Source organism: Triturus cristatus, chromosome 10, assembly GCF_964204655.1.
Source record: "Triturus cristatus chromosome 10, aTriCri1.1, whole genome shotgun sequence".
Lineage (NCBI taxonomy): Eukaryota > Metazoa > Chordata > Amphibia > Caudata > Salamandridae > Triturus > Triturus cristatus.
In genome coordinates this window covers 26,956,793-27,028,881 of record NC_140593.1, presented here as the reverse complement: position 1 = coordinate 27,028,881, position 72,089 = coordinate 26,956,793, and the positions used below count along the sequence as shown (strand labels likewise).

Below are 72,089 nucleotides of genomic sequence, written 5' to 3'. Positions count from 1 at the left end.
TCAGAATGAACAAGGAGCCCCGCAGCATGCACAGTCCATGCCAGCTCCGCAGCAGTCCATGCCAGCCTCACAACAGTCTATACAGTTTGTGCCAGCTGCACCAGCGCTGCCTGTTGCTGCCACACAAACAACAACACGACAAATGTATCAGACCGCACAGTATGAATATCCTGAGTATCAACGTTACGCATGAACAAGCCTAGAGAGGGAAGTTGACTTACCCCTTATTGAGATCCCAGTAGATCAAGAAGGACCTTATGTGCACAGTGAATTATTAGGTCAAGACAGAAAATTTTTACTTGATACAGGGGCAAGTCGAACAACAATAAAACGTAGTGAAGTTCCAGGGGCACCCCTCTCAGGCTCACAAAATGTTTCCCTTGGTTTTTCAGGAAAACCTATTGTTAATGAAGTATCACAGCCCCTTCCACTTACGATTGGTCCCTTGACACGAACTACAGATTTATTGCTTACCAAATCATGTCCAGAAAACTTGCTAGGTGTAAAGACATTGAAAGCTCTAGGGGCTATTGTATGTTGTTCTCCGGAAGGAGTAAGATTGTTTTTACGTGATTTCAAAGGTCACTATGTGTCCAGAGACATGGATCACCGATTGCAGACTTTACCAGCACATTTATGGGCACAAGGCCCTACTGATGTTGGTTGCATGAACATTACACCATATCGAGTCACACTAAAGGCAGGAGTGGTACTACCACGAATGCGCCAATACAAGTTACCACCAGATGCTGTAGTGGCTTTACTGAAAATCATTGACGAGCTTATTGCCCAAGGAGTGGTTGTAGAAACTGACTCCAATGTATGTAATTCCCCGATAATTCCGATTCTTAAACAAACTGATCCAAAGGCCCCGCCAGTATATCGATTGGTTATTGATCTGCGCGAATTAAACAAATGCATTGTGCCACAATTTCCTGTGGTCCCCGATATCTCATCATTACTGACAGCCATTGATTCACAAGCAACATTCTTTACAGTAATTGATCTCAAGAATGCCTTTTTCAGCGTCCCAATAGATCCGGAAAGCCAATACTTGTTCGGATTTAGTTTAAATGGACGAAGTTTTAAATTCACACGCGCACCTCAAGGATATACAGAAAGCCCCAGCATCTATAGCCAAGCACTGAAACGAGAACTTGACAGTATACACATGCCAGTTGGCACTGCACTGCTTCAATACGTCGATGATCTGCTGATCACCGCCCGAAGCGAACCTGCAATGTGAAAAAGCATCACTGACGGTTTTACAATTTCTAGCCGAAAAGGGGCACAAGGTGTCCCCTTCTAAGCTGCAATTCTGTGTCCAGCGAGTTGTTTATCTTGGTCACTCGCTGTCCAAGGAGGGAAGGCAGCTTACACCCGACCGCATTCAGTTAATTGCTAACATGCCAATACCCAAGACACAAAAGGAGGTGCGGGCTTTTATAGGCCTCACTTCATACTGTAGGCAGTGGATCCCTCAATATGCATTTTTAGCAAAACCACTCATTCAGTTGACAACACAGGAGGCGGCCACATCGACTGTCCTCCCTTGGACTCAGGAACACACACTAGCTTTTGAAAGCTTAAAGAAAGCTCTATGTCAAGCACCTGTTTTAGCGACACCATGTTACCATAAACATTTTACACTCTTTGTTACAGAACGTGAAGGTACTGCCTTGTCAGTGCTCACTCAGGAACAAGCAGGATCACGCAAGCCATGTGCTTATTTCTCTAGTACATTAGATCCCGTAGCCCAGGCTTTGCCTGCATGCCTGAAATCAGTGGCAGCAACAGCTTTAGCAATCAGACAAAGCGATGCCATAGTGTTAGGACATCCGTTGACAGTACAAGTACCGCATGCAGTAGAGGTTCTTGTGAACCGAACGCAAACACAACACTTGACCATAGCAAGACTTACAGGGTACGAATTAACATTGTTTCAGCCGCATATAGAAATCAGACGCTGTAATACATTGAATCCTGCTACACTTTTACCTGTAATCGGAACAGACCCACTAGCTCATGATTGTGTTGAAATTATTACAATAACGACGAAACCCAGACAAGATTTGACAGACGTTCCATTGTTAGATCCAGACTTGACGTTGTATGTAGATGGATCATGTATGAGAACAAGTACAGGAGATTTAGTGGCCGCGTATGCAGTCACAACAGATACGGAAGTCATTGAAACAAACTGTATAAATACCTTATCAGCCCAAGCAGCAGAGCTTATTGCTCTGACACAAGCCTGTATTCAAGCCACAAATAAGAAAGTTAACATATACACTGATTCACGTTATGCATTCGGAGTTGTACATGACTTCGGTGTGCTGTGGCGAGAGAGAGGTTATTTAACTTCTCACGGTACCCACATTCAGCACGGGTCCCTCATTCATGCTCTGTTAGACGCAATTCATCTGCCCACTGCTATATCGATTATGAAATGCAAAGCGCATACGAAAGTCACTGATATCATTTCTCAAGGCAATGATTTAGCTGACAGAACAGCTAAACAGACTGCTCAAACTCGCACATCCGACATGACAAAGACAATAGTTCTGACACCAACACATTGTATGACGATTAAGGATCCCGCACTTGACATAATTGACATACAGACACATGCTACAGCAGACGAAATAAAGAAATGGACTGAATTAGGAGGGATCCAAACAGACCAGGGATGGATGACGAAGGAGAAATCTGTATGGTTTCTTCCTGACTCTATGGTCCAAGCTATCATAACTAAAATTCACAGTCCGGCGCATCTCGGAGAGAAAGCTATGCTAGACAGCATTCAACACATTTGGTTCAACAAACATTTACGAGCAGCCGCTAAGCAAAAAGTCCGTACCTGTATGATATGTTGTCAGTTTAACCCAGGTAAAAGCATCCCCGTAGAGCAGGGTGGATTTCAGCCTCCTGATCACCCTTTTGAAGTCCTCCAGATGGATTATATCCAGATGGAACGATGTCGAGGATTCAAATATGTTCTCGTAGTTGTTTGTGCTCTTTCCCGTTGGACCGAAGCATACCCAGTATCAGATTACACTGCCCCGACTACTGCCAAGCAGCTAGTTCGAGAATTCTTCCCACGGTACGGTTTACCACGTGTTGTCTATTCAGATAACGGCCAGCCGTTCTCATCCGAACTGATGAAACATGTTTCACTCTTGCTAGGATATCAGTTGAAGTTTCATTGTGTCCGACACCCCGAGGCAGCAGGTCTCGTGGAACGACATAATCAAACTTTGAAAATCAGATTGTCCAAAATATGTAGGGAGAAAGGTGTTGATTGGGTAGTAGCCTTACCAGTTGCACTCTTTTACATGAGAATGGTAGCACACTCTCGAACAGGGCTATCCCCTTATGAGGTGATCTTTGGAAGACCACCGAATATGTGGGGGACGCCTATACCCCGTAAAATAACTGATGTTGATTGTAATATGCTGACAGATTACCTGGCTTCCTTGATGTCTGCACTACAATCTTGTCGTTCACAGGTAGCTGCAGCCTTTCCTGACAACACTGAGGTGAAACCCCATGACGTAGTTCCGGGGGATCTTGTTCTAGTGAGGAACTTTGACCGAAAGACTCAGCTGGAGCCTAGGTGGAAGACGCCTCAACTCGTTCTGCTCACTACAAGGACAGCCGTGAAGATCGAGGGCAGAAAAGGATGGGTGCATTCAAGTCATATCAAGAAATTTCATGGACTTCCTTCGGATGTAAATAGTACACCTCGTGTGTCTTCACCCATTGACTCAAAGCTACCTTTGGTTGAGGCCAGTAGCCAGGAACTTTACAAGTCGAAACTTAGATCTAAGGAGTCGGACAATTTGATTGTTTAAGTCCTCTCCAAGGTGAAGCGGTTGAATTTGTCTCCGACATGTATCCCTTAGACCTGAATAGAGGAAAAACACGAAAAATGTTGAAACGACATGCGTACTGTAAATCACTGCGTAGCCACTGTATAGTGACGTTATTAATTTTGTTTTTCTTGAGTCTTATAATAATCACTGCAAGTATATTGTTGCATATATATTATCCTATTTCTAAACATGTTTTCAATGTAACTGATGAACATTCTTTTAGTGACCTAACCCCGCATGAATTGTCCTATAGACTTGCGCTGCGCAATAACACTTTCATTAGTATGTTACATCATTCCCATCAGACTAGTAATGCTACTAATTGTTGGGTGTGTGGCCGACTCCCTCCCTATCAGAATTATAAGGGAGTTCTGCCTTTCTTTCCATATCCGTTTACACATAATGGCTCCTGTGGAGCATGGTTTAGTTTAATCAATTCCATAGATTCAAACACAGCAGTTTATCAAGACCATTGGGTATGGGGAAACCTGAACCTAGTTTTACTGAAAGTCTGCTACCCTGACAAGGAGGGTCGCCCCAAAAGAACAGGAACTGATCTAGAAAATGAAGTATATGGATTAGGTAATTTTACACTTAATCTCATGATTCTGAATGTCGAATCCGAAGTTGAACTAGTTTTGCCCGCCATGTCAGTATTCCCAGCTAAGGGTGAATTGTGTGTAAGAAAGAATGGTTCCATACATATGGGCCATAGTAAATGCACTACTGTAGTAGAATTCAGTGATCAAGGCAAATCTTCATTTAGAGCTTCTCGCCATTCCTACTTCATATGTGGTCAGACTGCATATATGCGTCTGCCTCTAGATTGGGATGGTACCTGTTACATTGCATTCCTTTTGCCACCTGTTTTTCTAGCACCTCCTGATTATCACAGAAATATTCATTTAGTACACAATAGAGAAAGGAGAGATCTCCCAATTGTCAATTATACTGAGACGGCATGGGAAAAGTATGTAGATTTTAATAAAGGCCTCTTTCCCTATATAGGTACAGTTACAAATAGTAAGCTAATACGTAGATTAACTAGGACTCTTGAAGCTGTAGTGAATGAAACTATTGCCGCCCTAGGCAACTTGACAGAGGAGCAGTCTGCGATGAGGATTGTTGTTCTTCAAAATCGTCTTGTCCTTGACGTCATCCTGGCCGATAGGGGCGGAGCTTGTAGGGTCATCGGATCAAGCTGCTGCGTATTCATACCAGAAAATTCGCCATCTGTATATAAAGCTAAAACTCGCCTTCATAAGATTGTGAGCCAGATACACCAGAATCCAGGCACTTGGACTTGGTCCGGGTGGTTTTGGAGCGTGATATCAGCCTGGGGATGGAGAGTTCTATCCTTCCTAGGTATTGGCCTTCTTATACTATTCAGATGCTGCTTATGCCTGCAATGTGGACCAGCGATTTGCGGCCTGTGTGCCACATCGTGTATTCCACATCAAGGTTTTCACTCAAGATCCCGGAAGAAGAAAGAAGAACAAATGATGCTCAATGAACAAATCGATGGATTAATGAAGATTGATGTCTCTTGATGGGCAAGTAGGGGACAAGGAGGGAATGTGGAAATATGGATTTTTATGATCAGTTATGTCCCCTATCTTGGACCCCAACGGTTCTATGTGCATGTTACAAGTACATGTATGTTCCCTCCAGTTCCAGTTCTGAAGACGCAAACACATGTGCGTCCACCGTCAACATGTCCTCTGTCAGATCCGCCATGAATGGGCTGGATATTCGATTCCTAAGTTCGAAAGGCCACCGACTTTATATGGCTCAGTTACTCCATTTTTGCAGTTCAGGCGAGTAGGCCCTGATTCTGCCATCAAGCTTTTCTCTGCTCTCTGCCTCTGACAGCTTCAGCTTGAGCTCGCATCTGTATCCATGAACTTTGTCCTACTCCCTGTGCGGCTAACGGTGCCTGCCTCGGCCGGTTTGCCTGCCTGCCAAAAACTGTATTTCACCTTCGAGTTATCTGCTTCGCTCCTCAGCCGATGCATTCCTGTCTAGTAGTTTAGATAAACATTTCCTTCAGCTACTGAGCAAAGGGCCTAGCCTCTCTGTCTTCATGCAAGTAATTCATAGCCCTGTTACCATGGAAGGTTTCTGCCCCTTGCATCTCACTCAGACACTTAGACGCTTGTGCACGCACACACAGTCAGTATAGAATAGATTTTGTCCAAGAGTCCTTCCTTTGTGGATAACATAGTTCTTTAAACATAGGATGTTAGATATGATTTGGGATTAGGTTGACTTGACCCCCCAGACTTCTTGTCTCCACATGTAGAGCTAAATGTCAAGTCCCCCTCACCCCCTAGTTGCACGTCAATCACACGTCATGCTGCTGCGCGCGCATCTCTGCCAAGTATTATCTTATAGATCCACCTATATGTGACATCATAACCAATAACGTTTCTTTTTACTCCTCATTACGCCCATTTTCGGCTACGCATGTGAATTGTTATCTTCCTTATCAATTGTTACGCCTCCCGCATTTGTTTCATTGTAATGTATGTTCTATAAAAGCAATTTCTTGTCAATAAAGTATTGTACTTCACTTCCTGAACCCCCGTGGTGACGGAACATGGAGGCCACGACTCGAGTCGTCCATTTGGAATAAAGCCCATTCAGAAACCTCTTATACCACGGATTCTGCCTCTTATTTTACTGAGCTATGTTTCCTAGATTCCGTATTAAATTCAGTTCCGGTAATTAAATTATTTACCACAGTCTGGGTACGAGCTGACCCTTTTGGCAAGTCATATACAGATCAAACGTTGTAATGTACTGAATCCGGCGACATTGTTGCCGATTAATATGGAATCAGATGAGGTGCCGCCACATGATTGTTATTTACGAACTGAGGAAGAAACAAAAGGTCGTGTGGACCTGAAAAACACTCCCTTGACAGATCCCGATGGTACTTTGTATGTGGATGGCTCTTGCTTTAAATTGCCGAATGGCGATGTGACGACTGCGTATGCTGTAGTGACGTTGAGCACGGTTGTGGAAACTGCGAGATTGAATCAGAATTCAGCACAAGCGGCAGAATTGATTGCATTGACAAGAGCGTGTGTTTTGTCTAAAGGAAAGCGAGTGAATGTGTTTACCGACAGCCAGTACGCATTCGGTGTTGCACACAACTTTGGAAGACTGTGGAGAGAAAGAGGATTTATGACATCGCATGGTACGAAGATCCAGCACGGGCAGCTTGTGAATGACCTTTTGGATGCACTTACATTGCCTAAACAAGTGGCGATCGTTAAATGTAGTGCACATCGGAAAGTGACGGATGATGTTGGTCGTGGTAATGCGTTTGCGGATGAGATTGCTAAGGAAACGGCTAAGGATTTTGCGACCCGAATGTATGTCACGAGTTCAGTGAGGTGGCCGACGGAGACTAGTATGTGTGAAAATACTGTTGAGAGTGTGAAAGCAATTCAGAACGAAGCTACTAAAGCTGAAAAGGCCAAGTGGAAAGAAAGTACGGGAAAGTTGGATATGCATGGATGTTGGGTTGACCTGACGGAATGTCAGAGGTGGATGTTACCAGATGCGTACGTATTAGCTGTTGTGACGATGGCTCATGGGTTGTCACATATTAGTGCGAAAGGAATATGTAAGTTCTTGTCCCCTGTATGGAGGAATGAGGGTATTGCTAAGTGTGCCGAGAGAGTGGTTAAGAATTGTATGGTGTGTTTGATGCACAATCCTGGCAAGGGCACCCCCACTCCACCTGGTCATTTTGCTCCTCCTGTTTGTCCCTTTGAGGTTATCCAACTGGACTTTATCCATATGGAGAGATGCAATAACCTGAAGTATGTTTTGGTTGTGGTTTGTGCGTTCTCCAGATGGATTGAGGCCTATCCTCTTAAGGATAATACTGCCCTGTCCACAGCAAAAATCCTGCTGAAGGAATACTTTCCTCGGTATGGAATGCCACGGATCGTATGGTCGGATAATGGAAGTGAGTTTGTGGGAAGTGTAATGCAGAGTGTGTGTAAGGGCCTGGGAATTCGTCAAAAATTCCATAGTGCTAATCATCCTCAGGCAGCGGGTTTGGTTGAAGGGTACAATGGTACCCTGAAGCTAAAACTCGCGAAGATACAGGCTACGACTGGTCTAGCATGGCCTGATGCCTTGCCTCTGGCTCTCCTATCAACCAGAGCGACTGTACACTCTCGAGTAGGGCTTAGCCCAGATGAGATTGTGTTCGGCCGCCCTGCGAATATTTGGGGAGTCCCGAGGCCAAGGGCTTTTGATAGTCTTGAGTATCCAATGTTAATTGATTACCTGCATGATTTGACCACTAAACTACGGTTAATCCATCAACAGGTCTTTGAAGCTCTACCGGCGCAGACAGAGGGTCCTGGACACCAGCTCCGGCCAGGCGACTGGGTCGTTACCCGAAATTTCGGTCGGAAACGTAACTTGGAGCCAAGATTCATAGGACCCTTTCAAGTCTTGTTGACAACGAGGACTGCGGTTCGACTGGAGGGCCGGAAAAACTGGGTCCACGCCAGCCACACGAAGAAGGTACCGATCCCCTTACCAACAGACGGTTGGGTGAGAACTGGGATTTCGGCAACAGAAACTGAGACTCCTTTGCACTTTGTGCCGTTTAGTGACGCTCAACCCGCAGGGAATGATTTGTCACTGCCAAACCCACATGTGGAGTCATTGGTAGCAGAGAACCCAAGGTCTGACTCGTTGTCCACTTCATCGAACACTGTTGCGCCAGCTGAACAATTGTTTGTAGAGCAAACTCGACCTGGAAGAAGTCGATACTTTCTTCGTTCAAGGACTAATAAAAATTAGTAGTATATTTGCTTTTTGATTTTATGAACATTATGTACAATTATATCCTTTCTTTTTGAGTTCCTATGTGCTTTTCCACTGCTAAGAGATTTGTAATAAAACTGAACGTTTTGAGGAAACCCTTCCATCCGGGTTACCGTAGGGCCGTGCGGGTACTCCTTTCTGTTTAGCATGTTTCTGACGCTAGGTCGGTTACTTTTGTCAATTCCTGGGAACTCCCGGGGATCGATAATCGCTACTCAGAACGAAGTGCGTCAAGTACGTCACGGACGGTTTGTAGAGGATGGCATTCTCTAAGCTGTTGGAAGTAGAAAGGATGTTGGCGCAGAGATTAGAGTTACGGAGGGTTGTACGAACAAAATGTTTTTTGTTTCAGGTGTTCCTACTGTTTCTGACCGTATCTATGTTATTGGTGGGTGGAGTGTATTTTGGAGTACAGTTGTTATTACCTTCTGTTCCACCCACTTTTTCTCCTAAACTAAGCTCCCTCACCACTGTTTCCCCACATTCTTTTCATCCTTTGCCTCAACATGAACAGGTTAGACGTGCGGAATCTATGAATAACTCCTTCGTTCAACTTCTACATCAGCATCAGTTGGTGATGAATACTACCAATTGTTGGGTGTGTGGGTTAATGCCACATACCATGGATAGGGGTATTCCATATTTGGTCCTTCCTTACAGCTCCCAGGGTTCAGCTCGAGCATTCCAAACTATGTTCCGTAGTGCACTAGATTCCTACCCCAGTCCAGAGCCACGTTCTGTCAATTTCGGTCCTGGGCCGTATCACAAGCCTTTGGCGATAGCGATAGCGGATTTAGATAGAGATGTTTTTGATGCATCGCTTATCCCAGATGAAGAAGTGCGGGCCTATAAGGATCTGAGCGAGGCTGAGTATAGTACGTCAGTGGGTGATAGACAGCTTAAGAGCTCGTCCCCAATATGGATTGTACCACACCTCGGTAATTTCTGCTTGAAAGGCTTGGGTCGAAATCCGAGAGCACAACTTGGGAACAGTGCTTGCACTGACACGTATGTTCTACCGATGCTCTCTTCCCCTGTTTTTCTGACCGCTAAGGGCACTTATTTTGTATGTTATGAACGCGCATATACATGGTTACCCCGTGATTTTTCGGTTACCTGTTATATTGCGAACCTTTTGCCACCGACTTTCACAGTTGGCTCAGACTATCACAAAACTAGAGTTGTGAGAGGCGTTGTTAGCAAAGAGGATACTGCCGGTCAAGAAGCAGGAGACTTTTTTAAGGGTTTCTTGCCGTTTTGGGGACCTATGGTTAATAGTAGGAACCTAAGACAGTTGACCCGTGTAGTTGAGTCGACTGCTAATATTACTGCAAGTGCCCTTGGTAATTTAACAGCTGAACTTCAGGCGGATAGACTCATGACGTTGCAGAACCGTATGGTTCTAGATGTTGTTCTTGCGGATAGAGGTGGTGTGTGTAAAGTTGTCCATTCGAGTTGTTGCATTTTCATTCCTGACAATGCTCCAACTGTCTACCAAGCCATCTCGAAGTTGCACAAGATTTCCGAGTCCATACACGTGGACGAAGGTAATTGGACGCTTCTAGGATGGTTTTGGGGCCTGATGTTAACTTGGGGTTGGAAGATTCTGATGATCGTAGGAGTTGTTGTAACGTTTCTGTTCACGTGTTGTCTTTGTGTACAGTGTGGTCCTGCCTTATGTGGCCTTTGTGCTACAACGTGTATAAGACGGCCATCTGTTACCAAGGAGACGTTGATGAATAGAATGATGTTCCAGCAGCAGCTAAACGATCTGATGAATATTGAAATAGATTCCGATTTTGACTAGTGCTTGCCTACATGAGGGCAAAAGGAGCGTCTGAGGTTCCGTGTGGGACGGAACGGCACTTTTGATTGGTGTCGAATATGGATGAGTTTGGTGTCTACGAACCGCAAATGACGAGTATAGTGGATGTACGCAGTTTCGCTATGCAATCACGTATGGTTCGTCTTATTTTTGGGTTTGTTCATCCGAACCCTCGGGTTCCATTTTAGATACAGCATCCATTTTGTTTCTTGCCCTCAAGTAGCCAGCGAACGGACCTTGTCCGCTTCGTGACCCTGGGGCTCCCAAGCTTACGAGGGACACGTGTTTCTTTGAGTGTGACCTTTACGACGAGGGACATGACACGGCGAAGGCAGATGGCCCCGCTCGAGGCTCATCTAGCTGTGCCGGTCTATTGTTTCAGTCATGCATACATTGGACACGAGGTCTTTGATCCCGTTATCAAGTTTCCTTTATTACTCCTAACCTTCTTTTTTAACCTGTTGTGCATCCTTGTCTTTTCTTTGCATCTGTTTTCGTCCCTTCTCCTAATGTGTTTACGGTCAGGATGGAATGTGTTTTATTGCAGAGAAGATATGTTTTTACAGTTGGGAACCGGCAATACTGTTGTAATTATGTTCCGGCCTCCTGAAACATGAACACGACTCTTTTTAAGTTTATTGTGGGAACTGGGTTGTAACCTTTGTTTGCCATACTGTGCTATGGCAAAAACGTGTATAAAAAGAGCGATCCACTTTTGCAATTCGAAGCAGTCTCCGAGAACCTACACGTTGTGTACTTCTTGTGACCTCTGTATCCCTGCAGTAAATAAACGCTGATCTCTGACGTCGCTGGAAGTGTCCTGTGTCTCTGTGTTTCGTACGCCAGAACAGGTAACCCACGAAGGTTTCAGGTGTTGTTCCCTGGCACCGCTGGGTCTTAGAATAACCCAGTCCTTCACTCCCGCTGTATATGTTAATGCTAAGTAAAGGTGTCTTCAACTGTTCACAACTTAGTCTCACAGTACACTGCACACCATTTCAGCAATTGCATAAATTGTTAATAAGTTAATAAGCAAGCAATAAGACTTACCACCACCTGTCACTGCTGCTGGCTCACCTCTTGCAGCTGTCGCACCTGCTCCCTGAAGGCTGGCGTTGCTGTCACCACTCGCTAGAAAAACAATTACACATTTTTTTGATGCCATATATGCCTCCCCCTATTTATTTTTTCTGAAGCAAGATTGAAAATACATACACCACACACATCACCACAATTCAGGTACAGACAGTATGTCCTATAAAAAATAATAAAATATCTGGTTGGGCAATTTTTGACAAGCCTCTCAAGAAGACATCCTGTAAAGGACTGGACTGAGTGGCTAGAGCTTTTGGTGAATCTGAGTTTTTAAACAGTCAGCATTAGACGCTACCTTAACCTGCACATCTTCAGGGAGGACCTCAAGAGCCTGCTCTTTGACTGAGCCAGAGCTGCCTCTCTCCCCCAGGGTCTTGAGACCCTCACGGGTGAGTAGTGCGCTTTATAGACCCCTGATTGATTGATTGATTGATTGATTGATTATCAGTTCACCATCCACTGCTGCTAATAATACTAGGTCTAGATGAGAAGAAGGCACAACCTTGGGGTGTCCAACATGACCGCGGCCACTATCTCGTTTTATGGATTGAGTATGAAAAAGTAAAAGAAAGCCTTCTCATCTCAACAAATGTGTAGAATACCTTACTTGGGAATGTAATCTGCACGGCAGAGTAGTAGTAAGAACCAATGGGTTCTCTGAGTTTTACAGTACCACCACTAGGCTGTCCACAATATATATAAGGGGAGAGGGTAAGCTGACAAAAAAATCAGAAGAAAGCAATCTATAGACAGAGTGGTACAGACAGAGTCAGTTTGAGGTAAAATACAGACACTAGAAATATAAATTAGCTAAATTAGTAAATAGGATAATGCAGGGATAACAAGAATTTAGAAACAGATAGATGAAAGAGGATTTTGGAAAAAATTAAATTAGGAAACGGTGATAATAGTTCAAAATAAGGAAAGGTAAAGTTTAGGGATATATGTATCGGACAGCCTCGTCTTGCCCCTGGATGCTGACGATCATGTAAGACATAATTAAAGAGACAATAAATGATTGGTGTTAAATAAATATAAATTAAACGCTCCAAAAAGATTTTTTGACAGGAAACGGTAATTGCAATAACATTGACCTTTCCTAAATCAGATCGACTCGTATTAGACTAGTATTGTGGTCGCGGACCATCCTATGTTTATTATTCCATTGTTCCTATCCGATTTCTGAATCCTAAACCTACCTAGCCCGCCTATTTCAAACCCTTTGGAACAAATTGCAAAAAAATGATATTTGCTTCGAAGTTCCGATCTTATTCTCTTTCATCTCTCCCCTTTGACGGGTCAATTCATTAAGTCTGCATTTAGTCTTTAAAAGCATGGATGGACGTATGCATATTGCATACGCCAAATTGGTTGGTTGCTAGTCACTATACGAACTACAAACAAGGTTCTACTATGGACTGAAGTGAGAGGATGCGGGCCACTAAATTACAGAGTCTCTATAGTCTGCTAAATTAAGTTCTTACATAATCAGCCCAAGCGAGCAGAACGTTGCAAACAAGTATGATTCGGTAGAGCCAACTACCTGTGTAGAGTAACGATAACATAATATAAGATTTGTAAACGTAACTTGCCTGCATGAGAGCAGCATGCTCGGTATTTGGGAGAAAAATATTAGCAACAACATAGAACACACAAGAAATAATAATATTAATAATTAGATATTCACCAAGCACCCTGACCTCAACCTCTAGCAGGTCCTGCTCTTGGTCCAGGATGTCAGACCACTGGTGCGTCAGCTGATTGTGGGTACATCAGACTCCATAACAGCAATACACTGCCCAGTGAACCCTCGCCCACCATTGCTGGCACTCCCAGAGGCCATAACAGGGCCCAGGCTTGCCGCCTTATGCCATGGTGGAGAGGAGGTGGCACTGCACAAAAACAAACTGTGCTGCCCCCACTACCTCAGAAAATAAGGCCCAGGGCTGCACCCCTTCCGGGCACCGCCGACCGCAGCTCTTCTTCACCATCTTGGCCGAGCTCTCTTTCTCTGCCATGATTTTGGGGGGGCAGACAGAAGTATAAAACATAACTGGGAGAAGAAGAAAGGAAGGAAAACCAGTTTCGAAGGAAGTATAGAGAAAAATAGTATAAAAGGACAGAACTTACATAACCCCTTTGCAGCGGCGCGAATTCCGCTGTGGTGTGGGGGGGCTAGGGCGTGGGCATGGTGCTGGGATGCTCATAGTGGGGTCCCAGCTTCCGAACCCTAGCTAGGCCAGGGATAGCCTCCCCAGGCACTGGTGGACCCCCGTCCCCAGCGCCCAGACCCTCCAATGGCTTGCAGGATGGGGACTCCCACTCCCCTGGGCTCACCAGTCGGAGCTCAAGCCCCGGGGCCTGTCACAGCTTCTGAGCCCTAGCCAGGCTGGTGAGAGATTGCCCTGGCCCCCGGTGGACCCCCGTCCCCAGTGCCCGGACCATCCGATGGCTTGCAGGATGGGGGGGTCACGCACCCCAGGGCCTTCCAGATGGAGCTCAAGTCCTGGGCCTGGTCCCAGCTTCCGAACCCTAGCCAGGCTGGGAGAGCCTCCCTGGGCCCCAATGGACCCCCGTCCCCAGCGCCTTGACCCTCCAATGGCTTACAGGATGGGGGGCGCACGAATCCCGGGGACGGCCAAACAGAGCTCAAGCCCCGTCCCAGTCCCAGCTTCCAAACCCTAGCCAGGCTGGGGAGAGCCTCCCCAGGCCCCGGTGGTCCCCCGTCCCCAGCGCCCGGACCCTCGGCTGGCTTGCAGGACGGGGGCTCATGCACCCCAGGGCCCGCCGGACCGAGCTCAAGCCCCGGGCCCAGACCCAGCTTCCAAACCCTGGCCAGGCTGGGGAGAGCCTCCCCGGGCCTTAGTGAACCCCCGTCCCCAGCGCCCGGACCCTCCGATGGCTTGCAGGATGGGGGGCTCAAGCACCCCGGTACCCGCCAAACAGAGCTCAAGCCCCGGGCCCGGTCCCAGCTTCCGATCCCTAGCCTGCCGGGAAGTGCCTCCCCGGGCCCCGGAGGACCCCCGTCCCCAACCTCGGGAACCTCGGTTGGCTTGCAGGACGGGGGACTGCCACACCCCATGGCCCGCCGTACGGAGCTCGAAACCCAGGCCCTGTCCCAGCTTCTGGACCCTAGACCGGCTTGAGAGAGCCTCCCCGGGCCCTGATGGATCCCGATAACCAGCGCCTGGACCCTCTGATTGCTTGCAGGATAGGGGGCTAACGCACCTCAGTTCCCAATGAACGAAGTTCTAGCCCCGGGCCCGGTCTCAGCTTCCAAGCCCTAGCCAGGCCTGGGAGAGCCTTCCCAGGCCCTTGTGGACCCCCATCCCCAGTACCCAGACCCTCGGCTGGCTGGCAGGATGGGGGGCTCCCACACCCCTGGGCCCGCCAGGTGGAGCTCAAGCCCCCGGGCCTGTCCCAGCTTCTGAGCCCTAGCCAGGCTGGCGAGAGCCTGCCCGGGCCCCGGTGGACCCCCGTTCCCAGTGCCCGAACCCTCCGATGGCTTGCAGGATGGAGGGCTCATGCACCCCAGGGCACGCCAGACAGAGCTCAAGCCCCAGGCCTGGTCCCAGCTTCCGAATCCTAAACCAAAGGAAATGACGGATGGAGTGTTGAACATTGCAAGCACTCACCCCCAGTTAACTGATCTGGGTTTAATCCATCACCGTTCTTTAGCCCACTCTGCCACCCCAGTTCAGACATGGCCATATGCAAACCAGTCTGACCCTGTGCCTCATGGGAACAGTCCAGCCCGAACTGCCAAGCCATGTCTTTCCTGGACCAGAAACAAGCTTCCTAGGAACGGTTTCTGGCATTTCAGCCGTCTTCAGCCAGGCTTGCTTGAATCCAGTGGCAAAGTGAGCAAGGGACTCCGAATCCTAGCCAGGCTGGGGAGAACCTCCCCTGGCCCCGGTGGCCCCCTGTCCCCAGTACCCGGACCCTTGGCTGGCTTGCAGGATGGAGGCTCACGCACCCTGGGGCCTGTCGGACAGAGCTCAAGCCCCAGGCCCAGTCCCAGCTTCCAAACCCTGGCCAGGCTGGGGAGAGCCGCCCCGGGCCCCGATGAACCCTTGTCCCCAGCGCCTGTAACCTCCGATGGCTTGCAGGATGGGGGCTCATGCACCCCGGGGCCTGCCGGACAGAGCTCAAGCCCCGGGCCTGGTCCCAGCTTCCTAACCATAGGCAGGCTGGGGAGAGCCTCCCCGGGCCCCGGTGAACCCCCGTCCCCATCGCCTGGACCCGCGGCTGGCTTGCAGGATGGGGGCTCCCACACCCCGGGGCCCACCAGACAGAGCTTGAAACCCAGGCCCTGTCCCGGGTTCCAAACCCTAGCCAGGCTGGGGAGAGCCTCCCCTGCCCTGATGGACCCCCGTAACCAGTGCCCAGACCCTCCTATGGCTTGCAGGATGGGGGGCTCATGCACCCCGGTTCCCGCTGGATGGAGTTCAAGCCCTGGGCTCGGTCTCAGCTTCTGAACCCTAGCCAGGCCGGGGAGAGACTCCCCGGGCCCCGGTGAACCCCAGTCCCCAGCGCCCAGACCCTCAGCAGGCTTGCAGGATGGGGGGCTCACGCACCCCAGGACCCACCAGACGGAGATCAAGCCCTGGGCCCGGTGCCAGCTTCAGGACCCTAGCCAGGCTGAGGAGAGCCTCCCCAGACCCCGGTGAACCCCCGTCCCCAGCGCCTGAACCATCAGCTGGAACCAGGGAGGGTTAAGCCCAGACCATGTCCTCTCCCTGACGGCCTGCCGGGGAGCCCATTCTCAACTATTAAGCCCCACGTAGTGGGGGCTTACAGAACTTTGGGGAAGGATGAAAGTTGGAGTTATTCCGGCCGGCCCGGGATGACCCAGTGCCCAGATGGCCTGGGAGGGTGCCGTACCCGGTTGCCCTTGCAGTCCGGCGAGGGGTGGCCAGGTGCACTGAGGCAGCCACTCGGGAGGCTCCTTCCCCGGGGCTGCTGCTCGCCTCCTTGGGCAGGAGCAGTGGGAAGGAGAGTCCCGGCCAGCACAGGCCATCTGGTCACCCTGCCGACCCGCAAGGGATGGTGGCCCCCGACCCCTCACCCTGGTGGGGAAGGGCAGGAGGGGGAGGCCCACGTGCCGGAGGGCAGGTGGTGGAGGCAGCCTCCCACAAACCCACGTTACCCCCTCCATGTCCCTCCCGCCGGCCCGGCGGCAGAGGAACTCACCCCTGGGTGTGGTGGAGGAGGGCGTCCGCGGGCACCCACGCACGTAGAGACAAAAGCTTGGCTCAGAGGATGACTTTCAATAGATCGCAGCGAGGTTGCTGCTCTGCTACTTACGAAACCCTGACCCAGAATCAGGTCGTCTAGGAATGATTTATCACCGGGTGTCCCACGAACATGCGGTGCACTAAGGGCGATGGAGGTGGCCCCCTTCCATCCGCGCTCCGGTCCCCAAGCGAGCGGCTCTACGCACCAGCCCCCCAAGAAAGGCCGCCTATCCCAGGCCAACCGAGGCTCCACGGCACTGCGGTATCGTTAAGGTTTAGGGAGGATTCTGACTTAGAGGCGTTCAGTCATAATCCCACAGATGGTAGCTCCGCCCCATTGGCTCCTCAGCCAAGCACATACACCAAATGTCTGAACCTCTGGTTCCTCTCGTACTGAGCAGGATTCCTATTGCAACAACACATCATCAGTAGGGTTAAACTAACCTGTCTCACGACAGTGTAAACCCAGCTCACTTTCCGTATTTGTTGTTGAACAATCCAACACTTGGTGAATTCTGCTTCACAATGATAGGAAGAGCCGACATCGAAGGATCAAAAAGTAACGTCGCTATGAACGCTTGGCTGCCACAAGCCAGTTATCCCTGTGGTAACGTTTCTGACACTTCCTGCTTGAAACCCAAAAAGTCAGAAGGATTGTGAGGCCCCGCTTTCACGGTGTGTATTCATACTGAAAATCGAGATCAAGCGAGCTTTTGCCCTTCTGCACCGCAGGAGGTTTCTGTCCTCCCTGAGCTCACCTTAGGACACCTGTAATATCGTTTGACAGGTTTACCGCCCCAGTCAAACTCCCTATCTGCCACTGTCCCCAGAGAGGGTCACGCCCGGCGGGTGCCAGACATTTGGAGCCAGAAGCGAGAGCCCCACGGGGCTCACCCTCTCGCCTCACCGGGTAAGTGAAAAAACGATAAGAGTAGTGGTATTTCACCGGTGGCCCGAGGGCCTCCCACATATCCTACACCTCTCATGTCTCTTCACAGTGCCAGACTAGAGTCAAGCTCAACAGAGCTTCTTTCCCCGCTGATTCTGCCAAGCACGTTCCCTTGGCTGTGGTTTCGCTAGATAGGGACAGTGGGAATCTCGTTCATCCATTCATGTGCGTCACTAATTAGATGACGAGGCATTTGGCTATCTGTACCACCTCGCGGTGGCTCATTCTGGGTTATTATGCTGCCCATCAGCTTTAAATCGGTTTTGCTTCCAACAATACAACATTTATTCACTCCGGAGTACAGCCACATTTTAAGCTGTCCTCACTGGAACTGGGGTCACATATAGGCCAGAGATAGTACACCCTGCAGTACTATTCCAACAATATAAAATTGTCTATAAACAGTCCTGTTAGCAGGACATCAAGAATCAATGCAATATGTAGTGACTATGTGTATGTAATTATTTGAAACCTATTTTTCATTCAAGACATTTCAATAGTCATGATGTACACATTTATATCTAAATTATTATAATATAAGCACACATCTATAAAAATCCACATCTATAAATTGCACATCTAGTTAGAAAACACATCTCTATAAAAATTCACATCATTAAAATCCACATCTATACTAATTCTTGTGTCAACTATAAACTGTTATGTAACTGTTTAACCACATGTAAATCTTAGTGAATCAACATTTTAGGCTAATACGTTTTTATAAGAGTGACATGTGTGCTGGACGATAGTGTACATCTCAGTGTTTGGCTTGAAATTTAATTGTCCATGAATACTTGGCACATTTGGAGAGTGTCCATTAAAGTAGTCAGGCAAACATTCTTCTTGAATGGGAACGACATTTGCAGACCAAGATCAGCCAGAGTAACATCATTACATTGAGGGCAAATTCCCCGACATCCGACAATTAAGCCATGCAACTTTACAGTTTTACAGTTGGTAAGATCGTTGGTTTGCTGTGATAGATCCTGATAATATTTAACTTTACTCTCATACCGTAATTCAAGGGAATTTTGTAAGTTTTCCTAACGAATTGAAACATCAACCACTACAGCAGTACTATTTTTGGTGAACACTACATTTGGTTTTCTTAGTTCACCTTGACTATTTTTGACATGAGGTTCCCTGTATGTCATCCACCCACATCTTTTTGCTCTATCAATTAGCAATTCCAACACTTTGTTATGCATTTTTATCCTTATGTCCTTGGTTTTAGGACATGCACCTGAAATATGTGAAATTGTTTCGCACACATCTTTGCAGTATCTACAGGTAGCAAATGTACGATTTCTTCCCCTAGTAATGGTTTCTCTAGTATACAGGACATTTGCTCTCAACATCAGCGCAGCTGTGTATTGATTTTCTTTTATTTTATTATGTTTGCTGATCCAAAAATTTGAGGTTGGATTACTTGCTAAGTATTTAATACCATCACCTTGGACAGGGAGATTTGCCCATTTCTCAAATTCCTCTTTCCTCCAATCATATGTTGCTACCAAACTCAATTCATGACTCAGAAATCTACTGTCTAAAATCTTGAGTTTGTGTGTTTTGATGATGCTATCCATTTTTTCATTGATTACTTCTCCTGCATACCTGAATGATTGAGCTATGTACAGATCTGGAGCTTCCCTGAGATACAATAAGTTATTGACTTTGTTCAGACCAATTGTCGTACATAACTTTGGTATACTGAGGCCCCCAAAGGATCTTTTCGAATACAGGAGACCATCACAGAAAATGTTTGACATACTTTTTAATTGTTTGATCCAGAATGTTTAAAGTTTTAGCTTCTGTTCCTGTCATTTCCAGTTTAAATGACAGTTTAGGGATCAAATATTGACACAATATTTCTATTTTCTGTGTGGGCTTAAGTGGTAGATTGTCGAGTTTTTGAGCACAGTCAACAAGAACCTCATTAATTTTGTTGTTGCTTGAATGGCCGGTGTGTGGATCAAAGTTCAGTCCGAGGTATCTCTCGCTTTCTCCTGGATGAATGTTTTCAATATTTTGTTTTTCAAATTGCCATGGTTTACAGTTGTTAACCAGGATCTGGTCTTTATGGTGACTTATATAAAATCCATGTGTTTTTTTCACATTAAGTTTTAAGCCTGTTGTTTTACTGAATTTTACAAAGATTTTCAGATTTGTACTCTTTCCTTCCCAGGTGTTGCTGAGTACTGCGATGTCATCGGCAAAGGCCAGAGCGGTGATTTGCTTAATGAGATCATTGGAGCCGAATGTGAAGCCCTTGCCGTCTTTCTGAAGATCACAGATCAGAGGATCCATGGCGATATTAAACAGCAGTGGGGATAAAGAGTCACCTTGATTAACTCCTCACTACATTGTTATTTCTGGAGTTGCTTCATTGTTTTTTCCCCCGAAAAATGTTGTTGAGTCAGTGTATAAGTCTTTTATTATGTCTCTGATGCATGATGGAACTCTGTGTCTTTCAAGACTCTGTAGAATATGACCATGACTGAGAGTCAAAAAGATTTTAGATATCTATGAACACCACTGCCAACGAGCTTCTGTTCTTTCGTGCCCCTTTTATAATGTTTTGCAGAAGAGTCAGATTTTCGAGACAACCTCTCACCTTCATGACGCCTTTTTGTCTTGTATTTATTTCAGCAAAAAATGTGAGTCTTTTAGTTAATAATTTCGTGAACAACTTCATGAATGCCGTACTGATGGTAATTGGACGCCAATTACTGATTTTTTTTTTAGTTCACTAATCGGTACATTCTTAGGTATTAGTGTTGACCGGTTCTTTTTAATACTGTCTGGTACTCTTCTCATCGATAACCAAAACGATAAGATTCTGGGCAGCAGTCTTGGTTGCCTGCTATGTACTTTATATAAGTCATTCAGCCCAACCTTATCAGGCCCCACTGCTTTCTTTAAATCTGATTCATCGAAGGCTTTAGATATTTCGAGCAGTGTAATTTCTTCACACAGACTTCCAATTTCCCATTAATCTGGTATCTGATAAATTGGGATGAATTTGGGATTTTTCTTATTTTCTTTTTCAATTATGTCTTTATAGTATTGGAAGATTTCATCAGCACTGATTTGGCAGGTGACATCTTCTGCCCCATCAGTGATTATCCTGGCAATTTTCTTTCTGTCTTTTTAAAACATTGCCTGGTATTCTTTGTAGTTGACCTTTGCTTTTGCATAGTTTTTCTTGTGTGTCTGATTGAGCCTTCCATTGTTCTTATCTTTCTTTGATATCTTGTTTTGTACTGAGGCAGTCTGTTGCTCATCTTGAGCAGAGTTCATAGGTTTATTATTGGGTTCGCTCGTTGGTTCGGTATGATTCGCTGGTATAGGATTTATAACATTGGTGTTTTCTGATATATAAGTCACTATCTCATCCATCAGATCCATAGCAGCATCGTGATGCTGGATGTTTTTGGTGTACTTCTCGATTTCTGTGATTCTATCATTCAGTTCATCAAAGTTTTTTATTTTTGGCGCTCGTTTCTGATTGATAAAGTTTCTGCACCTTTCTGTTTTTACTTCTACTGCAATCTCTGGTTCATCGCAGAAGTCATTCTCAGAGATATTTGATGCTTGCAGTACATTCTTTGTCAATTTTTTGTTCTTATCTCTTCTATCTCTTCTTTTTTCTGCAATTTTTTTAGTATTTTTATTGTCAAAATGCGGAACCATCAGCACATTAATGTTTCTCTTGTTCTCATACACTTTTTCCAATTCTGCTAATAGCAGTATTTTTGTTCCTGTGACATAGTTTTGATGGTTTGCTGCTTGCTAGAGCTGCTAGTCTAGCCTCATTTTGCGCTCTTGGATGCGCATGCCAACCATGTTGTGAAACTCCAATCTTTGTTCCAAATCTGAGGTCACAGAAGCTGCACAGGAATAGCAACTCTCCTTTTTGAGGTCTTCCTTTACATTTTGCATAATGGCATGCAATATTGTGGTATTCGGCTTCTTTGTCACATTTTTAACAATACATTTTGAGATAGAAGCCTTTATGCTTGTTGGAGACATGTTTTCTCAATTCTTTAAAAGTTCCCAATATGTCTCCACACAAGTCACATTTATTGTCCAGCTGCGGCGTGCACCCAGCCCCGCTTTGCGCCCCAGCCCGACCGACCCAGCCCTTAGAGCCAATCCTTATCCCGAAGTTACGGATCTGACTTGCCAACTTCCCTTACCTACATTGTTCCAACATGCCAGAGGCTGTTCACCTTGGAGATCTGCTGCGGATATGGGTACGGCCCGGTGCGAGATTTTCACCATCTCCCCCGGATTTTTAAGGACCAGCGAGAGCTCACCGGATGCCGCTGGAACTGCAATGCTTTCCAAGTCTCGGGCCCCTCTCTCAGGGCGAACCCATTCCAGGGCACCCTGCCCTTCATAAAGAAAAGAGAACTCTCCCCAGGGCTCCCACAGGCTTCTCCAGGATCATTTGCATTACCGCACTGGATGCCGAAGGGGGCGCCCGTCTTCGCCAATCTGTGTTCGGAGATCTGAACCTGACTGCCTTTCGATCGAGCGAGGGCAACGGAGTCCATCGCCCGTCCTTTCCGAACGGCACTCGCCCTTCTCTTAGAACAGACTGACCCATGTTCAACTGCTGTTCACATGGAACCCTTCTCCAGTTCGGCCTTCAAAGTTCTTATTTGAATATTTGCTTCTACCACCAAGATCTGCACCTTTGGCGGCTCCACCCAGGCTCTCGCCCGGGCTTCTGTGCGCACCGCAGCGGCCCTCCTACTCGTCGTGGCTTAGCCCCCGCAGCTCTCAGCGCCAGCGATGGCTGGGTTTGGGCCCGACGCTCCAGCGCCATCCATTTTCAGGGATAGTTGATTCGGCAGGTGAGTTGTTACATATCCCTTAGCGGATTCCGACTTCCATGGCCACCGTCCTGCAGCCTATATCAACCAACACCTTTTCTGGGGTCTGATGAGCGTCGGCATCGGGCACCTTAACACGGCATTTGGTTCATCCAGCAGCGTCAGTTCTGCTTATCAAAAGTGGCCCACCAGGCACTCGCATTCCATGCCCGGCTCCACGTCAGCAAGCAGGGCTTCTTACCTATTTAAAGTTTGAGAATAGGTTGAGATCGTTTCGGCCCCAAGACCTCTAATCATTCGCTTTACTAGATAAAACTGGGGACTCCGAGCGCCAGCAAACCTGAGGGAAACTTCGGAGGGAACCAGCTACTAGATGGTTTGATCAGTTTTTTGCCCCTATACCCAGGTCGAACGACCGATTTGCACATCAGGACCGCTACGGATCACCACCAGAGTTTCCTCTGGCTTCGCCCTGCCCAGGCATTATTCACCATCTTTCGGGTCCTACCACGCATGCTCATGCTCTACCTCCCACACAGAGCGGGCGAGACGGGCCGGTGGTGCGCCCGCTGCTGGAAGCGTGACGGGATCCCACCTCAGCCGGCGTGCGCCGGCCCTCACCTTCATTGCGTCACAGGGTTTCGATCGGCCCTCCAACTTGCTCACGTGTTAGACTCCTTGGTCTGTGTTTCAAGATGGGTCGGGTGGGTAACCGATATCGTTGCAGACCCCTGGAGCCCGGTGTGGGCCTCCCCGCCTGGTGGCACGACACGTTCAGGGTGCACTGAGAGCAGTCCGCCCCAGTCAACAGTCACGCTGGTAGCAGGGGGCCCGCCCCCCCTTCAACCGCCCCAGCGCACCCCGAGGGGCAGCCGGGGACGGGTGCCCGCAGGAGGGCATGGAGGAGATCGAATCTCCCTTGGCCCCGCGGACGCAGCAAAGCTGCTGCCAGGAGGGCTGTAACACCCTCCGCCGGAGCGGAGGGCCACCTGCCACCACGAAGCCTTCCCAGCCAACCCAGAGCCGGTCGCGGCACACCGCTGCAGAGGAAATGAACCCTGCAGGGGCCGGGTAGGGCTTGGGCGCCAGTCCCGTGGAGGGGATCCGGAATTCCAGGTCCACTGACCTTCCCGCCGTGTTGAATCCTCCGGGCGGACTGCACGGACCTCACCCGTTTACCTCTCACCGTTTTCACACCCTCTTGAACTCTCTCTTCAAAGTTCTTTACAACTTTCCCTTACAGTACTTGTTGGCTATCAGTCTCGTGCCTGTGTTTAGCCTGAGATGGAGTTTACCACCCGCTTTGGGCTGCATTCCCAAGCAACCCGACTCAGAGAAAACCCGATACTGGTGTGCCGGGGGCCACTACCGGCCTAACACCGTCCACAGGGTGAGCCTCGATCAGAAAGACTTGGGCCACCTGAGCGATGCCAGGGAGTCGGTCTTCTGTACGCCACATTTCCCGCACCCGCCGCCGGGGGGGGGATTCGGGGCTGGGCTCTTCCCTCTTCACTCGCTGTTACTGGGGGAATCCTGGTTAGTTTCGTTTCCTCCGCTTAGCAATATGCTTAAATTCAGCGGGTCGCCACGTCTGATCTGAGGTCAGAAGAATAACACCGGCGCATCAAGGGGGTTGCTGGGGAAGGCCAGGCCCCAGTCAGAGCAGGGGCCTGGCATCCCAGCAGCGCGCGCTCTGCTTCCCCGGATTGGATCTGGAGGGGTTTTGCACTCCCCAGGATGCCGGCCACAGAGGTGGGCACCTGAGGCACATGCGTGCAGGCAGCCGGTGGGACACCACAGACAGCCACATGTGGCATGCAGCCAGGCACCACGTTGACCTGGACCGGTCACCAGATCCTTTCTCGGGAGCCAGGCGCGCCGTCGGCATACCTCCGTGGCAGGACCCGGCGAGGGATCCTGCCACGGGCGATTGGGGGGGTCTGACCATGTGAGGGACGAAGGGAAGCAGAGCTAACCCTGCTACGGTCCCAGCCGCATCCCTGGGGAAACCCCAGGGTGATTGACGATCGAGCGACCCTCAGACAGGCGTAGCCCCGGGAAGAACCCAGGGCCGCAAGGTGCGTTCGAAGTGTCGATGATCAATGTGTCCTGCAATTCACACTAATTTTCGCAACTAGCTGCATTCTTCATCGATGAGCGAGCCGAGTGATCCACCGCCAAGAGTCACAGACAACTTTTTGAAAACGTTCAACCACCTGCGGGCGTAGGAGAGGTGGGAGGAAGGCGACGCCATCCGTCCACCGCCTGCGCTTTGAGACGGCTCGGGCGCCCCGTTCAAGGCTTCCCCTCTGGGAGTCAGACTGCACCGTTGGAAGAAAAAAACATTGCCAGGCGCTCGGCACAGGAGTCCCCCCACCCACGCGCAGGCAAGGAAGGGGGCTCCCGGTGCATCAGGAACAGGTAGCTCTGCAGCCACCAGTCCCTCCCGGACCCGGAGGGACCGCACGAGTCTTCAAAACCCCTCAGCCCGGCCGCACGGGACCGGGTCAAAACAGGTACCTGGCAACGAGGGAGGGTCGCCCCACCTGCACCTCAACCGTCCGTCGCTGTTGCAGCCCGAGCCGTGCACCAAGCTGGCTTGTACAGCCCACCCCACCCTTGCCCATGCCAGAGGTGCTGGAAGGGAAGAGCCAGGCAGCTCCCCATCCCACACGCCTCCCACCGAGAGGAGCCGGGGGTCCCCTTGCAGGCCCTCAGCTCCTTCTCTTCCAGGCTGCCCTGCCACACAAGAAGGGCCCAACCTCAGTCGCCCGGATCTCGGTCAGGCCAGGATGTTGGGTGCAGGAGGTTCCAGCCAGCAGCAGGTCCTTCTAGGGGGTGTGGTACCAGCCCACTGCCATTTGGTTTCCCCCCACCGCAGGGGTGGTGCCGGGTGAGCTTGGGTTCCATCTCAGAAGGGCCTACCACTGTGCCTCTCCCAGAGAGGGACAGGAGATGGGGGCTGCCCCCGTCCCCAGTCCCTCACACATCGGTCTGGTCCTCCCCGGCGGTAGAGGCCCACCGAAGGCCTGGTCCTCACCCGAGCACCCCATGCGGCCGCGGACCGCTCAACCAGCCGGGGTGCGCCACGACAGGGCTGGGCCCTGTGCCTACCGTGTGTGCTTGCAGGAGGCAGCTGAGGGCTCCGGGCTGGCGCCTTCGGTCGCTTGGGCTGCTCCGCCGTTAATGATCCTTCTGCAGGTTCACCTTCGGAAACCTTGTTACAACTTTTACATCCTCTAGATAGTCAAGTTTGATCATCTTCTCGGTGCTCCGCAAGGGCCGTTGCCGACCCCTGCGGGGCCGATTTGAGGACCTCACTAAACCATCCAATCGGTAGTAGCGACGGGCAGTGTGTACAAAGAGCAGGGACTTAATCAACGCAATCTTAGGACCTACACTTACTGGGAATTCCTCGTTCATGGCAAATAATTGCAATCCCTATTACGAACGGGGTTCAGCGGGTTACCCGTACCTATCGGCGAAGGGTAGACACACGTTGATCCGTTCAGTGTAGCGCATGCAGCCCCGGACATCTAAGCGCATCACAGACCTATTATTGCTCGATCTCGTGTGGGTGAACGCCACTTGTCCCTCTAAGAAGTTGGCCGCTGAACTCTGGGGGTCGCGTAACTAGTTAGCATGGAGGAGTCTCGTTTGTTATCGGAATTAACCAGATAAATCACTCCACCAACTAAGAATGGCCATGCACCACTACCCACAGAATCAAGAAAGAGCTATTAATCTGTCAATCCTTTCCGTGTCCTGGCCGGGTGAGTTTTCCCGTGTTGAGTCAAATTAAGCGGCAGGCTACACTCCTGGTGGTGCCCTTCCCTCAATTCCTTTAAGTTTCAGATTTGCAACCATACTCGCCCCGGAACCGAAAGACTTTGGTTTCCCGGAAGCTGCTCGGCGGGTCATGGGAATAACGCCGCAGGATCGCTAGTCAGCATCGTTTATGGTCGGAACTACGACGGTATCTGATCATCTTCGAACCTCCGACTTTCATTCTTGATTAATGAAAACATTCTTGGCAAATGCTTTTGCTTTGGTTCGTCTTGCGCCGGTCAAAGAATTTCACCTCTAGCGGCACAATACGAATGCCCCCGGCCATCCCTCTTAATCATGGCCCCAGCTCGGAAAACCAACAAATTAGAACCAGAGTCCTATTCCATTATTCCTAGCTGAAGTATTCAGGCGACCGGCCTGCTTTGAACACTCTAAGTTTTTCAAAGTAAACGCTTCGGAACCCCAGGACACTCAGTCAAGAGCATCAAGGGGCGCAGAGAGGCAAGAGCTGGGACAGGCAGTAGCTCGCCTCACGGCAGACCACCAGCTCGATCCCAAGATCCAACTATGAGCTTTTTAACTGCAGCAACTTTAGTAAACGCTATTGGAGCTGGAATTACCACGGCTGCTGGCAACAGACTTGCTCTCCAATGGATCCTCGTTAAAGGATTTAAAGTGTACTCATTCCAATTACAGGGCCTCTAAAGAGTCTTGTATTGTTATTTTTCATCACTGCCTCCCCGAGTCAGGAGTGGGTAATTTGCGCTCCTGCTGCCTTCCTTGGATGTGGTAGCACTTTCTCAGGCTCCCTCTCCGGAATCGAACCGTGATTCCCCGTTACCCGTGGTCACCTTGGTAGGCACAGAAAGTACCATCGAAAGTTGATAGGGTAGACATCCGAATGTATCATGGCCGTCACAGGGACGTGCGATCGGCCTGAGATTATCTAGAGTCAACAAAGTGGCCGGGTGAGCCCAGATTGGTAATGGTCTGATAAATGCAAGCATCCCGGTAGATCAGTGCTCGTCGGCATGTATTAGCTCTGTAATTACCACAGTTATCCAAGTAACAGATGGAGCAATCAAAGGAACGATAACTGATTTAATGAGCCATTCGCAGTTTCACTGTACCGGTCATGTGTACTTACACGTGCATGGCTTAATCTTTGAGACAAGCATATCCTACTGGCAGGATCAACCAGGTAGCCGCATTTGCTGATGTGGTGGGTTTGGGGGCCCGCGTGCCCATCTCCTCGACCTGACAACCTTCGCGCACCCCTCCCTCTCGGGAGCCTGCTGGGGAAAGGAGCCCACCCGCCTGGGTGGGAGGGCTCACTGGAGGGGTGGAGAGGTGAGGTCGCAAGGGCACCGGCAGGCCCAGCCATCTCCCCCGGAAGGGAGAGGTGGGCCAAGGCGCAGCCTGAGCGAGACACAGGGGGTGCCGGAGCCTGGCGGCGGTGACACCCCTCGGTACAATTGTTCCAAGCTGCTGTGGAAATGTGCTGGGCGGAGGGTTGACGGCATGGTGCATGGGGCCTGCGAACCTGCTGGGCAGTAGCATCCGAGGGCTTGGCACCACCTGACCCCTTCTGCTTGGGTCAGAACACTGGGGGACACGAGCTGCCGGGGCAGCTCAGCCTTCGCTCTGCTGGGTAGGGTGAAGAGCCACCTGCCAGGCGGCAAGCCCTCGAGTCAGACAGTCCATGTGGGGAGGAAGCTCCTTGCTTGAAACAACTGCCGAGGCTGGCCAAGCAGTCCATCTCTAAATGGACCGAGAGTGCCCAATCGATCAGAGTATGGCCAAGGCATCCCCTGGCAGGCCGCCCTGCTCGGGAGTTGCCGGCTTCACATCCCTGCCTGCTCCCGGGGTGAGCAGGCTAAAAGGAAAGGCCCATTGGGAAGGGGCTGAGAGGCAGGCGCAGACCCGGGCCCATGGGGACCCTGGTGGGCAGGCCCGGGTGCTGCATTCCCCGTCTCAGAATCACCGGACCTCATGGAGGCCTGACCGAGCAACCTTGGAGAAAAAGGACCATCGGGAAAGGGCTGAGAAGCAGGTATGTACCCGGGACCCTAGGGGCCCCGGCGGGCGAGCCCAGGTGCTGCCTTCCCCATCGCCGGACCTCGTGGAGGTCTGACCCAGCAAATTCGATGAGAAAGGACCATCAGGAAGGGGTTGAGAGACAGGTGCATACCCAGGCCCCTGGGGGCCCCGGCGGGCAGGCCCGGGTGCTGCCTTTCCCTGTCTCAGAATCGCCGGACCCCACGGAGATCTGACCGAGCAAACTCAGAGAAAAAGGACCATCGGAAAGAGGCTGAAAGGCAGGTGAAGACCCGGGCCCCTGGGGGCCCAGCGGGCAGGCCCGGCTGCTGCCTTCCCCATCTCAGTATTGCCGGACCTCACGGAGGTCTGTCTGACCAAGCAAACTCGGAGAAAAAGGACCATCGGGAAGGGGGTGAGAGGCAGGTGCATACCTGGGCGCCTGAGGGCCTTGGCGGGCGGGCCCGGGTGCTGCCTTGCCCTGTCTCAGGTTCTCCGGACCTCGCAGAGGTCTTTCGCAACAAAGTCAGAAAAAAAGGACCATCGAGAAGCGGCTGAGAGGCAGGTGCTGACCCGGGGCCTGGCAGGCCCCGGCGGGTGGTCCCAGGTGCTGCCTTCTCCCGTCTCTGTATCGCCGGACCTCACGGAGGTCTGACTGAGTAAACTCGGAGAAAAAGGGCCATCGGGAAGGGGCTGAGAGCCAGGCGCGTACCCGGGCTCATGGCGGCCCCGGCTGGTGGGCCTGGGTGCTGCCTTCCCCTGTTTCAGGATCGCCGGACCTCACGTAGGTCTGACCCAGCAAACTCGGCGAAAAAGGACCATCGGGAAGAGGCTGAGAGGCAGGTGCGTACCCGGGCACCTGGGGGCCCCGGCAGGCGGGCCCGGGTGCTGCCTTCCCCTTTTTCCGAATCGCTGGACCTCACGGATGTCTGACTGACCATCTCCCTATTAATCCAGAGGAAAATGACCCCCCTTTTTCTGTAATCAGTGCACACACGGTGACAGAGGGGACCCAAGGCAGGAATGTATATGACCTCCTGGAGCCCTTGCTGGGATCTCGGAGGCATATGAGCCCTCATCGGGACTTCCAGGCAAGCCCGGCCATCTGGTCGCCCCATTGGAAAGCATTGCGGGTGACCAGATGGCCGAGGGGATAGGGGCGACCAGATGGCCGAGGGGATAGGTGCGACCAGATGGTTGAGGGGAAAGGTGCGACCAGATGGTCAGGCTCGAAAGGGAAGCTATCTGGTTGCTCTGTGCTCCAAAGAAAGAGTGAGCGGGTGCCGCGGCATGGGAGACCAGAGACGCAGGGCCCCAGCTGGGCCCCAGCCATGGAGGCTGCGAGGGGGACCTGATGGGCCCTCCGACCCGGGTACCGCGGACACCTTGCCAAGCAGGGGAGGCCTGCACGGGGCCGACAGACCCCAGTGCTGGGCCCTTGGTGGGGCAGTATGCCGGGGGATGGGGCCCAGGGCCGGAGGACCCAACCCAGGGCCTGATTGGGGCCCCTGTATGCAGATGTGGCTCCCATGCCCAGAGGCGCAGGGGATTCTTCCCCAGGCCCTCTGGATCCTGTTCCGGGCACCTCATCGGGACTTCCAGGCTGGCCCGGCCATCTCGTCGCCCTTACTGGAAAGCATTGCGTGCGAGCAGATGGCTGAGGGGAAAGGTGCGACCAGATGGCCGGGACTGAAAGGACTCCCATCTGCCCGCCCCGAGCATTCGTGGTAGGGCTCCATTGCGTGCGACTAGATGGCCTCTTGGAGCCTTGGCTGGGATCGGGGGAAGTGAATGAGCCCCCATCGGGACTTTCAGGGCAGCCCAGCCATCTGGTCGCCCCATTGGAAAGCATTGCGTGCGACCAGATGCCTGAGGGGAAAGGTGCGACCAGATGGCCAGGACCAAAAGGACTCCCATCTGCCTGCCCCGAGTCGAGCCTTCCCGGTAGGGCTTCCGCCTGCCCTTGCAGGGCTTGGGGGCTGCACGTCCAGGGGGGCTCGGGGACCCCGGCTGGGCCTCAGGCACGGGGAGGCTGGGCCTCAGGCACGAGGAGGCCTGTGGATGCTCCCGGGGCCCTCACGCCCGGGGGAGGACTGCCCGTGACCCATGGAGCCTGTTCCAGGCACTTTGCCATGGCGTGGGCCGGAGGAGGGAGCCTGGATGCCTGAGAGGTGTTGCCCCGGCATAGCTCATCTGGTCCCCGGCAGAGAACGGCCCGGGGGTGTCCCGGCGTACTCTGACCTTAGTAATCCGGAGGAAGGCTACCCCTCTTTTCTGGTAACCCGTGCGCACCCTGAGACTGAGGGGACCCAATGCGCAGATGAGCCCGACCTCCTGGAGCCCTGGCTGGGATTGGGAGGCAAATGAGCCCTCATCTGGCTTTCAGGGAAGCCCGGCTATCTGGTCGCCCCTTTCGAAAGCATTGCGCACTACTATTCCAACACATTCCCTACTGGACTTGTTCTAGATGTTGCTCCAACATAAGAAATATGCCAACACCTTCCCTACTGGACTCATGTTGGCCGGGAGCCGTGAGAAGCACCGAAGGAGTTAAAAACAAAAAAGTAAAATAGACTTCAAATTATACACTTAAGAAAAGAGAGGGATAGATAATAAATAAAAAAGATCAAAAAAAAGTTTTAGGAATTAAGGATTGGAAAGATTTATGGAGGATTTAAAACAGGCCCCAAACAATAACATAGAAGAAAAACAATATGGGCAAGCCCCTGCGTGACCGCGTGGTGCAGTTTGAGTGATATTTCCCCTCGAACACGCAGTCCGTGTTGCTGTACAGCAGGAAACGCCATGTGAACGGGTGGGACAAGCAACTCCGCCCACTCACAGAACTCCACGTAGCACAGCTGAGTTTTTTTGCTGCTTCGCAGAGTTCTGCATAGTGACACTACATGAACTCTGCCCTGGCATACTTGTTTCCGGTCCAGGGAATGTTTCAATGAGGAGCTGATTTTCATGTGGCTGCATTCAAACTGGCGTGGTGTGGTGGTCAATATAATGATGGATTAAACCCAGATCTATTGAGTGGGGGTGAATGTTTGCATTGTTCAGCATTCCATCCATCAACTGTTCTGTTTGTTTCTTTCACTCTAAGTGGGATGTGAATGCACAGGGGTGGTCCCATGCTCAGTGGGCCACTGGATTCAGCTAGACTGACTGATAAGGGGTAATATCCCAAAACCCGGTCCTAGGATGCTTGTTTCCCATCCAGGGAGGAGCTGGCTTGGCATTTCTGGCTATACTTTTCCCATGTGGAGCATGGTCAACATTGATTTGCATATGGTTCGGTCCAAACTGGTGTGATGTGGTGGTCAAAAAAAAACAATGGATTAAACCCAGATCTGTTGAATTTTGGTTGAATGTTTGCATTGTTCAGCATGCCATCTGTCATCTATTCTTTTTGCATTTGTCACCCTAAGTGGAAAGGGTATGCCCAGATGTGGGTCCCATACTCACTGTGCCACTGAATTCTGCTAGCCTGGCTATTGAGGGGTGATACCCTAAAACCGGTCCCAAGATGCTTGCTTAAGATGCTTGCTTCCGGTCCATGTAGGACCTGGCTTTGCAGTTTCAGCTGGACTGTTTCCAAGAGGAGCAGGGTCAAGACAGATTTTCATTTGTCTGGTTCCAAACAGGGCTGACTTGTTGGGCAAAAAAATTATTTTTTCATTTCAAAAGAATTTTATTATTTTAAAAGCGCAATATGAAACATAAGATACAGGCCAAAGTGATACAATTGATATCGGACAATAAGGTAATAAATACATTATGATAAAACTAATTAATAGGGAAACAAATCAATGTCATTCATTAATCTGCAGATATCAGATAAATAAGTTACTTAAGGAGGGAAGACCCAAAATGATATCTGGCAAAGAAATATATCAAAAGTATCACCCACAGATGGCAAATTGGGGAAAGAGGGAAGAGAAGAAAGGAAGAAAGAAAAGGCGGAAAGAGTAGGAAAGAGAAGAAGAAAGAGAAAGAGAGACAGAGAGGAGAAACGGAAGAGGAGAGGATTTCCAAAGGAATCACCCAACACAAGACAACACTAACCAGACAAATCAAAGGGAAATTGCGCCACCAACCCTTCAGAGGCCAACTCCATGTATGAATCTAAGGCTTTCCAAACACCAGAGGAAATAGAAGGAGAAAGATGAGCATGGTCCACTGACATATGAGCACTACGTAGAAAGGAAACCCAAGCCCACCAAGTATGATAAGAGACGGACGAAAAGGATTTCCACTCCATGAGAATTACTTTGACTGCAATAGTTAACAAGAGGTCCAACAACTGTAACTCCATGGGATCTAAAGGCAGAGGGACTGGGGACGCCAACGGACCCAAAAGAATTAATGGAAAAGACAGCTGGAATTTGATGTTAAAGATGAGCATGAGGTGCTTGTGAACTAAATCCCAAAAGGAATGGAGAAGGGAACAGTCAAGGAACATATGTTGAAAATCACCTGGTAAAAGCCCGCAGCTCCAGCACAAATTATCTTCTTTAAGATTAAGTGAATGCAGACGAATGGGAGTCCAGTGAAGAAGATTAATAGAGAAAAACTTAGACTGCGTTAGGGAAGGGGCAATTTTGTTACGAAGAGAAAATTTACCAATATTTTGCCAGGTATCAGGAGAGATATGAGCAGTAACACTCTGATCAAAATGATGTACCCATTTTTGCTGTGTGACAGTTTGGGAGGGGAGTGTAGAGGACGATAAAAAATTGTAAATCCGAGACGCAACATGACCAGTCCTGATCCAAAGCTGAAAAAGCGTAATCGTAGGGGAAGAAGGATGAAGGTGTAATTTAGCAAGCGCAACCTTAATCTTAAGAAAAGTATAAAAATCTAAATTAGATAAAGAGAATTGTTGAGCAAGGGATGAGAAAGGGGAAGGATCGTTATTAGAATCATAGAGATGTTTAACAAGTGAAACACCCTTCCCAGCCCAATAAGACATCAACTCCGGGTCAATATTAATTTTGATTTTAGAATTGCGCCAAATAGACGACCATCTAGTTTTATGTAATGGAATTGCTACTCTCCTATCAACCTTACGAACCGCAGCAATAGTGTCTAAAATAATAGAGCGAGAGAATGGAATAGAAAGGGTGTTTGTGGTTAAAAAGGATGCAGTCGGCAGTGGGGAGGCCAATTCCTGTTCTATTGTCAACCATGCTGGAGCATGAATAGATGTAGAAGAAAACCAAAGGGCACCCTGGGACGCCAGAAAAGCAGTTTGATACTTCCCCCAATCAGGAAAATTACAGCCGCCCATATCATAAGATTTCCGTAAAAATTTATAAGCAATCCTAGCCCTTCTATCATTCCATAAAAATTTAGAAGTAAGCAAATCAAGTTCATGAAAGAAGGAATCAGAAAGCCTTACTGGAAGCATAGAGGAAACAAAATTAATAATAGGAGTGATCATCATTTTAAGGGTCTGCATACGGCCCCACCAAGAAATATGCTTCGGAGACCAATTCTCTAAGAGACGTCTCACCTTAAGAATAGTTTGGGATTCATTGTAAATAGCCGTAGCATATAGGGTGGAACAGAAATGGATACCCAGATATTTTAGCTGTTTAGATTGCCATTTAAAGCCCGCCGAACCCATATGAGAGGAGAAGCAATAAGCATTTAAAGGAAACATCTCTGTCTTATCTTTGTTCAGAGTGTATCCTGAGACTTTTGAAAAAAGAGCAATCGTATCCGAAATAGCAGGAATGGCCAGTGCGATATCATCAGAAAAAATGAGAACATCATCTGCGTATGCAGCTGTTTTTATTTGATGAGACCCAAAAGAGAACCCCTTAATATCTGGATGCGAATCAATCATTCTGAGGAGAGGATCAATGGATAACAAAAATAAGAGAGGGGACAAAGGACACCCTTGTCTAGTGCCTTGACACAGGTTAAAAAAGGAAGACGTAGCACCATTCACCCGTATATTAGCCCTAGGTCGGGAGTAAAGAGACATAACCATACGAATAAAGGACTCACCAAGATTATGTGCACATAGAACAGCTCTTAAAAAAGGCCAAGAGACCTTATCAAAGGCCTTTTCAGCGTCAAGGGCCAAGGCTGCCGCCGGAAGATTAGATCGCTTAGCGGCACCAAGAATATGACAAAAAGTACGAATATTATCCCGTGCAAGACGCCCCTTTACAAAACCTGTTTGTGAAGGATGAACCAATTGGGGAATAAAGGACTCTAAACGTTTAGCTAGAATTTTAGCAAAAATCTTGGCTTCCATGTTAAGAAGGGAAATGGGACGAAAATTTTTGGGATCTGCGTGGTCCTTCCCTTCTTTGGGGATAACTACAATAGTAGCATCAGCCGCGGAACCAGACACAGAACCATCCTTAATAAAAGCATCAAAAACGGATTGGAGTTTCGGGACAAGCACGGGAATAAAGGTTTTATAAAACGCAATAGGATAACCATCAGGACCAGGAGCTTTACCAGACCGAGTAGCTTTGATCGCGGAAATGATTTCATCAGAAGTAATCGGGCAATTTAATGATTGATTATCTTCCTCCGAAACAACTTTCAAAGGAACCGACTTCAAGAACTCCTGACATTGTTCAAAAGAAGCTTGAGCCGACGGGGTATATAAGTTATTATAAAAATCGCGGAAAACATCAAGGATTTCTGCAGTTTGAAATTTTTTCTTACCAAGCTGGTCAGTAATAGAAGGAATTTGGAAAGTATTACAAGAAGATTCCTGAAACTTTAAAGTGGCTGCAAGAATCTTGCCCGCACGATTTTTTAACAACAGTCTCTTAGATTTCTGAGCCTGCAGGCCAATATGAGCTCTCTTAGTGACTATAGTATTGTACGAATACTTTAAATTCTTAATAGATTGGAGGCAGGTCTTGTCCTGGGAATGTCGAAAAAGGGATTCCTGACGTTTGATCTCATCTGCTAAGTCCGTGAGTTCCTTTTTAATGGCTGCGTTTCTCCTTGACATACATTTAATGACCTGACCACGGAAAGTACATTTGAAAGAGTCCCAAAGAACAACAGGGGAACTGACCGACCCAACATTCTCAATAAAAAAAGTCTCAATGTCATTAGAAAACTCTCGCACCAAGGACTCATCATGTAAGATTTCTGTGTTGAGTCTCCACGAACGAGCACGTGTCCTAGGGACAAAGGACGTAAGAGTAAGTGTCACTGCGGCGTGATCAGAAACTAAAATAGGGTGGATAAGCGGAGAAGAAGAAGATTGAACCAAAGAAGAGTGAACCAAAAGATAGTCAATGCGTGAAAAGGACGAATGAGGGGAAGAAAAAAAGGAGAAGTCACTACCAGTGGGATTATGAAGACGCCAAACATCCTGAAGATGGATAAGAGAACACATATTAGTCATTTGTTTGTGTGCTTTAGGGGGACGAAAGTTAAAGGCAGAATTCCTATCCAAGATAGGGTCCATTGGCAAGTTAAAGTCACCACCTACAATAGGATTGCCAGAGTGAGGGGTATCCTCTAGCTTTTTGGTGATAGCATTCCAAAAGGACGGGTCATCCTTGTTGGGGGCATAAATATTCATGACAAATAAGTCAGCATTACCATTGGACACCTTAGATAATAACCAACGTCCCTCTGTATCCTGTTCAGAGGAAACGATAGATAACCCAGAGTGTTTAGAAACTAAGGTAATTACCCCATTCCTTTTACCACAAGCATCCGAACAAGCAACATCAGAGACCCACTCTTTCTTCAGAAACAACGCCTCCTTGGCAGAGAGCTTTGTCTCCTGAAAAAGGACGAGATCCGAAGAAAGAGACTTACAGTAGTCCAAAATCTTTGACCTTTTTACTGGATGATTTAACCCTTTAACATTAAGGGAAAGTATATTTAGTCCAGACATAGAACCAATATTAGGAAAAAAAGATATTCCATATGTGACATATGAAGCGCAACAACCAGGAGAGCTAACCAGCAGACATCAACAGCCAACACACAACAGGGTGAGACCAAAGAGGAAATCCGAAGAGAAAAAAGGAAAGAAGAGGAAAAGGACAGCAAGAGAATACACAGAAAGAGAGAGAGAAGGGCCCATCCGGCAGGTCTGGAAGAGACCAAATTCATACAAGGGGGGACATGGGAAAAAGAGCGAGGGCCAACAGGAGGAGTAACAACAATGGCATAAAAAGCCCCAGAACAGTGCATAACTGATTATACATTAAAAGGGAAGACTATCTAAAAGCTAAGAACTGGCATTAATGATAGCTATTTAGAAAACAAAGCGAAATGAGAGACTATAAAGGCAACACGTTTGACCAAATAATGTATAAATAACAACTAAAATGAGTCATAAAGAACGGTAAGAGCAGGAAAGATAGAGAAAGAAAGCACTTTCAGGCAATAAGCGCAGATGGAAAGTGAACTAAAAAATAACATTATTATAGGTAGAACCATACCAAAGCAGACTCTATCAAGAGAAAAAGGAACATAATGAAGAAAAGAGAAGAAATACAATCTAAAGCAGACTATATGATACAATATGAGAAAAATAAGTGAAACATAGTAAAAAACGGTATATAACCTTCTATCAATATTACAGTCAATGAATCCCTATGGCAGTTAAATAAGAGACCTAATACTATATATAAATGTGTGAAATCTATATGCAATCTTATATGTAACTGATCATGAATAAATAAAGCCATATACACACAAATTAGCAGAATAAATATGCTTGCCTAAGTGAGAGAACATATAGATAAGAGATGCATAAATCTATCGAGTACAAGGCATCTATAAAAAACTAATCTACTCGAAAGAGACAATTAATAACACAATGTAATCAAAACACTCAATGAAAAAATCAATAAAGTAGGTATAACTAGCAACTATATGAACATCACATATTGACTCTAAATATAGCCATAAATAAACACCTAGTAAACATATATGCTTAAAACACCTAGACACACCATACAACAACACGTTGATAACGCAACGGAAAACACAATGACCTATTCCGTAAAATACGGAACAACAGAAAACAAACATGAAGCAAAAAGACCGACCACAAAGAGATAAAATAAACCAACTTTACCACAAAAATCGACGCACCTAACGAAGACATGCAACGGGAGAGGAAAAGGACCATGACCTAATACGTCGAGAGACAAACCGGGGAGGCAAGGAGTAACAAGACGACACGCGAACAGGAGTGAAGTCAAGCCAACAAGAAAAGCTACCACAAAAAATTAAAAGGTTTATACAGTAAAACTAACAACACTAAAGACCAACACATCATACCGATAATAGGGAAACACCAAGAGACGACAAAAATACGTCAAACCCAATGAGCATAAAGACCACCGCGCAGATCTAAAAGCAGCTAGACTTAATAGATCTGACAAGGACAAAAAACAACGCAATATATATAGCCACATCAGGTGCCAGAAGAACCAGGAACATGTGAAGCCCCTGTTTGAAGATCCATCTGCAACTCCATCTGATTATCCAAAAACAAGGCCAAATCCGCAGGTTCGTCAAAAATCCTGACACGACCTTTGAAAGTAATGCGGAATTTTGAGGGACCAGCAAAAGAGAAGGGGATATTCAACTCAGACAAACGCTTCCGGAGATTAAGAAAACCCTTTCTCCTTATCACCGTGTCCCTGGCAAAGTCTTGAGAAATTGAGATACGATGGCCATTCCAAGAGACAGCTCTAACCTTCCGCATATGAGCCAAAATCTGCTCTGTATGTTGATGACGCAGCGGTTTAAAAATTATCGCCCTTGGTTGCGTAGCAGACTTGGGGCGAAAGGAGGGGACACGGTGTGCCCGTTCCAGTTCAAAGTCTTTATGGAAAGAAATTTGTAGTGTAGATGGAATCCATTGATAAAGAAACTCAATCATGGAAGATGAATCTTTCTCAACCTCCTCTGGAAGACCAAAAATACGCAGGTTGGATCTACGATTACGATCCTCTTGTTCCGTGAGGTCTTTCCTCAATGCTGCCATGGAACGCTCTATCTGCGTGAGAGATCTAGAGTGCTTTTGCATGGTATCCTCTGCGCCACTAATCCGTGCTTCTGTACCTGAGACACGAAGGGAAAGGGCCTTGAAATCATTCCTGATGGCTAACACCTCCACCTGCAGTAAATCTGTATTTGTCTTAGTAGACTGCGCAATTTCATAGACCTCATTAAGGCGCGTCAGGATGGACTCAAGAGTCGAATTAGTGTCTTTAGGAGCAGACTCAGGAGTTGGGGATACCTGTTTGGACCTCTTAAGAGATGCTTTAGAGTCCTTAACGTCTTTAGCATTCAGTGAAGGGGCCATATTCTCAGCCATAGGGCAAACCACCTCCACAGGAACAAAATACACCTCCTCAGATAGAGCGAAAGCGAGAAATGTCAGGGGCTGCAAAACACTCAATGTGCGAGAGGAAAAATGAACAGGAAGGAATAATGTACTTGCATCAAAAGAGCCGAGCAGAGATTGTGGCAGGCGATCCCCGTCAGAAAAAAAAACACCACACAAAAAAAAAAAAAAAAACTCACGTGCTGCAGGCGCCAGTAGGCACACACCGACACCTGAAAACAACCAAAATCAGGCCACGAGCAAGGAAGTCTCACATAGGGAAGTGGCAGTGCGTCTGATGAAAAATAAAGTAGCAGAACCCACACAAAAAAGAAGAAAAAAAACACGCAGTGGGCACCACTTCAATAGGCGGCAGAGAAAAAACAAAATAAACTCAAGAAAAGTGAAAAAACGTCACCAGCTCCTGTATGCCTCCATTCCTGACAAGACAGACCAGTAGCGTCGTCGTGAAGAGGTGATAGTACAAACTCCCTCACAGAAGAAACAAAATGGCGGCCGCTCGTGCAGACATGAAGCGCCACCTCAAAATGCCGAAATATGGAGTCTGGCCACTCTTCATCACCAGAAAAGACCCTTGTGGCGTACACGGCAGTTTCCCAGGCAGGATGTCATCCTCTGCGCTGAACAGGGCATTCCTCAGCGGCAGAAATGTCTCCGTCGGCCCCTGCTCTTTACGGAGCTCAAGCGCGATCCGCCATCACGCAGCGGCGCGCAAGCCACGCCCCCCGTTGGGCAAAAAAATTATGATGTATTATAGCAAGATCAGTTGACTGGGGGTGAATGTTTGCATTGCTCAGCATTCCGTCCATCATCTGTTCTTTGGTCAAGTTGGTGGCATAACGGTCCTCTAAATTTTGCCAAATTCTAATTAGTAACCATAACCGCCTCATGAAATGTGTCAATACTGTATTATGGTGTTGTGGAATTCCAGTGTTACTTTGGTTCGAAATTACTTCTACAGTCTTTCTCAGGGCCCATTGATCTCCACTAGTGCCCTTCTGTGGCCCAAGCAGCACTCCAAACCTTTAACTCCATTAATGAAGCTGGACCTTCAATAACACATATAAAGAGATTATCATATGTGTGGTCATATGCTGGTAATTTAGTGGTGCCCTCTTCAAGGACTATTTGTTTTCTTGAAGGGGGAAAACCTTCAATAATTTCAATTTTCCTATAAATAAAAACAAATCAATGTGAGGTAGGCACTAATCAAAATTGACTATTTCCTATAAATAAAAACAAATCAATGTGAGGTAGGCACTAATCAAAATTTACTATTGGTCAAAATGAAAGTCCTAATTCTAATTTTGGCTGTTTATCTTTAGTCAGTTCAGGTGACAAGTTAATCACTGTTGGATTTATCTCACCCATTATATTTGCTTTCTTACTGCCCTTGTTCTCTTTCGATGTGGCAAACTGTCCTTTGTTACCTTCACCTCCTCTTTGGGTTTAGGCCTTTTTTGTTGTTTCCACCTTTTCTTTGTACTGTTTTTGAGGTTTTTCTTGTACTCTGCTCATTTGTAGTAGTCTGTATTCAGCTAAAAAAATAAAAGGCTGGCCCAACTTATTTGAGGGACTGCTGCACTTCAATGTCTGAATATGTGTCTGCTCCTGATTCTGTGCTTATCAGTGCTTGTTTCCTAGGTTTGTAATCTATTCTCAAAGTGTCAATCTTCCTGGTAAAGTCATAATTCTCCCACTTGCAGAAACTTGTTTATCTCTCTAAAAGTTGCTTCTCTTTTTCTGCTTAATTTCTTCCTCATATTTAACTAATCTCTTTTTCCGTGACAAAAAAAAAGGATTATACTTTCTCTTGTGCTGGATTTTTATCCAAAAGCTCCTTCATTTTTTTAAATATCTTCTTAAATATTATCAAATTCCAAATGGGCATACTAGGACAAAACCTCACTATTTCCTTACATGAATACACCATTAATTGTGACCATTCTTCCAGTAGATTTTGGGGTGGTTTCTCATATGTTAAATCCATGGAGACCATAAAGGATTCAGCTCACCTCGATGTCATTCTTCAGAGATGTAACTTCTCACCATCTATTGATTTTCTTTTTGCACAATTTCTCCTAATGATACAAATACTGCTTATCAGTCTTAGGTGAATCATATGGTTCATCTGTATACAAATCAATTTCCAAAAGTGTGTACATTGTGCTTTCATCAAACATGCTATGCACTGCTTCAGTTTTCTTGCGTAATATCTAACTTATATTGTTGATAAAGTAGCAGTCTTGTTCCCACACAATCAAAAAAAGTAACTGAAAACTCTTGCATAGCCTCACAGCTCAAGTTCCTGTCATGGAATGCCTGCTGATACCTCAAAGAGGTCTTCAATATCCATGCCCGTACTGTCCGAGGCAGGGAAATCCACTTTGCTTCAACTTGGTTGACACAGTAGAAAAATGCTGGTCCCAGTCGGGCTGGAGCGTAGAAAAAGTGGTGCTATCTGGAGAGCCAGCTGGGGGGATGGGTCCTTGCTATTTCCCCCGCATCCCCAAATGCAGTTATTTGTGTGTATCCAGGATGGACACAGGGGCCTCTACCTAAAGATGTGGAATCCCTGAGGTTTAAACGCTCAGTGAGGGGGTAGACTGTCACTCCCCTTAATTTAAAAAAGGCCATTGGGGATAGAGTCCCCTGGGCCCTTAGTGGCTTGGAGAGGGGGACCGTGTGTGCCTTCCCCTAATTTAAAAAAAAGGCCCAGTGAGATGAGGTCCCCAGGGCCCTCTGTGGCTCAATGAGGGTGTCCAAGTGCCCTCTCCCCTCATTAAAATAAATACATACCTGGGCAGAGGGATCCCCTGAGCCTTCAAAAGCTTGAGAGAGGGACTGGCTGCCCCAATATCCTTATAAAAAAATAATATATGAGGGTTGAGTTGGGCAACAGGACACCCAATGCAAATTTTGTAAAATATGTGAATAATAAATGAGCGTCAGGAGCCGCTCAATAATTCTGCTGTACGCCATATAGGAGCTTCCCATCATGCCCTGTTTTATTTTTTATACTTTTTTGTTTTACTTTGAGGTGCCACTAGAATAGGAAGGAGTACCACAAAGCCAGTTTGTAATTTTGTGGAGGCTGCAGGAAGTTCAGCAGCCCCCCAGCAACATTAAAAACAAAACAGTATGGCTTCTGGGTTGTATAAGCCATGACTCCAGGATAATTTACCTGTTTTGTTTTAAAGCACTCCAAGCTGCAGCTCTATGGTCTTCAGTTGGAGTGCAAGGCCCTCTTCTGGTTGTTTCTATGATTGCATTTTCTGGGATGAAATTTTTTTTTAAGAAGACTCGGAGCGATGTTAGTTTTATTTGAAAAAAAACAAAAAACAAACATCTCTGACTATTTATATATTAAGATTTAACCCACAAAAAGAAAGCATCACAGAAATGTTTTTTTTTTAAATATTTGTTTTTAATAATAATCATTAGTAATAAACATTGCATTGTCTGAATTATTTAAATATCAGTTTTATCCAAAATATCGGTGATGTTTGGAGAAAGATGATAGATCCGCTTTATTTATCATAATATGCTTACCACTTATTAAAGCCAGTAGGCACTTTTTATATTTTTTGTGTTGTGACTCTTTAAAAAAGTGTGTTGAGACTGACTGCCCCCTGTGCATGCCAAGAAGGTTGTGCGTGGCAGAGGGTTGGCTGCTTGCAGGCCAGGTCCTGTAACCAACACTACACCATTCACGGGGGGGCAGACTGCCTGCAGGAGGTTAGACACTGATTGTCCCACATATTACATCACTCATGACATGTTCTATAACTTCATTGAAAACATCACAGCAACATTTCAATTAACTTGATTGATAAGAAGTCTGTGCGTGGCCGGGATGCGAGTCAGAGTTACATAGAGTTACACGTTAAAGATACTAGAGATAATAATAACTGGTAAATTTCTGTGTTTTTTCAGTTATAGTGACATTTTAACCTTCATTTTATTAATTGAAAACAATGTATATATATGTATATATATATATGTATATATATTAACTGAAAAAAACATAGGTTTCAGGAGCATTATAATTAGTTGGACATTTGACTCATACAAAACCATAGAAATTCCGGTGTTATAGTTAGTTCAGGTAACTATAACTTGCGCCCCCGCAATGCACTGCTGATGACGTCACATATTACATCATTCATGACATGGTCAGTGACATCACTGATGACATCTCAAATGACATCACTGATGACATCACTAATGACATCACTCATGACATCATCCAGTGACTGTGTGTCTCTGTGAAGTTCTATGGTTTTTTACGAGTGAAATGTTCAACTAACTATAACGTTCCTGAAACCTAAGTTTTTTTTAGTTAATTTCTATAATTTTTTAAATGCTAATTTCTAACTGTAACGTGCCTGAAACCTATGTTTTTTTCAGTGAATATATATATGTATAAAACATATTTAAACTTTACAGAAATACAAGACACTGAATGATGTCATCTGTGATGTCATGTGAGATGTCATCAGTGATGTCATCAGTGATGTCACTGACCATGTCATGAATGATATAATATGTGATGTTATCAGCTGTTTATTGCGGGGGGAGAGTTATAGTTAGCCCAACTAACTATAACGGTGGAATTTCTATGGTTTTGTATGTTTTTTTCAGTGAATATATATATATACATTACCTACTGGCGGTCGCCAGTAGGTAGTTATAGTTAGGACCACGTTTCCATAGGAAAACCTCAACATTCTATTTTGAATAACTTTGGCGCCGGTCGACGAATCCTCGCGAATTTCTCAAAATAGGTGGGGCGCTACGCTCCGCTCCTACCCTGAAAGTCTCGGGGGGATCCGTCAAGCGGGGGCTGAGATAAAAGGGGGGTCCCAAAACGCGTTTTTCCCATGCATTTTTCCATAGGACCTTTAGAACGAGCTACAGCCCGAACGGCTGAACAGAATTACTCAAAATTTGGCAGAGAGGTAGTCATAAGGTCAAGGAAGTGCCTTTTGCAGGTCTGGTGTAAATCTGTTCAGTATTTCCGGAGAAAATAGCATTTAAAAGCATATATATATATATATGCGCGCAGGGTGCGCGCACCGTGCGAGCACCGTGCGAGCACCCTAACGTGCGCGAGCGTAATTCTGATTGGTGGTTACATGTTAGTCAACGTTCGAATCGGTCGAAATCAGGAAGTGTCGGCCGCCATTTTGTTTGTTTTCAGTGCGAGAGTGAAAAAGGAAGGTGGCGAACGTGAAAAGGGGGCAGGGTAGAGAGTTCCTGACCCCCTAGCCTTTGTCAGGGGGTCCCTGAAGGACCCCGAAGGCAAAAAAAATTTTTTTTTTTTTTTTTAAATCGCGGGGGTGCGCGCACAGTGCGCGCACCCTGAAAAACACAAAAAAAAAAAAATTTTTTTACAAAAAAAAAATAATAATTCGCAGGGTGAAAACCAAAAAAAAAAATAATAATAATTTTTAATACGTAGTTTATTGTAAAATAAATATACAAAAAATAATACATAAATAAATTAGCATTTAAAAAACCGTACAAATTCACTGAAAAAACCATAGGTTTCACACACGTTATAGTTAGGAATTAGCATTTAAAAAACCTTGCTAATTCACTGAAAAAACCATAGGTTTCACACATGTTATAGTTAGCTGGACATTTTACTGATAAAAAACCAATGAAATTCCCCCGTTATAGTTACTGTAGGCAACTATAACTCACGCGACCGTAATCCTCTGCTGATGACATATGTGTCTTTATGAAAAAAAAATATTTGTAATATATGTATAGCTAAAATGTAATGGAAGAAGACATGGGCAAATAAGTGTCTAAATACAGTATTAGCATCAGCAGAGGATTGCGGTCGCGTGAGTTATAGTTGCCTACAGTAACTATAACGGGGGAATTTCATTGGTTTTTTATCAGTAAAATGTCCAGCTAACTATAACATGTGTGAAACCTATGGTTTTTTCAGTGAATATATATATATATATATATATATATATATATATATATATATATATATATATATATATATATATATATATATATATATATTTAGTCTATCATACCACAGTTCGCTTCAGGAAGTTGAAGGCGCACTCGGAAAGCAGAAGAAAATATCTTTATTCACCCTCAGACATGGAAGCAGACTCGCAATAACAGGTAAGTCCGCCTGACGTGTTTCGGAGAGTTCCTTTATCAAAGGCGAGGCTCAAATTCATCGCATTGCTGTTTGACATCCATATTAAAATATTTGCCCTCCAATGGGCTCTCAGATGAGACCCCAGTTTCTTCTGGGGATTGTAGTGAGTCCCACAGCCTGCATTCAAAAGCCATATCAGATTGAGCCCAAACAAACCAACTAACGGTCCCAATGGGCCGCCTAGTGTGCCACAATGTCTGTAATCCAAAGGCTGCTTTACCAAAAGAGCACCGGAAAATTCCGAGCCACACAGCCCCTATCATATCCTTAGGGGGGTGCGCCCTCCGCGGCCTGAAACCGCCGGGAATACATCATACCACAGTTCGCTTCAGCAAGTTGAAGGCGCACTCGGAAAGCAGAAGAAAATATCTTTATTCACCCTCAGACATGGAAGCAGACTCGCAATAACAGGTAAGTCCGCCTGACGCGTTTCGGAGAGTTCCTTTATCAAAGGCGAGGCTCAAATTCATCGCGTTGCTGTTTGACATCCATATTACAATATTTGCCCTTGCCCTCAACTTGCTGAAGCGAACTGTGGTATGATATATTTAGTCTACTATGACACCTTCAAGAAATCTCCACACTTCCGCAACACGTGTGGCGAACAGAGACAACAGAATTAGGCACTGTTGTTGCTTTATTAGAGCTTCAAATCTGACACGTTTTGGACTGGAACGTTCTTGCTCACAGATCGCCATTTTTTAAAATATGCATTGTGATACCCACATGATCAATCAACATAAAAGAAATACTACAAAATGAAATGTGTTAAATTCGGTAAGTCTGTTCTTATAAATGAATGCATGTTTATACAATTTACTTTGTTAATGTCCTGGAAAAAAAATTACCAGAATTAAATAACACAATTAATACTTCTTGTTGGCATTAGAATTAGTCCATCAATATACACACAGTGTAAACAATTGGTGAGATGGTTGTTGTAAACAAATGTTGGTCTACGGCACATTTAATTGATTCTACATATTATTTTGCATATATTTCAATCATCTGACCAATCTTGTTAAGGTTATTATTATTTCATTTCGTTTGTTGGAAAACTAAAATGTATTAAAATAAACCTTAAACCTTTAAAAACCATAACTAACTAGTTGTATGGTCAGTCAAATGAAATATATGTGCAAATTACGCCTCCAAGTCAAAGTAAACATCTGACTACTATACATAAATATGCAACGCTGAACATCTATCATCACATATTACTGCCAGAATGCTTGTAATGGTTATGTGCAAATGTCGCAAAATTGTATGTAAACATAGACTGCAGTGCAAAGGTAAAATATCTCTATACACTTCCCTCTCACGGAGGGAACTAGCACCAAACATTGCTGCATAAATGCTTATAATGAATAAGTGCAAATACTGCAACACTCATGTAAACAATGGCTCTTGTGCAAAAATGCATTTTGACTCAAAAGATTAAAAATGGGTCAATGAATAAATAGATAAAATAAAACAATAAATGAATGTGCCTCATGAAGATGCATTGGCACATTCGGGAGAGGCAGTTGTGAGGACGAAGGCGGGGTTAGCAGAATTGCAGGATAGGCTAAGGGGCTTCAGCCCGTTACAATCAGAGGAGGTTAAGGGTTTACTGATGGCGGCCCGCTCTGGAGCCCCCAGTGATCCATGCCCGGTGGCGGTTCTTCAGAGCTGTCCAGAGGTTATTGCCGCCACACTCACTCCACTGTTTAACTCTATCATAGAGTCAGGTAGCTATCCTAGGAGGTGGAAGGCGGCTTCCATTTTACCATTAATTAAAAAACCCACTCTGGATAAGAGTGATCCGAACAGTTATAGGCCTATTTCACGGCTTCCATTGCCAGCAAAATTATTAGAGAAGGCCATAAACAAGCAACTTACCTCTTTTTTGGAAAGATCTAAGGCCCTCAACCCCACACAGTTTGGGTTTCGTGCTGGGCACAGCACGGAACTTGCCCTGATTAAGGCGACGGAGGAGATCAGAGTGGCGGTGGATCAAGGGGGTGAGGCGGTCCTGATTCTGCTAGATTTGTTGGCGGCCTTTGATACGGTCAATCATGGAGTTATGATGGACCGACTGGCTATGGCTGGGGTGGAAGGCACTGCCTGGAACCTCCTTAAGTCTTTTATGGCCGACAGATCCCAGACTGTAGAATTGGGAGCCGAGGGATCTAAACCTTTCGTCCTTCCATGTGGGGTTCCGCAAGGTTCATCCCTGAGCCCCACTCTTTTTAACGTTTATGTGAGTCCTTTGGGAGCCTTGATTAGATCGTATGGACTCCAACTCACCTCGTACACAGATGATACGCAGATTGTGTTATCAGTACAAAGAGGGTCCCAAGTGGATCTGCCAGCAAGGTGTCATGACTGTCTTCAAGATATTGCGAGCTGGATGGCTGCTAATTGCCTCAAACTAAATGCTGGAAAGACCGAGGTAATGATATTCGGAAATAATCCCAACACCTGGACCCCAGCTATGTGGCCCGATGAGTTGGGGAAGCCACCAGTGCCCACACCCAAAGCTAGGAATCTGGGGGTGATTATGGACCAGAAATTGGACTTTGGAAGCCAGGTCAGTGGAGTGGTTTCGTCCTGCTTTCATATTCTCAGGATACTGAGGAAAGTTAAAGCACTGCTTCCCACGGATGGCTTCCGGCTAGCAGTATCAGCTCTCATCCTGTCGCGTCTTGACTACTGTAACAGTCTGTACCTCAACTTGCAAAAGAAACATCTGTACAGACTGCAGTTGGTGCAGAACGCGTCAGCGAGACTGTTGACAGGCACACCTAAGCATGTCTCAATCCGAGAAGGAATGAGGAAACTTCATTGGCTTCCAATACACAGACGCTCCCAATTCAAGGCTTTATGTACGGTTTTCAAGGCATTGAAAGGCACTGGCCCAGAGTTTTTGAAGGCTTGTTTCAAGCAGTATGTGCCGGGGAAGGCACTGCGCTCTATGGAGGGAAATCTAGTGGTGGTGCCTAGGATAAAAAAGGCCAGCTGGGGAGGAAAGCTGTTTTCCTATGGTGCATCCACCGCATGGAACTGTCTGCCAGCACATATGAGGAAAATGGAGGAACTTCTCTCTTTCAGAAAGGACTTGAAGACTTGGTTGTTCAGGGATTAGACACTCGTTCTCCAGGGATGCTCAGTTTCGTAGCGCCAGGACACCCTTGGGTATAAGTGCGCTTTATAAGCTCCTAATAATAATAATAATAATAATAATTATCAACAACTAAAACATTGACATCTCATTAGACCTGCTATATCTCTGCCATATGATATTACATTTTTACCAAGCCACCACTCGTGAAGTATTGTATACTAGACTTAACCAAAATCAAGTGTCACACCTAAAGAGTATAACTGTATAAAGTGCAAGTGATAAGCTTTGTAATAAATAACCATCGTGGAAAAGTAAAAAATAAACTGTTTAAAACATTAGATGCTACAGGGAGGCCTGACTGACCCTGGGTAGAATGCCAATAGCACCCCAATTTATAACTTGTTCCAGAATGATTAAATCAATGTGGTACTCAACTTGATTATCATAGGAAGTAATATAGATCTTCAGTATTATTAAGACCATTTGGAAATTTACTGTCTAATTCGAGTATCATTTTAGACTCCATCCTTCTCAACATCTTATCTCTGTCACCACCTCTACGAGGTTTGTGAACCGCTGTCACTACAAAATATCTTTAGCATTGTAGATCATTATTATGTATTTGCTTAAAATGTCTTGCTAGTGGATACGAGCTATCGTTATTAACAATAGCTCGTAGATGTATGGGGTTTCTGATGTGTAGCTTAGTGCAGCCAACGTAACGCAAGCCACAGGTGCATGTCAGAACGTACACTGCATATTCAGTCCTGCAGTTGTAACTTCCTTTGATGGTAGTCATATCTGGACTAAAGGTGGTAGAATACTGGGTAGTATTAATTCCAAACCTGCATGCCCTGCAGGAGGAACATTTTACAAACCCCAGCCGGGGCTGTAACCACATTTTGACTTTGTCCAGTTCTGGGCTACTATTGACAATATGGGTTTTCATTGAAGGTCCCCTTCTATAAGTGATAGTAGGGTAAGTAGGGAGTCGGGGGGCTAACACCCCATCAGTTAGAAGTATCGGCCAACTGCCTGTAATTATGGACCTGATTTTTCTTTCTTGTTTATTATACGTAGTCACAAATCTGGGAACAGAGTTTTGGTCATTTTCATCATTGGATATGCTTACACCATCATTAACTGGAAATAGAGATTCTCTAGATCTAGCATTCATGGAGTCATTATAGCCTCTTTGTTTGAATCTACCAATTGCTTGTTCAGTGCAATTGACCAGATCTTCTTCTGTACTGCAAATTATTTTCAATCACAATAATTCGCCATACGGGATGTTGTTAATCAAATGTCTAGGGTGAGCGCTGCTGGCATGTAGCATGGAATAGCCAGCAGTGTTTTTTCTATGTAGGGTCGTTGCTATGTTTCCCTCACGTACAAATACCTTAACATCCAAAAATTCTACACTGTCCTTACTTATATGGGATGTGAATTTGAGATTAGCATGATTGATGTTGATTTGGGTAAGAAAATCAATCACACTTTGCTCATCCCCTCTCCATATAATAAAAACATCATCGATATACCTTATCCATTTTAAAACATGATTAAAGTATACAGTGCTGTGTGTGCGCTTGAGGACCTGTTCCTCCCACCAGCCTACGTGCAAACACGCATAGCTGGGGGAGAAGCAGGCTCCCATCGCCACGCCTCTCTTCTGCAAGAAAATGTCATTTCCGAATAAAAAATAATTATTGTGTAGACACCAAGATACCAGCTCTAAAATCATCTTATTGTGGTAGTAGCACTCCAAAGGTCTTTTACCTAAAAAAAATTCCAGTGAAGTTAACCCAGTGGTGTGCTCAATACTGGTATGAAGGGATTCGATATCCAAGGTTATAAATACAGAATCAGTTGACCATGGAACGTTGTTGATTTTCTTAAGGAAGTCCCCTGTGTCCTCGATGTATGTCGGAAGCTGCTTCACTAAATCTTGCAGAAAAAAGTTAATATATTGTGTGATGTTCTCTCCCATGCTCTGGATGGCTGATATTATGGGCCTCCCTGGGACAAGCAATGTATTTTTGTGAACTTTAGGTATGAGCTATAGTGTGGGTAAAACAGGATGCTCAACATACAGAAGGAAATCATACCTTCTCTTTTTCATTTAAAAAGTACCCTTTTCAAGTCATCTTTTGCTGCAGTGTTCTGTCTGGACGTAGATTTCTCATAACATAATTGATGGTTTAAATGTCTATGTGCCTCCGTACTGTGGTCTTTCTGTGGCCAGATCACAATATTGCCACCTTTATCAGATTTTGTTACCACTACTTCGTGTCAGTTGCTGAGTTTTTGGATTAATTCTGCATATTGAGTTTAGTTATTACTCTTGTACCTCTTTCGATGTTTGATCTGATGGTGCAATTTTTTGAGATCCTCTACTATGACCTCCTGAAAGATATCAATAGCGTCCTTAGGCATATTGGGTATGAACTTAGATTTCGGCTTGAAAGGACTAAAATTGGCCCCTCGTTGTGTGACAGCTGCTTCTGATAATCTTTGTTGTGTTGAATGTTCTTCCAGTGCTGTTTGCTCGTCTGATGAATTAGTATTGCTGAGCTCGTGTAGCATTAGTAACATGGAAGCATCCGATGTTTGGAGATCAATGTTAGGTTGATTTTCTGTTGCAGAGCTTTGCTCATGATTTTTATGTCCTTCCTTTATACTGAAGTACTTCTTTAATTTAAGTTTTCGAATATAACAGAAAACATGTATACATGTGAAACTGTGTCGGTCCACCTGTTTACCTGGGTGGCTTGGAAAAAATGGGTGGAACTGATGTCAGCACACCGACGAGGTCCTCTAATGGCTCCTATGACGTCATACAGTGTCGCGAGCGGAGCCGTGCTATTATTACATCGTCGTCGACTTGGGAGAGCTTGGAAAGAATTTCCGCGGAATGCTGGCGCAGGGAATATTCACCTAAGTGTTCAGGCTAGTCCTTTGCGAGCAACTGTTTATGTTGCCACTCCAGAATCCCAAACCAGTGATCTGAGGGCAGAGGCCCTGCAGATGGCACACGAGGTGGGGAGCCCAGTCGTGTGCACCGGCGGGGCAGCGAAGTGACAAGCACCACTACCCACACAAAAGATAACGACGGCACTGAATAACACAGGATCTTCTCTTTGTATCTGGCAGGAACAACAAGGTTAAAATGCCCTAGTTCCAAAATGTAGAATTAGTGCTACAACGGTCTTCAAGAGGACCTGGGATGGATGCCGCTTCTGCCTTCCGTACACTGGAGGCGGCACATGGGTCATGCGGTACGGTCATACTACGGTGGGACGCACACTCGTTGACCTCTCATGGCACTGCTCCACACTTCGCGGACAACGCTTTCCATTAGCTGTGTTTTCTGATGACGTGTTGCACCGGCCCCGTCCAACAGCAGAACCCCTTTAGATTAAACAGACTCTTCCACTCTCTCACCGGAAGTGAAACCAGGCCACGTGGACACGTTCACAATACAACAGCCAGGAATGCACTTTTTGGTAAAAAAAAACACATTCCTTCCTCCTAATTTATCAAATAAACGACTCACTGAAGAACAGGGGCCAGCTTTGATCGGTAAACAGCCGTTACAACGACTTTTTTACTTCGCGATACCATTACAACGCAGGCATACCACGCATGCGTTGTACATCGCAAAGTCATTACTACGCATTTTTTTAGAACGCATGGTCATTTACAACGCATCCCTTTACAAAAAACTTTTGTTGTAAAGGTGTGTATAGTAAATGACCATGAGTTCTAAAAAAATGTAGAAGATCCACGTCATTGTAAGGAAACAGAGGCTGTTCCGTTTCCACACAATGAAGTGCACAGCCCCTTAGACACGACATGAAGCAGGAACCACGAGGAGAGAGGAACCACGAGGAGTGAGAAGTAAGGGGGATTGGGCATGGGGTGGTGATTACTTTTCTATGGTTTAGGGTAGTGCAGTGGTGTTCGTGTAGTGTAGGGGTTCATGCAGGGGGTAGTGTTTTAGAGTTTAGGGTAGTGCAGTGGTGCTTGTGTAGTGTAGGGGGTCGTGCTGGTGTTAGTGTTTTAGGGTTTAGGGTAGTGCAGTGAGGTTTATGTAGTGTATGGGGTCATGCTGGGGGTAGTGTTTTAGGGTTTAGGGTAGTGCAGTGGTGTTTGGGTAGTGTAGGGGGTCATGCTGGGATAGTGTTTTAGGGTAGTGCAGTGGTGTTGTTGTAGTATAGGGGTCCTGCTGGGGTAGTGTTTTAGGGTTTAGGGTAGTGCATTGGTGTTTGGGTAGTGTAGGGGTTTGTGCTGAGGGTAGATTTAGGGTTTAGGATAGTGCAGTGGTGTTTGGGTAGTGTAGGGTGTATTGCTGGGGGTAGTGTTTTAGGGTTTAGGGTAGTGCAGTGGTGTTTGGGTAGTGTAGGGGGTATGCTGGGGGTAGTACTTTAGGGTTTATGGTAGTGCAGTGGTGTTTGGGTAGTGTAGGGGGTCGTGTTTTAGGTTTTAGGGTAGTTCAGTTGTCTTTGGGTAGTGTAGGGAGTTGTGCGGGGATAGTGTTTTAGGGTTTAGGGTAGTGCAGTGGTCTTTGGGTAGTGTAGGGGGTCATGCAGGGGTAGTGATTTAGGGTTAAGGGTAGTGCAGTGGTGTTTGGGTAGTGTAGGGGGTCGTGCTGGGGTAGTGTTTTAGGGTTAAGGATAGTGCAGTGGTGTTCGGTAGTGTAGGGGGTTGTGTGGGGGTAGTGTTTTAGGGTTTAGGGCAGTGCAGTAGTGTTCATGTAGTATAAGGGGTCGTGCTGGGGGTAGTGTTTTAGGGTTTAGGGCAGTGCAGTGGTGTTTGTGTAGTGTAGGGGGTCGTGCTTGTGGTAGATTTAAGGTTTAGGGTAGTGCAGTGGTGTTTGTGTAGTGTAGGGGTCGTGCTGGGGTAGGGTTTTAGGGTTTAGTGCAGAGGTGTTTGTTTAGTGTAGGGTGTTGTGCTTGTGGTAGATTTAGCATTTAGGGTAGTGCAGTGGTGTTTGTGTAGTGTAAGGGGTTGTGCTGGGGGTAGTGTTTTACTGTTTAGGGTAGTGCTGTGTGGTGTGGGTAGTATAGGGGCTCATGCGGGGGTAGTGTTTTAGGGTTTAAGGTAGTGCAGTGGTGTTGGTGTAGTATAGGGGGTCGTGCTGGGGGTAGATCTAGGGTTTAGGGTAGTGCAGTCATGTTTGGGAAGTGTAAGGGTCATGCTGGGGGTAGATTTAGGGTTTAGGGTAGTGCAGTGGTGTTTGGGTATAGTAGGGAGTCGTGATTGGGAGTGTTTTAGGGTTTAGGGCAGTGCAGTGGTGTTTGGGTAGTTTAGGGGGCCGTGCTGAGGGTAGATTTAGAATTTAGGGTAGTGCAGTGCTGTTTGGGTAGTGTAGGGAGTCGTGCTGGGGGAGTGTTTTAGGGTTTAGGGCAGTGCAGTGGTGTTTGGGAAGTGTAGGGAGTTGTGCTGGGGGAATGTTTTAGGGTTGAGGGTAGTTCAGTGGTGTTTGGGTAGTGTAGGGGGTCATGCTGGGGGTAGTGTTTTAGGGTTTAGGGTAGTGCAATGGTGTTTGGGTAGTATAGGGGGTACTGCTGGGGATAGTGTTTTAGGGTTTAGGGTAGTGCAGTGGTGTCTGGGTAGTGTAGGAGGTACTGCTGGGGGTAGTGTTTTAGGGTTTAGGGTAGTGCAGTGGTGTTTGGGTAGTTTAGGGGTTGTGCTGGGGGTAGTGTTTTGGGGTTTAAGGTAGTTCAGTGGTGTATGTGTAGTCATACATACATAAACTGGACAGGGGACTAACCCTTGACTAGCAATAGGCACCAAACTCAGAATGTCTACCAACCAAGTTACAAAAAACCAAAATGATCTTGTGTGCAAAACCACTAAGGTGCCTTCTGTCCAAAGGCACCACCCCGTATCCCAGGGTCTAAAGTACAAATTGTGTTGAGGTTGCACCACTTTAAACATATATACAATCTGATAGTCCACATTAGATCCAACGAATAATTGAATTTCCTTTTATGCAAAATCTTCTCTTTATTTAGAAAGAACCACAGCCAACGCGTTTCATTCTCAAGGAGAACTTCTTCAGGGCGTAAGTAGTTTCCACAGACTGTAGAGTATAAAGTATGGAACAATATAATCCTGGTCCAATATAAAAGAATCGTCCAATACTCCCAAGTCAACTGTGAATACAGAGTAGTTATTCCTCTCAAACTGTCGCCATAGTCGAACACACTCGTATTTCAAACGTGGCTCGACAAAAAATAGAACGTGATAATTCCTCTCAAACTTTGGTAATTGTGTAGTGTAGGGGGTCGTGCTGGGGGTAGATTTAGGGTTTAGGGTAGTTCAGTGGTCTTTGGGTAGTGTAGGGGGTCGTGCGGGGGTAGTGTTTTAGGGTAAAGGGTCACGCAGTGGTATTTGGGTCATGTAGGGGGTTATGCTGGGGTGTTGTTATTAGGGTTTAGGGCAGTGTAGTGGTGTTTAGGTAGTGTACAGGGTTGTGCTGGGGGTGGTGTTTTAGGGTTTAGGGCAGTGCATTGGTGTTCAGGTAGTATAGGGGTCGTGCTGGGGGTAGTGTTTTAGGGTTTAGGGCAGTGCAGTGGTGTACGGGCAGTGTAGGGGGAGGTGCTGGGGGTGGTGTTTCAGGGTTTAGGGCAGTGCAGTGGTGTTCGAGCACTGTAGGGGATGGTGCAGGGGGTGGTGTTTCAGGGTTTAGGGCAGTGCAGTTGGGTTTGGGCAGTGTAGGGGGTGGTGCAGGTTGTGGTGTTTCAGGGTTTAGGGCAGTGCAGTGACGTTCGGGCAGTGTAGGGGTGGTGTTGTGGGTGGTGTTTCAGGGTTTAGGGCAGTGCAGTTGTGTTCGAGCAGTGTAGGGGGTGGTGCTGGGGGTGGTGTTTCAGGGTTTAGGGCAGTACAGTGGTGTTCGGGCAGTATAGGGGGTGGTGCAGTGAGTGGTGTTTCAGGGTTTAGGGCACTGCACAGGTGTTCGAGCAGTGTAGTGGTCATGCTGGAGGTGGTGTTTCAGGGTGTAGGGCAGTGCAGTGGTGTATGGGTAGCATAGGGGGTAGTGCTAGGGGTGGTCTTTCAGAGTTTAGGGCAGTGCAGTTGTGTTCCGGCAGTGTAGGTTGTGGGGCTGGGGCTGGTGTTTCAGGGTAAAGGGCAATGCAGTGGTGTTTCGGGCAGTGTAGGGGGTGGGGCTGGGGGTGGTGTTTCAGGGTTTAGGGCAGTGCAGTGGTGTTCGGGCAGTGTAGGGGGTGGGACTGGGGGTGGTGTTTCAGGGTTTAGGGCAGAGCAGTGATGTTCAGGCAGTATAGGGGTCATGCTGGGGGTGGTGTTTCAGGGTTTAGGGCAGAGCAGTGATGTTGGGGCAGTGTAGGGGGTCATGCTGGAGGTGGAGTTTCAGGGTTTAGGGCAGTGCAGTAGTGATCGGGCAGTGAAGTGGCTGGTGCTGGGGCTGGTGTTTCAGGGTTTAGGGCAGTGCAGTGGTGTACGTTCAGTGTAGGGGTGGTGCAGGGGGTGGTGGTTCAGGGTTTAGGGCAGTGTAGTGGTGTTCGGGCAGTGTAGTGGTGGTGCTGGAGGTGGTGTTTCAGGGTCTAGGGCAGTGCAGTGGTATTCGGGCAGTGTAGGGGTGGTGCAGGGGGTGGTGTTTCAGGGTCTAGGGCAGTGCAGTAGTTTTCGGGCAGTGTAGAGGGTGGTGCTGGGGGTGGTGTTTCAGAGTCCAGGGCAGTATAATGGTGTTCAAGCAGTGAAGGGGGTGTTGCGGGGGTTGTGTTTCAGGGTTTAGGGTAGTGCAGTAGTATTCGGGCAGTGTAGGGGGTGGGGCGGGGGTTGGTGTTTCAGGGTTTAGGGCAGTGCAGTGGTGTATGGACAGTGAAGTGGGTGGTGCTGGGGCCGGTGTTTCAGGGTTTAGGGCAGTGCAGTGGTGTACCGGTAGTGTTGGGGTGGTGCTGGGTGTGGTGTTTCAGGGTTTAGGGCAGTGCTGTGGTGTTAGGGCAGTATAGGGGGTGGTGCAGGTGGTGGTGTTTCAGGGTTTAGGGCATTGCAGTGATGTTCGGGCAGTGTAGGGGGTGGTGTTGTGGGTGTTGTTTCAGGGTTAAGGGCAGTGCAGTGGTGTTCGAGCAGTGTAGGGGGTGGTGCTGGGGGTGGTGTTTCAGGGTTTAGGGCACTGCACTGGTGTTCGGGCAGTGTAGTGGTGGTGCTGGAGGTGGTGTTTCAGGGTGTAGGGCAGTGCAGTGGTGTATGCGCAACATAGGGGGTAGTGCTAGGGGTGGTGTTTCAGGGTCTAGGGCAGTGCAGTGGTATTCAGGCAGTGTAGGGGGTGTTGTTTCAGAGTTTAGGGCAGTGCAATTGTGTTCGAGCAGTGTAGGGGGTGTTGCAGGGGTGGTGTTTCAGGGTTTAGGGCAGCGCAGTGGTATTCGGGCAGTGTAGGGTGTGGGGCGGGGCTGGTGTTTCAGGGTTTAGGGCAGTGCAGTGGTGTTCGGGCATTGTAGGGGGGTGATGTGGGGGCAGGTGTTTCAGGGTTTAGGGCAGTGCAGTTGTGTTCGGGCAGTGTAGGGTTGGGGCTGGTGTTTCAGGGTTTAGGGCAGTGCAGTGGTGTTCGGGCAGTGTACAGAGTGGGGCTGTGGCTTCAGGATTTAGGGCAGTGCAGTGGTGTTCGGGCAGTGTAGGGGGTGGGGCTGGTGTTTCAGAGTTTTGGGCAGTGCAGTTGTGTTCTAGCAGTGTAGGGGTTCGGACTGGTGCTGGTGTTTCAGGGTTTAGGACAGAGCAGTGGTGTTCAGACAGTGTAGGGGTTCGTGCTGGGGTTGGTGTTTCAGGGTTTAGGGCAGTGCAGTGGTGTTCAAGCAGTGTAGGGGTGGTGCTGGGGATGGTGTTTTAGGGTTTAGCGTAGTGCAGTGGTGTTCAGGCAGTGTAGGGGGTGTTGAGGGGGATGGTGTTTCAGGGTTTAGGGCAGTGCATTGGTGTTCGGGCAGTGTGGGGGGTCATGCTGGGGGTGGTGTTTCAGGGTTTAGGGCAGTCAGTGGTTTTCGGACAGTGTAGGGGGTGGTGCTGGGGGTGGTGTTTCAGGGTTTAGGACAGTGCAGTGGTGTTCAGGCAGTTTAGGGGTTAGTGCTGGGGGTGGTGTATTAGGATTTAGGGCAGTGCAGTGGTGTTCGGGCAGTGTAGGGGGTGGTGCTGGGGGTGGTGTTTCAGGGTGCAGGGCAGTGCAGTGGTGTTCGGGCAGTGTAGGTGGTGGTGCTGGGGGTGGTGTTTCAGGGTTTAGGGCAGTGCAGTGGTGTTCGGGCAGTGTATGGGAGGTGCTGGGCATGGTGTTTCAGGGTTTAGGGCAGTGCAGTGGTGTCCAGGCAGTGTAGGGGGTGGGGCTGGGGGTGGTGTTTCAGGGTTTATGGCAGTTCAGTGGTGTTCGGGCATTGTAGGGTGTGGTGCTGGGGGTGGTGTTTCAGGGTTTAGGGCAGTGCAGTGGTGTCCGGGCTGTGTAGGGGGTGGTGCAGGGGGTGGTGTTTTAGGGTTTAGGGCAGTGCAGTGGTGTTCAGGCAGTGTAGGGGGTGGTGCTGGGGGTGGTGTTTTAGGGTTTAGCGTAGTGCAGTGGTGTTCAGGCAGTGTAGGGGGTGTTGCGGGGGATGGTATTTCAGGGTTTAGGGCAGTGCATTGGTGTTCGGGCAGTGTGGGGGTCATGTTGGGGGTGGTGTTTCAGGGTTTAGGGCAGGCAGTGGTGTTCAGACAGTGTAGGGGGTGGTGCTGGGGGTGGTGTTTCAGGGTTTAGGACAGTGCAGTGGTGTTCAGGCAGTTTAGGGGGTAGTGCTGGGGGTGGTGTATTAGGGTTTACGGCAGTGCAGTGGTGTTCGGGCAGTGTAGGGGATGGTGCTGGGGGTGGTGTTTCAGGGTGCAGGGCAGTGCAGTGGTGTTCGGGCAGTGTAGGTGGTGGTGCTGGGGGTGGTGTTTCAGGGTTTAGGGCAGTGCAGTGGTGTCCGGGCAGTCTCTGGGGTGGTGCTTGCTGTGGTGTTTCAGGGTTTAGGGCAGTGCAGTGGTGTTCGGGCAGTGTATGGGATGTGCTGGGCATGGTGTTTCAAGGTTTAGGGCAGTGCAGTGGTGTCCAGGCAGTGTAGCGGGTGGGGCTGGGGGTGGTGTTTCAGGGTTTATGGAAGTTCAGTGGTGTTCGGGCATTGTAGGGTGTGGTGCTGGGGGTTGTGTTTCAGGGTTTAGGGCAGTGCAGTGGTGTCCGGGCTGTGTAGGGGGTGGTGTTTTAGGGTTTAGGGCAGTGCAGTGGTGTTCGGGCAGTGTAGGGGTGATGCTGGGGATGGTGTTTCAGAGTTTAGGGCAGTGCAGTGGTATTCGGGAAATGTTGGGGGTGCTGCGGGGACTGGTGTTTCACGGTTTATGGCAGTGCAGTGGTGTTCGGGCAGTGTAGGGGGTCCTGATGGGGTAGTGTTTCAGGGTTTAGGGCAGTGCAGTGGTGTTTGGGCAGTGTAGAGGGTCGTGCTGGGGTGGTGTTTAGGGTTTAGGGCAGAGCAGTGGTGTCCGGGCAGTGTAGTGGGTCGTGTTGGTGTTGGTGTTTAGGGTTTTTGGCAGTGCATTGGTGTCCGGGAAGTGTATGGGATCGTGCTGGTGTGGTGTTTCAGGGTTTAGGGCAGTGCAGTGGTGTTTGGGCAATGTAGGGGGTCGTGCAGGGGCTGGTGTTTCAGGGTTTAGGGCAGTGCAGTGGTGTTCGGGCAGTGTGGGGTGTCGTGCAGGGGCTGGTGTTTCAGGGTTTAGGGCAGTGCAGTTTTGTTCAGGCAGTGTAGGGGATGGTGCTGGCAGTGGTGTTTTAGGGTTTAGGGCAGTGCAGTAGTGTTCGCGAAGTGTACGGGGTTGTGCTGGGGTAGTGTTTTAGGGGTTAGGACAGTGCAGTGGTGTTCGGGCAGTGTAGGGGGTTTTGCTGGGGTAGTGTTTTAGGGTTTAGAGCAGTGAAGTGGTGTTCATGCTGTGTAGGGGTTGCGCTGGGGTAGTGTTTTAGGGTTTAGGGCAGTGCAGTGGTGTTTGTGTAGTGTGTAACACATGCGCTGCATCGCTAGGCGTGACCTAAAAAGCATTGCACCAAGATGGCTGCCAACACTTCCTGGATTGAAGTGTTGGCAGCCAATTAGAGCCAAGCTTGTACTTGTGTAGTTAGGTCCCGCCCAGATATATAAAGATTTTTTTCCTTTAATATCTCGAAAACTACTGAACGGATTTACACCACTCGACGCGTTTCGGAGGGAGACCTCCTTGCTCACGAGTACGAGTGTACGTATTCTCACATTGTTTATAAATATCATGTGACACACTTCTTCGTGATAAAAATAGAAAACAGACTCAGTGTTATTGCATACAATTAGGTCTCCCTCCGAAACGCGTTGTGTGACTGGGTGTAAAATAAAGACACGCTGACAAGAACTAAGTGGCCTGGACATCGTTTCTTGGATATTTGTAATGATCGTTTGGATATTGGGAGTCGCGATCCCGTCTGGGCCCGCCACTGTGAGTGGCCGGGGTCTCTGTGCGAACTTGGAAAATGTCCAAATTTCCGCATTCGCAGCTTAGCGATAATTTGTTTCTTGCTCGCGCTGTAAAATAATACATTCTCGCGCGCTATCGCCTTACCTGAATCCCCGCGTTCGCTGACAAGTTTTCCCGATCCGGTCGCGTTCTCCACGAGATGTTGGATTGTTGGTAGCCATTTGCGCTGTTTCGCGACAGTTCGCGCCCGCAGTAATGTCATTGGTCACGCGATCACGTCTTTCTTCTCACGATCATGCACCGCGAGAAGAGTGAAAACAAGATGGCCGCACCCGCGAGCAACCGCATGGGTAAGTTGGCAAGCCGCGACCACGCAGAAAATTCCGCGAATGGGTAAGAAAAAAACTTCTGCATCTTCGCGATATTTCCGCGTGTTTGCGGAGATTTTTAGCATTTTCGCGATAATTTGTGAAAGTCACTTTTGCAAATACCGCCCACCCTTACTTTGAAGCCCGTGTCGGAGGACTCGAGCGGCGAGAGTGACTCTTCGTAGGTAAGGGCCTGCCAAGTGGCTGGTGAAGGAGTGTGAGTGAGCTGGGCACGGGCACTGTCCTTGGTGCCTGCACCGAGTTTTGAATTTTGCCCACACAAGCACAGTATGTCCGCCGATGCACTAAGGAGTCGGGAGGCGGCAGTGGATGAACTGTTTGATAATTCTCCCAGCGGGTAAACAATTACGAGTGTGCAGAATCATGCAGCACTATCGGTTAAGCACAGTGTTAAAGACCTATTTAAAAAACTGGTAAAGTTGAAGCAAACTGACCAGGCTAAATGGTGGGAGTCCTTAAGTCGTTACCTGGAAGTGGGAAGAATCCCCAGAGGGCTTCGCATATTATTGGCTCCAAGCTATGAAAACCCAGACCTCTGCATGTTGGCTGAGTGGGCGAACTGTAATTTAGAATCATCTCGCAAACTGGTGGTGTTACTTGTAACAGAGTGACAGAGCAGCCCTCCAGGTGAAAATTGATGAAATGAATGTAGAGATGGAAAAGCTTGGAATCACGCCTGTGACTCAAAAACATAGAGATGATATGATCTTTCGCTTACAGAAGGACGAGGAAGAAATAAAAAAACACAAACCTTTTAAATTCCAAAGAGACAAGGTGGACTACGAGCAGGGACGTGTGTTCATCTTTGCGAAAAAATATGATGCGGTGAAAGCAGCAAATGTACCAGGTGCTCCTAAACCTGCACAACTGAGCACCAGTGGTAATGCACCAGCATCTACTTCTGCTTCTGATATAAGTTCTGCTATAGATGGTGATTCCGATAATGAAATACTGGCAGTGGCAAGAAGATTGGGGTTTCCAAAGCCAAGTCTTGTCCAGGAAGTGGATTATGTAAGGCAGGACAGAATAAGAACATTACGACTTCAAGTCCAAAATGCAAACACCAGCAAGGACATAATCAAAAAGGCGCAAATAGCGGAGCGGTGCCAACGGCAAAAACAACAGAAAACAAACAAACACAAAATAGAATCGCAAGCAATGACAAACGTCAAAGGGTCAGTCCCACAGTCAGTAATAAACCTAACTGAATGCGTGCTCAGCGAGGATGACAGAAAGGTGCTGGCTTTGGAACTCTCTTTTAGCCCACCTAGCGATTTTAAGTACGCCCCAAAGCCCAAACATGGATTGATATTTTCAAATGTATTTGCTAGTTAAAACTGTGAAAATATCATCTGATTGAGGGCACACAAATTCAAGGAAGACCAGTGAATGTCCTGAATGAGCAGGAAAATGAAGATGCACTTACTGCAGGGGATGTAGATCTCCTAATTGTAATGAAACAACTTCAGGTTGAAAACTATGAATCTGCCACTGCTACAGGCATGGAACCTTTACATCCAGGAGGTGGAATTCAGACTAAATTCAAATCCAAATCTGCTTTCTGTCCCATCATGCTACGTGACAATGTGGAATTATTTCATGACAACGTAACATCGGAACTTATTGTTCCACTACACGTGTCCCAAGAAAGTACACAAAACAAGATAATTTGTATTTTACAATTGATATTTTTAGGCCACGCAAGCTCTACATGGAAGAGGCCCTCATCCATTTAAAGGACAGAGACTGCTACAGGCGTAGAGACATGCAAGCAGTAAAAGTGTCCTGGAATGACTTTTATACAAAGTTGATGGCATGGAAATCAGCAGGAATGCTGATCATAGAAGAATTTAATTTTTTTAAAATAGAATATCCCATCATTACTGTAATTCACTTAATTCCCAAAATTCATAAGGACGCATGCAAACCCCCGGGCAGGCCCATTATCTCTGCCCGAGGCAGCATCATGGAAAATGCATCCAAATTTGTTGACTTTTTTCTTCAAGAACATGTTAAGAAATTGACCTCATATATACAGGATACTGGGGACTTTTTACGTAAAATGAAACATGTGAAATGGGAACCTGGTTGTCTGCTCATCTCTCTGGATGTAGCTTCAGTACACATGAGTATCCATCCCAAGGATGGCTTAAAGGCTGCTGAATACTTTTTAAACACACGCCCCATGAACAGGTATTTGCATAACAAAATGCTTTTGACAATGATTTCAACTTGCCTAGAGAATAACTTATTTGTCTTCCAAAATCAGGTCTTTCAACAGATCAGGGGTGTTGCCATGGGGGCCTGCTTCTCTCCGAGTTACGCTTGTCTACACATGGGACTCTGGGAGGAGCAGGTCCTAATGGTAAGCCATGATGACACCTTGAACACACATGTCTTATGCTGGTATAGGTACATAGATGACCTGTTTTTAATCTGGAAGGGCACAGAGCAGTCTGCACAGCACTTTATTGAACAATTTAAGATTAACAATCTTAACCTTAAGTTTACTGCTCAAATGAGTAAGGAGAGTATTTTCTACCTGGGAGTGGAAGTCTTTGTAAGTAACAACAGACTGGAAACAAGACTCCACAGGAAACCCACGGCAGGCAGCACAGTCCTGCATGCACATAGCCATCATCCGCCACATTTAATCAAAAGCATCCCCTTTGGGGAGATGCCGCGGATTCGCAGGATAATGCAGCTCTGACAGGGAATGCATACAAGCACAATTTGAGTGTTGAGAGAGATTCCTGGAGAGGGGTTATCCTGAAGATATACTCAACACTGCTATGACAAAAGCAAACAAAATACAGAGGTCTGCTGCACTCACCAATAGAGTAGCTATGAAAGATAGTCAAGATTAACCCACGTGCCTCATACTGACGTTTAGTAAGCAGCATAAAATCTTGTTCAGGATCATTAATAAAAGCTGGCCCTTAGTATGCAACGATCCTGTTCTGGGGAGCCAACTGGCCAAATCACCCCGTATTACCTTCAGAAAGGCCCGCTCTATGAGCAACTTTCTTGTCAGAAGCAGCCCTGAAATCAGACCAACTAAAACATGGCTTAACAGTAGGACGGGTTTCTTGAAATGTGCAACATGCAAGGCATGCAAGTACGGTAAAAGTATGTCTACATACCATACGCCTTTTCAGCCCAAACCAGTTAAAATCATGAAATCTCTCGATTGCAAGACTGAATATGCGTTGTAAGTGCTGGAGTGCTCATGTGGCCTGCAGTACGTAAGGAGCACGAAACTGCAGGTGCACAAGCGAGTGCTCCAGCACATCAGAGCCATCACTAACCATAACGCCGCATATCCGGAGGCAAGGCACTTCAGGGAGAAACATGACAACAATTTGTCACATCTGAAGTACTTTGTCATCGATACGGTCTTGCCGTTGAGAAGTGGTGGCAATCGTGAACAACTGCTAAGACAAATGGAAACTAGGTGCATCTTAGAGTTGGACTGTAAGACAGCCCAGGGGTTGAATTCGAGCGAGGATTTTTTCGCCTGCCTATAAAACACTTAATTCCGCTCGCACCACATATTCTACAACAGTTAAAACAGTATTCTTTAAGATTTCCTTTTTTAGTACTGCACATCCAATCACGGCTGTGATTTGGACCAGTGTAAGAATTGGTAGTTTATGCACTAGCACTATGCACTTTTTACCACAGGCAAATCTCATGGCCCACGTGGGCAAGACGTTTATGTATATTTTTGCAATGCAATAAATTTGTCATGACTATTTTGCTGTAACCAATATGAATCAGTATTCAAGCTTGACTTTAGTTCCGTGCAATAGAGCTTCATATAGTGACCAGTTTTTTATCTTTGACTGTAAAGTTTAGAAGTGCACCTTTGCTGCTAAATCTTTGGGTCATTTACATTAGTTTTTAATATATGAATTTATAGCTCTGTTTTTTAGCATTTATATTGGATTTTATTTATGCTACAGTTGTGCTCTAGATGTTTATTTATTTATTTATTTATAAATATTTATTGAGTTTGCATTATTTGCACCATGATATTAATCATTGTACTGTAATGCACATCGACATATATTGCATCGAAACAGCCTGTACTAATGACATAGGTCGTCTATGTCTATGATTACCTGTTGATGTGTTATCACGTGTGTTGAGCACTAGCACTTTAAATAGTAGAAAGAACTCTCCATTGGTGTATCATATGATCATGGCCTCTGCGAGGCTGAAACGCGTAATGGTGGTGGTGCAGGGCTTTTGATAATAAAATCCTAAATTCACAGATACCTGGGTCCGCCTTCGTCCTTCCAGGGGATTGTGGTGGTGAAGTATTGTGGAGATATATGAGTCTGTGTGCATTTGGGTAAGGATTGTGAGAGAAGCGTTTGGTAACATCGTGTATTTGCTGACAGATAACTATTTTAAATCCTGTCATGTTGTCAAGTTTTAGTAGCATTAGAAGCCAGTCATTGCTTATGCGTTGATTAAATGAGTCAGGCATTGACACTAAAGTGCAGTCGTGAAATATGTAGATTGTGTGCAGTTCCCTTACCACTTCCACTGTAGTGAATGAGTTTTGTTAAACTCCTAGGGATAGTGGTGCTTGTCTAGAATCACACTGTGAGTCTGTGTGCGTTTGGGAACCACTGTGAGAGAAGCGTTTGGTAACATTGTGTATTTGCTGACAGATAACTATTTTAAAACCTGTCATGTTGTCAAGTTTTAGTAGCATTAGAAGCCAGTCTATGCTTCTGCGTTGATTAAATGAGTCAGGCATTGACACTAAAGTGCAGTCGTGAAATATGTAGATTGTGTGCAGTTCCCTTACCACTTCCACTGTAGTGAATGAGTTTTGTTAAACTCCTAGGGATAGTGGTGCTTGTCTAGAATCACACTGTGAGTCTGTGTACATTTGGGAACCACTGTGTGAGAAGCGTTTGATAACATCGGTATTTGCTGACAGATAACTGTTTTAAAACATGTCATGTTGTGAAGTTTTAGTAGCATTAGAAGACAGTTATGGCTCATGCTTTCATTAAATGAGTTAGATATTGACAGTAAAGTGTAGTCGTGAAATATGTAGATTGTGTGCTGTTCCCTTACCACTTCCACTGTAGTGAATGAGTTTTGGTAAACTCCAAGGGATAGTGGTGCTTGTGTAGAATCACACTGTGAGTCTGTGTGCATTTGGGAACCACTGTGAGAGAAGCATTTGGTAACATCGTGTATTTGCTGACAGATAACTATTTTAAAACCTGTCATGTTGTCAAGTTATACTAGCCTTAGAAGCCAGTCATTGCTTATGCGTTGATTAAATGAGTCAGGCATTGACACTAAAGTTCAGTCGTGAAATATGTAGATTGTGTGCAGTTCCCTTACCACTTCCACTGTAGTGAATGAGTTTTGGTAAACTCTTAGGGATAGTGGTGTTTGTCTAGAATCACACTGTGAGTCTGTGTGCATTTGGGAACCACTGTGAGAGAAGTGTTTGGTAACATCGTGTATTTGCTTACAGATAACTTTTTTAAACCTGTCATGTTGTCAAGTTTTAGTAGTATAAGAACCCAGTCATTGCTTATGCTTTGATTAAATGAGTCAGGCATTGACACTTAAGTGCAGTCGTGAAATATGTAGATTGTGTGCACTTCCATTACCACTTCCACTGTAGTGAATGAGTTTTGGTAAACTCCTAGGGATAGTGGTGCTTGTCTAGAATCACACTGTGAGTCTGTGTGCATTTGGGAACCACTGTGAGAGAAGCGTTTGGTGACATTGTGTATTTGCTGACAGATAACTGTTTTAAAAAATGTCATGTTGTCAAGTTTTAGTAGCATTAGAAGATAGTTATGGCTTATGCTTTCATTAAATGAGTCAGGTATTGACACTAAAGTGTAGTCGTGAAATATGTAAATTGTGTGCAGTTCCCTTACCACTTCCACTGTAGTGAATGAGTTTTGGTAAACTCCTAGGGATAGTGATGTTTGTGTAGAATCACACTGTGAGTGTTTGTGCATTTGGGAACCACTGTGAGAGAAGCATTTGGTAACATTGTGTATTTGCTGACAGATAACTATTTTAAAACCAGTCATGTTGTCAAGTTTTAGAAATATTAGAAGCCAGTCATTGCTTATGCTTTGATTAAATGAGTCAGGCATTGACACTAAAGTGCAGTCGTGAAATATGTAGATTGTGTGCACTTCCCTTACCACTTCCACTGTAGTGAATGAGTTTTGGTAAACTCCTAGGGATAGTGGTGCTTGTCTAGAATATCACTGTGAGTCTGTGTGCATTTGGGAACCACTGTGAGAGAAGCGTTTGGTAACATTGTGTATTTGCTGACAGATAACTGTTTTAAAAAATGTCATGTTGTCAAGTTTTAGTAGCATTAGAAGATAGTTATGGCTTATGCTTTCATTAAATGAGTCAGGTATTGACACTAAATTGTAGTCGTGAAATATGTAGATTGTGTGCAGTTCCCTTACCATTTCCACTGTAGTGAATGAGTTTTGGTAAACTCCTAAGGATAGTGGTGCTTGTGTAGAATCACTCTGTGAGTGTGCGTGCATTTGGTAACCACTGTGAGAGAAGCATTTGGTAACATTGTGTATTTGCTGACAGATAACTATTTTAAAACCAGTCATGTTGTCAAGTTTTAGTAGCATTAGAAGCCAGTCTATGCTTCTGCGTTGATTAAATGAGTCAGGCATTGACACTAAAGTGCAGTCGTGAAATATGTAGATTGTGTGCAGTTCCCTTACCACTTCCACTGTAGTGAATGAGTTTTATTAAACTCCTAGGGATAGTGGTGCTTGTCTAAAATCACACTGAGAGTCTGTGTACATTTGGGAACCACTGTGAGAGAAGCGTTTGGTAACATCGGTATTTGCTGACAGATAACTGTTTTAAAACATGTCATGTTGTGAAGTTTGAGTAGCATTAGAAGACAGTTATGGCTCATGCTTTCATTAAATGAGTTAGATATTGACAGTAAAGTGTGGTCGTGAAATATGTAGATTGTGTGCTGTTCCCTTACCACTTCCACTGTAGTGAATGAGTTTTGGTAAACTCCTAGGGATAGTGGTGCTTGTGTAGAATCACACTGTGAGTCTGTGTGCATTTGGGAACCACTGTGAGAGAAGCATTTGGTAACATCGTGCATTTGCTGACAGATAACTATTTTAAAACCTGTCATGTTGTCAAGTTATACTAGCATTAGAAGCCAGTCATTGCTTATGCGTTGATTAAATGAGTCAGGCATTGACACTAAAGTTCAGTCGTGAAATATGTAGATTGTGTGCAGTTCCCTTACCACTTCCACTGTAGTGAATGAGTTTTGGTAAACTCTTAGGGATAGTGGTGCTTGTCTAGAATCACACTGTGAGTCTGTGTGCATTTGGGAACCACTGTGAGAGAAGCGTTTGGTAACATTGTGTATTTGCTGACAGATAACTGTTTTAAAAAATGTCATGTTGTCAAGTTTTAGTAGCATTAGAAGATAGTTATGGCTTATGCTTTCATTAAATGAGTCAGGTATTGACACTAAATTGTAGTCGTGAAATATGTATATTGTGTGCAGTTCCCTTACCATTTCCACTGTAGTGAATGAGTTTTGGTAAACTCCTAGGGATAGTGGTGCTTGTGTAGAATCACTCTGTGAGTGTGCGTGCATTTGGGAACCACTGTGAGAGAAGCATTTGGTAACATCGTGTATTTGCTGACAGATAACTATTTTAAAACCTGTCATGTTGTCAAGTTTTAGTTGCATTAGAAGACAGTTATGGCCTATGTTTTCATTAAATGGGTCAGGTGTTGTGGTAAACTCCTAAGGATAGTGGTTGTTGTCTAGAATCACACTGTGAGTTTGTGTGCATTTGGGAACCACTGTGAGAGAAGCATTTGGTAACATTGTGTATTTGGTGGCAGATACGTGTTTTAAAACCTGTCATGTTGTCAAGTTTTAGTAGAATTAGAAGCCAGTGTTTGCTTATGCATTGATAAAATGAGTCATGCTTTGACAGTAAAGTGCAGTACCATGTAGTATTGTCTTCACTGCACCAGAACTGAAAATTTAAAATTTTTACCCAGGCACTGTCCTAGAAGTAGTCTGATGATTTAGTCAGTTTCTAAGTACTTATGTTGTGAACCATTCATTACCAAGTAGACTGCTTCAAATGTCAATGCAGTATGCATGTAGTTCTCTAACCACCTACACAGTTGTTTTTCACACCTTCAATTCCCTAGTCAGTATCTATACACTTCCAGGAAACACCTTGTCACTCCCTTTGCAGTCTTCCAGTGACCCATACAGCACCATGTAGTAATCCATTCACTGTGCCAAAACCCAAACCCTTATAAATTCACCAAGACACTCTCTTTCCAGTACTCTAATGATTCAGTCACTGCCTAAGTATTCATGCACTGAGCCAGGCCTTAGCACATGGACTGCTTCAAACCCCTATGCACTATGCATGCAGTCTTCTAATCACCTAGACACTTGTCTTTTACACTTTCAATTCCCTAGTCAGTATCCATATAGTCCAGCAAACATCCTGTCACTCCCTTTGCAATCTTCTAGTGACCCATTCAGTACCAAGTACTAATCCATTCCGTGTGCGAAAAACCTACCACTTATAAATTCATCCAGGCAGTCTCCTTGCTGTAGTCTAATCATTCAGTCAGTACCCAAGTACTCATGCGGTGAGCCAGGCCTTAGCACATGGACTGCTTTAAATGCCTATTCAGTATGCATTCAGTCCTCTAATCAGCTACACAGTTGTCTTTCACACATTCAATTCCTCAGTTAGTATTCATAAACTTCTAGCAAACACCCTGTTACTCACCCAGTGTGTCTCCTTTTAGTACTGTAATCATTCAGTCGGTTAGCATGTAGTCTTTTAGTGAGGTAGGATTTAGGGCATGAACTGCTTCAAAGTAGTATGCACTATGTATGTAGTGTTTTAATCATCGTCACACTTGTGGTTCAGGGCTATAGTTTCTTAGTTAGTTTTTATATAAAATGTGTTTGTACAGTAATGGAATACTGTAAATTTGAAAGTTATTAATATACATTTATTTGTGATTCTTTTTTGCAGATACTGTTTTTCAACGTTAAAATAGAGAAATTATGCCAGAAAAAAAAAAGAAAAGAACAGAGACAGGAGGATTATTTGAAGAAACATCAACCACAAGTATTGAATGAACAAGATAATGTGGCTAAAAGGAAAAAATCTTCTGGTAAGATCACAAAGCAATTTATTAAAAATGTTTGAAGGAGCAAACAGAATGTAGATAATACTGCAACTTCAGAGAATTTTTTAAGTAAGAAAAAAAATCAAAATAAGAGGAAAAGCAAAAAAGCAAATGTTCAGTCAAAGGAGATAAATTATGGTAAAAGAAGACAAAATCAGTATAAGGAATTACGCAAAAAAATATTTTACAAGAGAGTAGTGCATAATTTGCTGAAAGATGTGAAGAATTATAAAAAGAGAGTTTTATTTTATAAAAAGAAGAAGCATATTGAAAGCATTGTGAAAAAGGCTTTTGAAGTAAAAAGGAAATTGTTTATTTTAGTGTTAAACAGAATTCGATCACTAGATAAACCAATATATGTAATGAAGGCCAAAAGTAGGAGGAAAAGAGTTATTAATAAAAAAAAATGTTGTGATGTTTTTTTGGGAGAATGGAAACACAGTTCTAGTTCAGAGCCTTTTTTTAATGAAGAGAGTTATTCACTAAGTGAAAAATTATTGTATGCAGTTGACACCAGTGGTAGAGGTTATGAGGTTAGTGATGGTTGTCCAATGGAGAAAGAGAAAATGGTTGAAAGAAATGCAGAAGAAGTGATAGCTGATGAAGTTTTAGGGAGAAGTGCTAAAAACCCTGTGTACACTTGGGATTGCAGTAGTGTTTGTAGTGTACGACAGGAATCTATTGAAAAATTATGTAGTTTTTTTACGAGTCTATACTAAAAAAAGTGTTAATCAAAAGATTAAGCTGTTGCAAGGACTAGACCCTTGCAGAGTGAGAAAACATACTGGTTTTCAAGGTCATTCTCTGGCTTGTCTTTCTAGGAAAGTTTGTGAAAGTGTTTTTCACCATTTCAGAATACTGGCACTACATCATACTCAAATGCGGAAGTTAGTGAGAAGGTTGTATTATGGAAAAAGTCCAGCACTAAAGTAAAGTGAGTTGAACAGTGCTCTTTTACGGGGGTCAGTTTCAGATGTGACGCAGGTCTGTGAGGATATTGAGTTTTGTTACTTTGGGCCTCAGCAAGAGAGTGAAGAAACTGACACATTAGTAGACAAAAATGTTGAAGACAATGTAGAACCTGTAATTATAGAAAAATTTGAGGATGAAATCACAAAGTTTAAGGTAATTTCAGGTGAAAGACCAAATGTTTCTTGTATTTGTTGTCGGCGAAGTCACTATAAAAATCAGACTAGGGGTGTCCATCAGTATTTAAAAAGTGAAATAGAAGATAATGATAAGTGGATGGAATTTGCGACTTATTTGTTGGTAGAGGATTTTTTTGATTTGGGATGTGAGCAGCGTATTTGCAAATATTGTTATAATAAATTAGATGAGAATAAAAAGCCTGCTAGAGCTGTTCATAATAATCTAGAGTTGGTTGCTATTCCTCCAGAGCTGATAGATTTAAATACGTATGAGTCTATTCTGATACAATGTGTTCACCCATTTCAGGCTATTGTTCGTATGGAGCCCAAAACAAGTAAATTACCTCCATCAGAGTTGCAAAGAGGATTGAAAGGAAGAGTTGTGTATTTACCATTAGATTTCAGGAAAAATGTTGAAACTATTGGTGTAGATCATGCAGAAAATAAGCCACTAGTCATTCTATTTAATGGTGTTCCTACTAAGAATAAGAAAATCTGGCAAGAGTTAGTGGATGTTAGAAAAGTGCAAAAGGCATCATTGTATCTTAAAAAATAATGAGTACTATAGAAATGTGTTTGTTGGAGAAGAAAAATTGATTTAGCAGAAGATAGTGAAACATTAAGTGGACAAACTGAAAAAGTGGACATGTCCAGATGTGAAGAGATCTATGAACAATACAGTGTACATCCACTTCATTCCAAAGAGGTGATGGGGAATACAATTGAGTTGTTTCAAATGAAAAAAGCAACAGGAAGTCCCATGAGTGTATGGGAAGAGAGCTTGGAAGCTCGTTGTTTCCCGCAGTTGTTTCCAATAGGAAAAGGTGGACGATATCATGAACGTCCCGTGCAGATTCCTGCATCTGAATATCAGACAACAAGATTATATGCAGAAGATCCAAGATTTCGACAATGTATCCCTTATATGTTTCAGCTTCTGTTTGAAAGTGACTTGTCTGGACTTTCATATGCAGTAAATCACATTTTAAAAACTGGAATGCATCTTCAAAATGTAACTGCAAAGGATTTTATGGATAAAGTGCATCAGAGAGATGATCATTTAGAATCTCCGTTGATTAATCTGATGGCATGTCAGCGTGGGATTAATGAATATTGGTACCGTCGACATGGAGAACTGAAATGTATGCTACGAAACTTGGGAACTCCTACATGGTTTGTTACACTAAGCTGTGCTGAGTATGCTTGGGATGATTTACTTGAATTTCTTCGAGAGGCAAATTCCAATATAAAAAATATTGAATACAAGACACCTGTGCTCTTTGGATCCTGTCAATGTATGCAGATATTTCAATCATAGATTTGAAGCTATGATGTCTTTCATCTGCAATAAAAAGAATCCTCCTCTTGGAGAATTTGTGGATTTCTTTTGGAGAAAGGACTATAAATCAAGAGGTGCTCCTCACATCCATATGTTGTTATGGGTCAAGGACGCCCCCAAATTTGGAACAGATTCAGATGAATCTGTTTTGTCTTTCATTGAAAATTATGCTACATGTGCTCTTCCAAATAGCAGAGAAGAGAAAAACTTAAAACAACAAGTCTTACGATTTCAAAGCAACAGGTGTGGAAAATACTGTCGACGAAAGTACAAGTCAAAGGATAAGTTCTATACCAAATGTCGTTTTGGATTTCCACGTCCTGTATGATCCAAAGGAAGAGTG

The 72,089-nt window shown here is 46.1% G+C and overlaps 1 non-coding gene and 2 pseudogenes across 1 annotated transcript; all 3 read right to left on the bottom strand.

Moving 5' to 3' along the window:
* Positions 1-16,894: 16,894 nt before the first annotated feature.
* On the bottom strand, positions 16,895-24,287 carry LOC146788751 (28S ribosomal RNA; annotated as a pseudogene).
* A 427-nt stretch (positions 24,288-24,714) lies between these two features.
* On the bottom strand, positions 24,715-24,868 carry LOC146788750 (5.8S ribosomal RNA). The gene has a single exon (XR_014970237.1). It is a non-coding gene; the product is annotated as a 5.8S ribosomal RNA (ribosomal RNA).
* Positions 24,869-25,866: 998 nt separating this feature from the next.
* LOC146788749 (18S ribosomal RNA) lies at positions 25,867-27,675 on the bottom strand (annotated as a pseudogene).
* Positions 27,676-72,089: the final 44,414 nt, after the last annotated feature.